Source organism: Amborella trichopoda, chromosome 1 (assembly GCF_054954075.1).
Source record: "Amborella trichopoda isolate Santa Cruz 75 chromosome 1, AtrichopodaSantaCruz75HAP2 v2.0, whole genome shotgun sequence".
NCBI classification, from domain to species: domain Eukaryota; kingdom Viridiplantae; phylum Streptophyta; class Magnoliopsida; order Amborellales; family Amborellaceae; genus Amborella; species Amborella trichopoda.
This window is the reverse complement of record NC_142336.1, coordinates 22752624-22823419: the sequence shown is the minus strand read 5'-3', so window position 1 is coordinate 22823419 and position 70796 is coordinate 22752624. Positions and strand designations below refer to the sequence as shown.

Genomic DNA, 70796 nt, shown 5'->3' with positions numbered 1-70796 from the left:
GTTCGGGATATGTGGTGTGGAATTGATTTCAGCAACTCTAGTAGTTGTCGAATTTTCCTGTACGAGTTGATCATTCCTCTCCAAATTCGTTCATTAAAACTATATTGTGAGCACTCAGGTATGATACTCGGTTCCTGTTTGTTTTATTTCGCTTTTGCTTCTGCTGTTAGCTGTTTATTCAAACAGAAATGCCACACCATAACCTTAGCAAGGCTCAGTGCAATGAAACCCTAGCCATGAGTTACTGGTCCTTCTCTGATTTTGAACGATCCATATAACTCGAGCATCTCTAGCTCACATATCTAAAAAGACAACAGGAACGGTGCCCTCGCATCGACATCTATGACTCATGCCACCAACTCTAGGTGTCGAGCGTGTGGCCTGGCTTCCTAGTAGGTCTACTCAAGTTTCCTCTTATTTTCTTATATTGTTCTCATATTTTTGTTATTTTATTTTGCTATTATCTATTTCCAAATATGTTTTCCAAAACTTTCCCATATTTTTCCTTAGAATTTCCTAAATTTTTCTTTTTGATTTTTGTCATTCAAGGCAAATTTTAGTTAGCATGGTTGGAGGACCACTAAAAAAGGAACCATAGAGTAGTTTTTCTTTAGTTGTCTGTAATTTGGCAAAACCCCTAATCAACTACTGATCGACGAGTTTACATGCAAAAGAGACGGATATTGCATTTTCTTTAATGAAATTTAACGTATAAACACCTATTAGTCAGAATTTGTGTATAGAGCCCATATAAAACTTAGGTGAAAACCCAAAATTTTAGATCGTCTTCTTGCCATGTTTTTTAATCAAATGGAAAGTTAATTTTTGCTATTTTAAGGCAAATATAAATGGTTTACCATTGGGGGCTTTGATTCTTCACCATTATCACCTCCCCCAATTGTTTGGCTAAATTTTGATAGATTCATCACCATTTCCATTCCATAAACTCGAGGAGAATTTGACTGAAGCCATTTTGTTGGTAGTATAAAACCAAGGGATTAGAAACACAACTTAAAAAATTTTCATTATATTGAAAATATGAGGTTTTAAATAGACAAAACCTTCACAAAAAGACTATGAAGCATTGATTACAACCCACAAGCTAAGCTTATATACACATCTTAAATAAATAAAAATTCAACTCCAATAGGTCCCTTTACAAATCCCTTTATCAAGATAGAAATAAATTCAATATAATATCCAAATACACAAATGCTTCTCTACAACACATTACATGACATATACTTGAAATTCCAAATCGTTCCAAATTACATGGTAATTTCTTCTTCAATCTTCATCCTCATCATATACCACAATGTTACTTACACACTATATACTTGATCACGATAAGCCAATGAGATTTTAATTGCCATAAACAATATAACGTTGCGTTAAAGCTAATACTACAAGGTTATATGCACAATCTTAATTTTCACATAACATACTCAATTCCTTCAATCATGAATCATTCAATATCTGTAAATACATTAAATTATCATACAATCAACATGGGGGAAGCCAATATCAAACCCTTTTATGCCCGGGTCACAAGCGGACCTTTTGATGACTTAATTTTGTCATATTGTATAAGGCGTGGGTGATAATAATAAAAATCAATCTAATAACGGAAACATATGTTCACTTTAATTCACTTCATGATGATCAAAACATGAGAGAGATATGTATCAAAACAACTCTTCAAAGATTGAGAGAGATATCATACAAAACAATGATGATATGATGAAACTACGCTATGTGATCTAAGGAGGACCACATGAACATTTCAATGTGCAAAAGAGTGGTCAATAAACCATCTCATATGCTCAAATGTGATGACATGAACCTCTGATTAGATATATAACCTCAGTAAAAATTTCAAAAAATTCAAACCAAGGAAATCAACATAGAACTAATTTAAATCATGAAGTAATTAAGCTAGTCTACACATACTGTGTATATGAACTACATTATTGCTTTAAGATTCCTCAAAAACCAAGTATTCATGGCAAACAGATGAAAAAAACTATTGTAAATTGAAAATTACAGCAAGCTTTTATGATTGAATTGAAGTAGGAAATGAAATAGAATAAGATATATCAATTGCTTTGATGATACAATAGTATTAACTTGATCATATGCATAAAGATTCACGCCATAGAAGGATATAATGTATATGCACAAAGCTCAAGGTTGAAGACAACCATGGTAGCCACATGAATATCAAGGAGGGCTCTTTCTCTTTCTTAGCTTTGAAGTGAATACTAAAAATTAGGGTATGAAATGGTCCCATAAGTTACTTTATCTATTAGATCATAAGTGTGGATTTGATTTTGATCATTGATGCTTTATAATCAATGACACATGAGAGACATTTATCCAAGCTACTCATCCACATCTCATCACCTAAGATCAATGGAAGAGATTTAACATCATTCATTCCAGTAAACCTCAGTTATAATCATTTTATCTTAATGGTCATTGTCCGATATATTATTTTCAATCATATCAAAATCGAGTTTACACTTATGCCCATGATTTTTGAATAATTTGTGAGCTCATGAAAAGGGAATATCTAAAAAGGTAATATGGGACAATCACATATGTGAATAAACTATCTTATGATACCACCAATAGGATTTCAACAGTACTAAAGCTTCACATGGCTCAAGCCCATAAAGTGATGTCACATAAGATACATCCAATTACCATAAAATCATATGTGGATAATAATTTTTAAATTAAATTAATTCTAAAAAATTCATGAGTTCACACGTACAAAAAATTGGCACATATGAGCTAAATAGATGTGTGATTTAAATCAAACTTAAGTCATAATAATATATAACACTTTAAATAACAACATAACATGTTATAACACAATGCCAACAAAAAAACTAATGACAAACACCCCCACGTGGATATGATGCCATCATGATGTCATCCATGAGTGGGGAGGTAGGGGTACCACGTGACATCCCTATAGCCATTTGGTATCCATGTGGCATCCTTATAGGATGTCTTTGTTTGGTATTTATGTGAAATAAATTTGAAAATCGCATTTTTGATGATTTAAAAATTGTAAAAAATTATCCAAAAATATCAAAAATTATTTAAATGATTTCTCAACATTATAACATATTTTTATCAATATAAAATTAATTGGGCCAAAGGTAAATGAGATATCTCAACTTTTAACACTAGTAATCATAATCTTCTATTGGGCTAGTCCCGAATGATGTTCTACCGTTCTCTCAAACCGACATAATAAACATATGCTCCACATTTTGTGACAGGGAAACATAATTTGTCACATCAAAGTCGTTGAGCTAGAACTTATCGTTATCGAGTTTCGCAGTGGATTAAGGGTGCACCCCTGTGGGACATGTTCTTACTCAAATACATGGGTCCTCTCAAATCACATGTGTACTAGTTCTTCTAAGTCGAATAATACTATAAAAAAGTGGCTTCCCATATGACTAGAAATGCACATGTCATGAAACGGTCTCTTGTCAGGATATAGGCTCTTGTCGCATAAGCCATGACCATTCCATATATGGCCAATACCAAATAAATACTTTGATTTTATTGTACTCGATTGGATTATCTAAACCTTGGCCTATTACAATAAACATGATGCATTCTAATCTATATTATCTTGACTTAAAAATGACCCTCACACCTCCTCGAGAGATCACTATCTCAAAACACAAATTATCAATGCCGCATATACACAGGGGGGTATGAGAATCTAGGTCCCAGTTCGCTAAGCACCTACATCTCTCTCACTTACTCCCACTAAACAAGAGATTCCTGGCATTAAGGCTTTGAAAGACCATATAGCCAACACAATTTTCCGAAAGTTTCATGAGAAGAAAAAAAATCTCAAAATATCCATGGAGTTATTGAGATTTGAATGACAAGCGAATGTTTTGTAGTAGTTAGCGCTTTGAGCTACATCCATGCAAAATTCAATCTAGGAGAACTTTCAGTACCCTAAATTTGGTGGATGTAAGAACTCATATGTTATACGCAATAAAAGAAAATATAAAAAATCCCAAGATTGAATAATACCTCAAGATTGCATAGAATGAATAGAAATCATCTAAATTTTCAATGGCAAGATCTAAGTTTCAGAAACTCAAAATCCAAAATTTTCCATTTGATTATAATCATGTAGTATTTTTAAGTGGTTTCCAAATTTTCAAAGCAAAAAAATATCCTCAAGTTAGTCTTGTGCATGGGAAGCAAGTGTACATGCTCTCGAGGGAGCATAGTCTTTTACCACCCAACAATATGCTTAAAAGGAAATCGGTTCCATAATGGTACCAGACATAGGGACATTATTAGAAAAATAGAAAATATCGTATAGGTTGCACGTCTGTGTATGTAATAATAAAAAAAAAAGGAAAAAAATTATATAAAGCGTAGGCTCTAAACAATCAAATTAGAGCCCACCTCAAAAATTTCACTAGAAGAGGTTGTTTTGATACCCAAATATCCTCAAATTGATCATCTCAACATCAAGATGCATGGACATGAGAAAAAATGGATTTCAAATTTTGAAAATAGTGCATCTTGTAACGTATTTTTTGAATGTCAATTATCAAGATTTTCAAGTTTTCATAGATCCGCTCGATCTACACTATTTTGAAGTTTCAAATTTTATAATTGAATATGTAAATATATTTTAAGTTTATCACAAAGATTTCTAGTATTGAAACCACATTATCGACCCTATTTGAAGGTGGGCTTGACTTTGATTGTTTAGAGCCTCGGCTCTATATAAACCGCACCCAAAAGAAAATTGTAGGGATGAAATTTTTTAAAAAAGTTTAAACCAAGGGTCTTAGTTTTTTTTTAATAGAATTATCATTTTCAATTCTTGAAAATTTACTTTTTTAATATATTCATGATCTACATATTTAATTAGATATTACATGTTCCATAAAAATTAGGTCCAAAATCCGTCCCAATTAAGGCCTTACCAAGGGGGGACTCATATCTATATTTCACATGAGTCACTGACACCGTGTCTTAACCGTAATGGAATGTAATTGTACTGTAAGGTTACAAAAATCTCTCTTCCTCTCTTTGATGTAGTTGCTTAGCACGGGAAACATATTTTGGAATTTGGAATTCCCCTCAATTCTCATCATTTCCTTACTTCTCAAGACTATAAATTACTTGCCCCTCTCTCTCTTCATTTAATCTTTCCACGCCGTCTCTCTCTCACCCATTCTCTCTCTCTTTCTCTCATTCTTGTTTGTTTTCTCTTTCTTTATTAACAATTTCAAATTCATGTTTGAAAGGATGAGATAACAATAAATTATTATAACAATAACAAGATCCCATTTTGAATGGGTCTTCAAATTTTGAATTTGAATAAAATCCAAGCTGTTGTGGGTGTGATTATTGACGATTTCGAATTCATGTTTTGAATTATGAATTCAAGTTTTGAATCACACCCACACTAGCTTGGATGTGATTCAAATTCAAATTTTGAAGACCCATGCAAAATGAGATCATGCTATTATTATAACTATTTGTTATTATCTCTTCCCTTCAATCATAGGTTTGGGAGTTATTTGTATTTATCTTTTATCTCTTGTTATTGTTATAACTATTCATAGGTTTGAGAGGTATTTGTATGAGTAATGATCCTATCAGACTCTCCCACACTCATGTGTAGGACTCCAAAAGATCACCATTAAATTTGACACAGATCTCTAGATCATCATTAAATTTGGCACAGATCTCTAAAAAAGACAAGTTTCAGACTCATGTGATAACTTTTCTAAAGATCTGTGTCAAATTTAATAGTGATCCTTTGGGATCCTACACATGGATATGGAAGGGTCTATGAATTTAATGGTGATCTTTTGGGTCCTACACACATGGGTGTGGGAGGGTCTCATAGGATCATTACTCTATTTGTATTTATCTTTTATCTCTTGTTATTGTTATACCTATTTGTTATTACCTCATCCCTTCAATCATGGGTTTGGGAGTTATTTGCATTTATCTTTTATCTTTGGGATGTTTTGTTCGTAATGAAAGACTTTCATATTTTTACAGTTTGGTATGCTTCCAATGTTTTTGTCAATATTCTTGTACTCATATTCAATTTTGAGTTCATGTGAAAGGGGTGAGAGTCCCTTGCCATGTTTTTGTCAATTGAAAGCCCCATTTCCATGTTCTTGAGAATATGTTTTGAAGGGATGAAAGTCCCATCCATGAATTCTAAATCGTCAATATTCTTGTACTCATATTCAACTTTTTCCTGCTTCTCTGCGGCTTTAGAAGGTCCTAACGAACGCTTGAATAGCAAACAAAAAAGAAAAACAGAGTCGCAACTCTGCTCTATGCACAGGATCCCCAGGGGTGATGGAGTGGAAGCTTCAGGTTTACAAAGAGAAGACCCCAAGTTTCAAATAATAATCTTCTCTCTAACACTTCATTCACAGATGGTTCAGATAATGAACGGGTTGAATTTGCAGGTGGTGGTAGGCAGTTGGTTGTGATTCTCGTGGCCGCACCAGGCAGTCGCAAAGCGACCTTCTGCAACAATGTCATCCAAACTTCAAATTGGAGATGGTTTCGTGTATGCCAGGTACTTCTCTTCTTCTAGCTGGCCATCTATCAAATGCGCTCTTGTTATTTGTTATTTGTGAATAATGGTAAATGAGAGATAAACTTGCGCTATTCGTCAAGAGATAATGCAAGAATACCCAGGTGATTACTTCTTCTCTTTAACTATCTATCATTGGTTTCTTTATGCATTTTCTTAGGTGAAACGATTGATACCAAAAAAGAAAAAGAAAAGAAAAGTAACAATGGAAAAGAAGAGAGAGGATTGGGTTTTTCTCCCGTAAGATAGTGCAAGAATCCTCATCTTTTGATTGGTAGAAATGTAATCACTTTTCTCTTCTCTCAATAGTTTAAGAGACACCAGACGAAACCTACAATGGCATTCAAAATTTGTAAAGAAATTGATCCCTGGGACTACACATGTTTTAAATCCTTTAACACTGCCCTACATACAACTTGTTACTTGCCTTGTCTTCATTCGAAGTGGTACTACGATAGTTTATTTTTTAAGTGTAGGTTCTCCTCTATATCATCCAACCTATATGTAGGCTCCCCTTCTATTTAAAGGGAGGAGTGTCACCTCATTTCCAAAAAGAGTCTCCTAAAAGAAGAAAAAATAATGTTGAGTTCTAAAAATGCCACTAACATATATTGTTATCGCCAAACTAAATTCTTGTTACGTCATTTGAATGAGCAGTGGGTCTTATGGTATTGGAGCTTTTTTGTAGTTCCAAATCAAATAGGAGAAGCCATCCTCAAAGAAAATGTCTTGCCAATCCTCAAAGAAAATGTTTAGGAGCTCCAAAAGTGCTCTATAACTATGGGCAACCTATAACCTAGTTTGAGCCTTCTATTTTGAATGGACATTGGATACAAGTGGTTATGAGCTCTCTCGAAGCTCCAAATCAAATATAAAGAATTTAGAGAGAGAAAGGAACTTTTGATAAAATAATTGTACCCCACACACATTCTTGTGGTGGTTCTTTCATTATATATATAATGATAATATAATGGTGTAGTATGCAAGTTTTTATCTTGGTATATGCGATATTCATATACACTTTCGTTCTATAATGGCAATAGTATGCTATCCTATTATGTTCTATAATGGCAATAATATGCACTTTGCTATATTCATATATGCAATATACACTTTTCTATCCTATTACATTTTCTATTAAAATCTTATATGGAGTTTTGAATTTTTTATGGGTCTCTCACCCTCAAAATTGTTTTCTAAGTGATGGAACATCATTGCCTAAAAATTGGGGCTAGCTTGAGGGGGCCCACCAGCTTTAGCATTTGGTTGTCCCCTATTGTTAAGGTGCTATTTTGGATTCATCCTTTGTAAAGGCATTGGAAAATTTTATTTATACCATTTGCCTCCCTAAGTTGGCTGATGATTAATGTTGGGACTGCCACATCCCGCCATTCTAGTGCCTCTATTATCCTTGCCACACCTGAATCCTAGTTTAATTGTCAAATTAGCACGATGGGGAAAAAAAATGATTTTTCATTCGCCAATAAGCCTTTTGTACTGAAATTGTCATTGTACTTTTACCCGCATGCGTAGGTAATTATTTTCTGGAGCCTGACCGTGGGAAGAAAAAGGATTTTTCATTCGCCAATAAGCCTTTTGTAGTGAAATTGTCACACGAGCATACATAGGTGAGTCCCTTAGGCTTCGAACAAGTGGCCTATGACCAAAATTCTCAAATTTGAGATTTGTGTGAGTTGGACCTCAAGGGGAAAGAACATTTTTCCTTGATAACTAAAATATGACTTCTTTAGCCTTCTTGTCTAGTGCCCATTTCAATATAACTAAAATGAGTCTTTTACCTTGATAACTTGATGAATGAGTATGAGTTTGATAAAGTATGAAGAGGGATGTAAATGTCGACTTGGAAAAGCTTGACTTGGGTATTGCTTAGATGAGAAGGGGGAAAGTTGGGAGCAAACTTAGCCAAATGTTTTATTAAGAAGAGATGGGATTTGGGGATGCTTTGACAGACATAAGAACATAGTACAGGACGAAAGTGAGTGTGCCCATGGTTTTCGATTTAGGATAAAGTGGTGTGGACATGAAACCTGAATAAACCTTCCATCCACACCACCCACATATTCTTACTACCCACCTAAAACCATTATACCATGTAAGTGTACTCATGTCATAACTCTCTTGTGGCGCACTATAGACCGAACATATGTTCTCTCTCTTTCTCTCTTGCACTCTTTAAATACGCCAAATAGAGTGGTGAGAAACATGTGCTTTGTCAATCCACTGAGTTGTGTGCTTGATGTCAAGCACCAAGCATGAGTTGCATTAACTAGCATGTATACGTGCATTCTATGTGGTCGAATATGATATCAGTTGATAGTGGTATAAGATAAAACTATGTAGATATTGTTAATTTTGTTTTTATTCATGGAGCTCACCTTGCTCCCTTTCCGTATAACTATGATCCAAAACCAAAACCATTAGGTCCGATAGAGGTAGAAAGTACACATCCATGCATTCTAAGACTTTTGTGTTGAACATGAGATTGTACACCAAACAGCTACACCATTTTTACGTGAACAAAATGGGTCTCCAAGAGGAGAAACCTGACTCTTGTAGAGATGGTATGAAGTATGATGGGAACCGCCAAATTGACCCTTGAATTTTGGGGCAAGGGGATTCCAACTACCATTTACATCCTCAATAGGACTTCCACTAAGGCGATGCCCTCTACTCTATATCAAATCTACACAGGACAGGCTCCTCACTTAGCCATCTCAAGGTTTGGGGGTGTTCAGCCATATTCACATACCTTTACAAAATAAGACCAAGCTTCAAACAAAACCATTAAGCGTGTTTTCATAGGCTGCCCACTTAATGAGAAAGGTTATTGGCTCAATGAATTATCCAGTGGGACTATCATTGAGTGTTGAAGAAGAATTTCTTGAAGGAAAGGTGAGTCACATGCAAGCCAACTTTTATGAGTAGACTAGTGACAAGACTGTGGACAGACAACCCGTACTGGTAGCCCTGTTTAGGCGAAGTGGAAGAGTAGGGAGACCACCTAAATTCTTTACCTACATAGGAAAGAGATTTTTGAAAGAATTTGTGAGGAACAGGACAATGAACCTGGTACTTTCTTAACAGCTCCTTTGATATTCATTTCTTCAATGATTTCCTGCTCCCCTCATGCCTAACAAAACTACCTGGCTATCTAGCATAGTCTCCTTCATTTGAGCATAATCTTTCCATGCTTTTCATGCGAATTCCTTGTTAGAATTTTCTGAGATTTTTCATCATAAATCAGTGAACATTTTGAGTTCTTAATGGATTCTAGATATTCATTTGATAAGCCCAAATTATGCCAAAATCATCACTCCCAACTCCTGCAAAGCCACTTCATTGTTTGCATTCTTGGCCACTTCATAGTGTGCATTTTTTACCACCATGCATTCTCTCTCTTTCTCTCTCTCTGAAACACATCAGTCCCCTCTGGAGTTTTTTATAATATTTCAAGTTCATTAGTGTAGTAACTTTGATTTTCATTTGCTTCCCAAAATCTAGATTAGTTTGAGCCATTAAATCTTGGTCTAATAAGGGTAAGGACCTTAAACATTCTCTCAACCCAACCCAAGCCTGGGTAAAGGAGATGAGTTGTGTTAGGTAGGTAGCCGGATAAAAATTTTGCCACATCTTATTATGAATCCTAAACCTATAGTATAATTGGGATAAGGATTGGATGATGATGATGATGATGGTTTGAGCCATTAATCTTATGCTACAAAGTAAGCATATATATGGTGTGTATCCAAGTCCTAAGCCGTAAACCGGGCAAATTGAGCTTGTACTTAGCCTCCTGTGTTTATGAGACCCTTATGCACATATTTGGTTATGTTTATGTATTTTGGATATAGATTTTAGTTGGTCTTTTCAATATGTACGTGAATATATTAATTGAGTTAAACATATGTTGCTGGAAATTGTATGCAAGTGATATTTACCTGTGTTTAATCAATCTCCAACTTAAATTTTGAGTGGAACTACTTAAGGAACTATAGTGAGGTGTCGTGTCTTTATTTTAGCATATGTGATGGTGGGATTATGCTAACCAAAGGCGTTGTTGCTGTAAGTTTGTTTCTAAGGAATTGTTAGTCCATTTGGTGATTGTTAAATTTTAAAGTGTTCCCTTGAAGCAAGGCCTCTATAAACTAACAATGGTGATCATATGGCTCATCTTATTTAGGAAATAGCTCAAACAAACCCCTTAGTATTATGAGATAGAGAGAGCGAGAGTTTTGCAATTAAGATAGTTATGTTACCAACTCTTAAAAATATAAAGAAACAACTACATTACCTTCAAGAAATCAAATGCTATAGAATTACAAAATTATGCCATAAAGTTTTTCAAAAAGAATAGCATAGATAGAGAAATTTTTTCTCAGTTGCACGTCTTTTAATAAATTCAAGTGTTGCATGCTTCAATTTCAACATTACTCCAATCTTTTGTTTTTCTTTATCTTTAAAAAGACTCTAAACTAGGTTACGCTTTCAAATTCAATTCTTTTCATTTTTTATTATTTTCTACTTTCCATACAATGTGAAGTGTCCTTTCTTTTTTAATACTCTCTATTATTGAATTGCTGACAAGTATTTAAGCAAGTTTCACTTCAAAAATGGGTCCATTACAAAAATTGCATACCTACCTACGACCTCATTTTTGGCACCAATCAGTTGGATTGGACAATTCTGCTCAACTATAAATTGATGATTATATTTAAGAATGCTACGATAGATTATTTTCAAAAAGGAAATGTCGTGATAGTTAAGCTTCCATTAGAAAAAAGAAAAAAGAAAGAATAAGGGGGAGGGGAGACATTGCCATATGTAATTTTCAATAGCTCTCCTCTTCCAAAGATTGCTAGGGGCTCCAGGATATGTAGATGAGAGAGACACCACATTTCCAAGCGTATATGTTATTCCATCACCTATAAGACCTACAAAAATAGGTGCTCTTATTAATGTTTCTTAAAAATTAGGTCTAAAATCTATCACAAAAAAAGATTTTTAAAATGACTCTCATTTTAAATGGGGATTGTATATAATAAAATTGTTTACCTTTAGTACAAGGAAGTTACAATTACTTGTAGGAAAACGTTTATATAAGGTTGCAACTTTAAAATGAAGAATTACATATACACCTCTTAAAATCCACTAATTGATTATCTCAACATCGAGATGTATGGGTATGGACAAAAAAAAAAAAGATTTTGATTCCCTGAAATAGCTTGCAATACATTGTGTAGACTGTCCATTTTTAAGATTTTCATATATTTATAGATCTACTTGATTTTAACTATTTTTGGAGTTTTAAAATTTATAATTAGATACTAAATAGATTTTGAGATAATCTTAATAATTTTTTTACTAAAATTACATGTTATGATAAAATTTGGAAGTACGCTTAATTGGATTGTTTAAGATTGCAACCTTATAGAATGAAAGGCACTACAAGAAAGATATACCCCTTTTCAAATCGCCCCGGACGTTCAGAAAGGTTATCGAGATTTTCAATCGCTCTTTTTAGTGGTTTTGAATAGTACGGGAAGGGAGCGAGACCAAGCCGAGCCACTAGGAGAGTAAGCCCTTCCCACGTGTCAAGTTTCAGAAATGAATGCAGCCTCAACCAGAGAGATTAACCCGCGCCTTTGATTTTAGGCCGCCGGCGGCGAAGAACGCACTAACCCTTACTTATAACCATAAAATGTTAAATCTTATAGAAACCACACCCTTACTTATAATCATAAAATGTTAAATCTAATAGTATGGTTTAAGTCAAGTTCAAAAAACATTATTTTAAACTTTGGGCTTGGTCAATAGATTAAATGGACCCACTCAATTTTACATCCAAGGTAAATGGTCGACTTGTACATTTTTTATTCAAAAGGCATCCTGAAGTTAATGGAATGCGAGCAGGGAACTATACAAGTTGTTGCGAGCGCGGGAAAAAAGATTTATTGGGATTTGGCTTTCCTTCCCAACGCAACCCCATAAATCACCTCTCTCTCTCTCTCTCTCTCTCTCTCTCTCGTTCCCTTTCTTCTGACTCCGTTTCGCAGAGAGAGAGAAGGCAGGGAAGGCGAGGGACGCAGACAGAAGTATGGCGTTCTGGGGTGGGAGGCTCTTTTTTTTCTTCTTTACTTAATTTTTTCTTTTATTTCTCTTTTTTTTTGTTGCAAATCTTTGTTCATAATCATGATCCTCTTCCTTTGGTATTTTGTATTTGGATTTTAATGGTGATCTCATAAGTGTTTGAAGTGAGAGAAAATAAAGGGAACATCTCTGTTATTTTTTTATTGAATCATTTTTATTTAAAAATTTAAACCCACAAAATTTGGGGACGTTACTTGTTATTCGACCTTCTCAGAAGTTCTTCGTACCAGTGTTTGTTCTTGATTATATATCGATGAGTTCCACCTCTAACCTGCGCTATTTTTACTGAAAATTCCTCCAGAAATATACAAAGGGGAAAACAGAACCAATGATAACTATGGCGTAAAGTTGCTTCTTCTCGAAGACAAATAGAATATTGTTTAGAAATACTTGCTAGTATGTTTGACAATAGAAAGAGAGGCGTTTTCAATTTTTTGGCCGTGAGAGTGATTGGTGTCAGGTTTTTATTAAGAAGAAATAAATATCTATTGTTTTTTCATTTTACTGTTTTCTCAAGAAAAAAAATAACAAGAACTGTTATACTGTTGCTATAACTTTCTAGACATTTGATTGACTATTGACAGTGATTTTCTGATATTTGACGAGTCAATTGTTTAAACTTTTATGCAATTGTTTTTGAACTTTTAGCAAAATTTTAATCACTCGATTTTTTCCTCGTGAGTCTTGAGTAATTGTTTTCACTGATTTTTCTTTCTTTCTTTTTTTTTTTCTTTGTTCTTTTTTTCCTTGGATGACATAGGAGTTGAGGTGAAGCCCAGAAGGCCTTTTACATATCGACGCGACCGGCATAAGGGGAGGCTGCATATATCTACAGTATTGTCTCCCTCTTCACCATTCTTTTATAATTGTGGTCAATGTTAGACAAGCAATTGGATCTGTCTCATAACTTTGTTCATTTATGATGTTGTTTCTCTTCTTTACGTTTGGATTACAAGTATATTCTTCGGTTCGTTTGTGAGGGGTAAACTCTGTGATTTATGGAATCAAGGACAAAATGTTATGTACATGTTTATCTCCTAATATTTCACCATACAAAATTATAGTCCTGGACTTCTAAAGTTATTATAGCAATTAAATGGCAACTGGCATGACCATTAGAAAATGTTATCTTTTCTCATGGACAAATGTGGAGCTTGATCCTTAATCATCACAGACCTTTTCCTTTTAAAAGAAATATAGTAGTCAAATTGGTCTTTGACTTTCCATCTCACATTTTCATTTATTGTTGGGAAACCCCAACCCAGAGTCACATAAGTTTCTCAACATTTATTTGTCAATTTTGAAACTTCTAAGTGTTTTTTTAATCTATGAGTGACCATAGGAAGCATTGTTTTATAAATTGAAGAGCATGTTGCAAAACTAAGCATGAAACTCTCATATAAATTCATTACAAATTGAAAAAGTATTAGCTTCTTGGCCATGCCACATCGTTAAATGTCCTGATTTTAACTTATTTGTGAATAATGTGAAGGCAAATGTATTGTATTAGCATTGGTCTCACCAGAACTCTTACAGCATTTAGTTATTGGACAATGGACAATAGCTTGATCAGATTTGAAGTATTAGGAACTGCATATGTTCTTCACCAATTTTGGATCCAAGCAATGGAAAAAAAAAAAGATTTTTGAAGTGCCACCAAACCAGTTAATAGTGTAGCCATAGTCACACCAAAAACCGACTTTGAGATCATTATAGAATTAGGTTTAATATTTTGAGATGAACATAAACACAATGTATGAAACACAACCCAAAGCTAAGAGAATCCATTCACTTACGATCATGTTCTCTCATAGAAATAAAGGGCAACATATGTATTGAAATTTGGTTCTTGAGACATGAACTAAAGAAGAAGATAATACTAAAGAACAAAGCGAAATTGATCGCTTAGATTTAGAGTGATATGGAGGCTTCCCTAAATACATATATAAACCACAAAAAGAAAACCAATAATCATAAAAGTAGGCTAATATCGCGCTATATTATAGCCATTTTTTCTCTCAATTTTCCTAAAACTCAAGAGTACATGAGATTATATCAAAGAATATGAATGGGTCAGATTTTGGCATGAATCTCATTAAGAGATTGGATGGGGTGAAATCAACATTTTCTAGAAAGATCATTAAATTTTTTGATGATGCATCAGCTGAAGTCTATATGGAAAATATTGGCTATTGTTATACTTTGTATATTGGATCATACTTGCCTTTGGAGGTATATTTCATATAATTCATTGTTCTACTTTTTGTGCCACCAAGAATGAAGCACACACATTGGTTTCTTGGGTATTGGTTTTAGCAAGTCTCATCCTCGATTATGTTTCTCTATGATCATAAGGGCATTTCTAACCTACCACTTCCTATGTTGATTTCCCTTTGCATATCGAGCTACCTCATTTGTGATGTCATTCATTTCCATGTATTGCATGCTGTCTAGTTGTTATTGTGTAATAGACTAATAGCAGCACCCTAAATTCATGTGTCTTCGTATTTGTATTTTTCTTTATGCATATCCCTTCAAGCCTCCAACAACTAGCCAAGAGTCCCATAGCAACACCCTAAATTTGTGTCTCTGTATTGATATTTTTCTTTATTCTTATCCCTTCAAGCCTCCAACAATTAGCGAAGAGTCCCCTCCAAATTGTGACTACTATGGTCTAAGTTTGCATGTCAATCCGACTCTTATCCTTGATTATTAGTAGTGCTTTCATTGGATGCCATAATCATGGCCATGAAGCTAGCCCCTTTAAGTTCCGTTTAGACATATCATCGATCTTTGGTATGTATCCCGCATCCTTGTGCTGGCTCACCAAAATTAACAATGAGACTTATTGTGGGGGAAGGATCTGAAGTCTGCACTCACACTTTTTGGAATTAAAATCTGAATGTAATAATAAATCAAGTCCTCAAAAGTAGTCGAGCAAGTCTGAAGGCCCCGGCAATGTCTTGCCAAAACTCACCATGAGACTCATTGTTATGGCTAGAGAAACAATACGCAATTTCCAGATTCCGTTCAAATATAAGTAGCCAAAGCATGACCCTCCTACATGGATTTTGCAACAGTTCTGTAGTCTGTACTTTTTTAAATTCCTTAGTCGTCTAATCATCATCACATATGCTCCTATAAAACTTTCGTACTTCCATTCCCATCCAACACTTTGTTTGTTATATAATACATTAGAACAACCAAAGTTTTCATATAAGCAAACTATAACTTATTGTCTAGCTTGGACAAGCTATCTAATTAATTGTCTATGGTCCTAAATTATAGACTTAAGTCGAGATTTCAAGAACAGTACATATGGAGTTGTTGTTATGATGATGTTTTCATGATGTCATGCTGTTATGATGATGTTTTCATGATGTCATGCTAATGTCAATATCTATTGTACTCAGTGGTTTAAAAAATGGATCGGTGCCCCGGATCGGGCATCTCAAAAACCCATCCCGATAGGTGAATCGGCGATCCGGATCAGGAATCGGCTGAATCAGTCGAATTAAGTATTAAAAAAAATCCAAAAAATTTATTAAAATTCATTATAAATGTTGCTTTTTAGGAATCCAATAAGAAATGTGGGTACTACATTATTAACTTTCATTTTTTTCAACAATTTACGAATATTGAGATGCTCTTTCCCTGTATGTACTTATGTTAACCATTAAATTTGCATCACAAAAAAGAAAAATCATAGAATTATCATGGATGACGTATATAATCATACATGGATTACAATAAAAGAATGGATTAAATCAATGAAAAAATAGCCACTAAAATCTCGAATTGGCGGGAAACCTTAATCCGCCAAAAAAAAACCCAAATTATTACAATCTAACTTACTATAATCCAAAATTATTACAACCGAACTAACTATAATATTATATATTGAAATTGAAATTGTTGGTTTACGTTTTATAATTATTTTATTATACAAATAATAACAAATCCAAAATATCTTATAATATCATCTAATTTAAAATATATTATTGACAATTGTAAGAAAAATAGTACTTTACATGATTTATAATGCAAATAAATTAATAAATAAAATAAAAGATTTGGTTATCAATGTAGAAATTATTAGAATGCATACCAATTTTTGAAATAACACTTTAATTTTTCAAAAATTTAATTTTTTAGGTTTTTAGAATAAATTTAGTGGAAGAGATTGTTAGTACAGAGAGAGATTTCAAATGGCCTCATTGTATGAACCCTATCTTTAAATTAATATTCCTAAATTTATGTTAAAGATCACCATGTTATAAAAATAAAAACTATAATTGCATCATTTATTCCTAGGTTGTATTAAGAAATACTTGTTGTATTGAGAAATACCTTTTATTGTTTTTGACAAGAAATATTTTTTGTATTACCTTTTTTTTTTTTTTACAAGAAAAATATGGTACTTGTTGTATTACCTTTTATTTTATCTTTTTGACAAGAAAAATAAGAAGATGCTGTATTACCTTTTTTTGCTTATTGTATTACCTTTTATTTTATTTTTGATAAGAAAAATAAGAAAATGATGATGCCAAGGTACCTTTCATTTTATTTTTTGACAAGAAAAATAAAAAGTTGTATTACTTTTTTTGACAAAAAATGCTTGTTGTATTACTTTTTATTTTTTACTTTTTCCCTTTTATTTTATTTTTGACAACATTATTTTTTTCCTTTTATTTTTTTTGAAAACAAAAATAAGATACTAGATAGCGCCCAGAGGGTTTGAACTTGAGATGCTTAAGTTGAAATCGGTAGTGATAACCAACTGCACCACATCACCGAATGGTGCTTTTCTTTCTATAATAAATATATACATTATATTACTATCTCAACTCTCAACGTTATATTAGTCCCACATCGACGGACGAGTGTAACATTCCTCTCTATAAATAACTATGTGATAAGGACTATTGGTGTAAAAGCACGGGGGCAGCCCATATGACGTTTGAGGTGAGGTGCTACATGAAGCTGCATTTCAATGGGTTTGAGGTTGCCACGTGTGGCTGCCGTCAGGCAGTATATATTTAATTTCGGCGGGTTTGACGTGCCATGTTTCTATGTTGGATATCGATGGCCACGTGTAGGTAGCTGTGTTGTGTCCACTTGCCCGATTCTCGCCCGATTCACTGTAGCATATCGCGGGTTTGAGGTGCCACGTGTCGATGTTGGATATCGACGGCCACCTGTAGGTAGCTGTGTTGTGTCCACTCGCCCGATTTACTGTAGCATTTGTTGAGAAACGATGATTCCTCTCTAGACAAGCCCGATTTCCAGTATTCCAAAGGAATCAACACGGGGTGGTCGATTTCCGTGTTGACCCGGGCGATTCCGGGTTGACTCGCCTTTTTTCAAATCCCTGATTGTACTGCCAAATTGGACTATTGGGTGGCTAGACATTTGCAGTTGTTAGTAGCAGTCTAGTAAATCAACAGTCCACCATTGATTTACTAGACTCCAGCTAGTTGTTGCTTATAACGGCCTTTTGAGTTGCGATGTTACCTTTTAATACTCGTTCAATGTTTTTGGGAAGTTGCTTTTAGAAATCTACAATAGTTCAGGTTCAGTCTGCTGAGGCCTCTTTTGGATGGACCATTTATTAATAAATAACTTTGTTTGCTTCCACTCCCATATTCAGGAGGGTGATAGGAAAATAGCCTCATTTGCTTCACAATGAAAGTGCTGACAACCCTAAAAGGACTTGTTTTTAACTTATTTCCATCCTGATTTTCAGTGGAGTTCTTGGGGCTTTCAAATCAGGCCTGAAATATAACCATTGAGCTTGAATAATTGGCTGCATTGAAAATCTTGGAGACATCAAGTTGTTGATCGATCTTGTAGTCATTGTCATTCATCTTCTCTTGGTCATGGTCTAAACTTGCTTTGCTTCAGCATTTGTAGATTCTTGTAGGAAAGTTTGTGCAAAACACATAATGAACTCTACCTCTCTGACTCTCTATGCCTTTGGTTCTCATTAATGGCTTCTTATTTCTTGATGTTACTCTCTTCGGTCTTCTTGACATTCTCTTAGACATTGGAAATGCATGTGCTGAATTAAAGTTTTAGGCTATGGAGGCTCAAGAGCTTACAAATAAATTTTTTTACGATGTAGCTAGTTACATAGTCATGAGTACTAACAACTTTGATACAATGGATAGCCTAATACAAGCACAATTGAACACAAAATGGCCGCCAACATGGCTGTTACAAAGGCCCAAGACTCTTCCCTAATGTGCCCATAGCCCCATTGACAATTTTGCACTCCAACAAGAAGTTGAGATCGCAGTTTACAAAGAAATAAACTACCATAAAAATTCAGCATAAGTTCAACATAACCAAGTGCTCTATTGTCACAAAGACTTGAATACAAATACTTTCCAAGCAATCAAGATTTGGTTGCTCAAAATTTTAATTTAATTTTTGTTAATTTTATTTTTAGAGTCTTAATTTTCTTTAATTTTTATTTATTTTATTTTATGAACCTTTTTCTTTTTTTTATTAAGTCTGTCATTGTTTGCAAGAGTTGGGTTTTTAGGACGTTAATTTCCTATGGATAATTACTATCTTACTTGGTCTTTGTTTTAGGATGAGTTAGGTCTTTTTTTAGGAAGTTTGTTTATATGGATTAGCTATTATTCTAGTTGATCTTTTAAACTTGCCTATCTTTTTGGGAAGGCATATTTTGGGGTTTTATCTCAAAGGAAAATCTTAGGTTGGTCTTTGTCTTGAAGGGATAAGTTGTCTCATAGGAAAGAGTCCGTTTTTTTTCACAATTGGGGATTTTATTTAGAACAAAAGGATAAGTACCATAGATTGATATGGTAGGATGAGGTGTCTTGTGGCATATCGTCACCTTGTGTTAGAAGGATAGACGTCAAGTTTAAAAGGTCATTGTAAACAGGGGAACAATTTTGACGTGAATAAAATTTTGAACGGTACTTTACAATACATGAAGAAAATTAGAGAGAGAGAGTAACCCTTATTTGTGGGTTACTCTTTTTTTTTTTCCTTCTTTTTTCCTTGTGGGCACATGTTGGAGGCTCGGACTCCCATGCGAGATAGAGAATGAAAAATTTAAGAAGGCACGTAGAAGAACTGACTCAACGCTTGATGCAAAATTCAGCCCCGACACATTATGATGACGGTAGTGAGTCGGAAGCTGCTTTCGAGAACCCGTTTCATGTGCATGGTCCACGTCGAAAGCCCCATGTTCGGGATAGTAGATCTTAGGATTTAAATATTAAAGTCGATCTATCGGAGTTTGCGGAGGATTGCAAGCGAAAGAATTTCTTGATTGGATTGATTCTATAGAGTGCATCTTTGAATACAAAGATGTGCTCGATGATAAGAAGGTTAAACTCGTGGCCATTAAGCTTAAGGATCGTGCTTCGGCATGGTGGGAGCAATTGAAAAAGGCTCGGGAAAGATAGGGAAACAACAGTCCAGGATTAGGCCTCTATGGACTGTATCAGAAGCCTATCAACGTGCTTTGATAGCAGAGAAACAACAGTCCAGGGCTAGCACAACCACAAGAGGAGATTCAGGTTTGCATACAGGCCGGTTTCAAAATTGTGGTACAAGGAAGGCCTCAAGATGCACCATCTGGAGGCCGCAGGGATGCCACTGCAGTACCTATTAATTGCCCAAATATTGCTGGGCCAGGTGTGAAAGTTCAGGACAATAGCCCGACTCTCTGTTGTTTCAAGTGCGGGAAGGCTGGTCATAAGGCAGGAGATTGTAGGAAGCCGAATGGCTGTCCTGATAAAAAGCAGGCAATTCATGATTGTGGAAGAGAATCCAGATGATGCTGATGGGTATGATGGTGATCCAGTTTATGCTGAGGAGCCAGATGAGGATGATCTTGTTTATGAAGATGTTGGAGACTCCTTAGTTATTTGAAAGAGCAAGAAACGTAGGAGGATTGGTTGGGGACCAATATTTTTCATACCACCTGTACCATTCGAGGCAAGATGTGTAAGCTTATTATTGACAGTGGGAGTTGTGAGAATGTAATCTCACAAGATGCGGTCGCAAAACTTAAGCTCGACACCAAGAAGCATCCCCAACCATACAAGCTCACTTGGTTCAAGAAGGGTGATGAGGTACGAGTGGAAAGCAGTGTTTTAAAATACGGGATACAGCCTTGATGCGGTGGGGGGCCGATGCGGCTCGATGCGGCCCGGATGCGGGTGCATCGCGATGATGCGGTCAACAGATATAAAAAAATTCTAAAAAATAAGTTAATGTATAGAAAAAAATATGAAGTTGATATATGTGATAGTAGGTATTTTAGTTCAATGATTAACTTCAAAACTATTAGTTGTCGGAGATTTTGTATTCAGTTATCCACCCATATAAGTATTTCCACAGAGCAAGCATATCAAACAATTGCTATCTTTGGGATTTTTTAGTTTGGCATATTTCCAAGCCGGATCCTTATTACTAGAAGATTGGGAAGAAGACATTGCCCCAAAAATATGTTTAATAGTAATATTGTACAAGAAGGACAAAAAATTTACCAACTCTGTGGGGTACTGCTCGATTTCTTTAGGACCTCTGAAACCCTCGATTTTTTATCACAAATTCACCTTAACATCTCCAAATCAACAATCAAAGGCATCCAATGAACATCCAATTATCAAACAACCGGCAAATTGAAGATTTTGATGAAAAAAACAATTCCACCTAAATTTGTTTTTACCTCGATTTGAAGCAAAAAAAGCCACAAAAGTGGTTGAAAACTTTCGTTTAGGGCCCCTAATACCCCCCCAAACAGTTTCCCTAACATTTGGATGGTCCAAAAGACCATTTTACCCCTCGAGGGGCAAAACAAAAAAAAAAATGGTGGACACTGTAGCAGTGGGATGCGGTGCGATGCGGCCTATGCGGGATGTGGCTACGATGCGGCCTGATACGGCGCATATGCGGCTGCATCTGTCAAAGGCGCATATGCGTCTGTTTCTGATGCGGATGCGAGCGCATCTCGCATGATGCGGCCGTATTTTAAAACACTGGTGGAAAGTAGATGCCATGTTTCTTTTTCTATTGAAAAGAAATATTGTGATGATGTATGGTGTGATGTGGTTGCCATTACCATGGATGCTTGCTATCTATTGTTGGGTAGACTATGGCAATATGACCGCAGAGCTATACATGCAGGGAGGAGGAACACATTATTTGGAAGGATAGTAATAAGACTGTGTTAGCTCCCATGAAAAAGGAAATTACATCTAAGCCTAAACCAGGGGAGGGTGTAAATTCACTCTCAATGACTAACTTTATGGAGGAGGTTTAGGAGATTGGGTTAATGTTTGCTTCAGTGGCTCATGAGGAGGGTTTAGATTTTTGTTATTCCAGATGAGATCGAGTACAAATGAAAAGATGCATATGTGGTGTGCCTTAAGATTAAGTTTGAGCAATTTCAACAAGTTTATGTGTCTGAAAAATAGACATACATCGGCCCTTTTCTCGAGGGCTTATCAGTTTATGTTCACGATCGTTGTGTTTTGAATAGTGCAGTAACCCACAGGTTCTAGGATCGTGTTTACAACGTTCGGATCAAAGAAGGTGGCGGGATTAATATAGATTTCATCTTAGCGCAATTTAAAACTCGAGGAGTTTTTTCTAATCAGGGTAGAATGATGCAGATCAAGATTTGGTTGCTCAAAATTTTAATTTTATTTTTGTTAATTTTATTTTTAGTCTTAATTTTCTTTAATTTTTTTTAGTTTTATGAATTTTTTTATTTTATGAATTTTTTTTTATGAGTCCGTCATTGTTTGCAAGAGTTAGGTCTTATTTTAGGAAGTTTGTTTCTATGGATTAGCTACTATTCTAGTTGATCTTTTAGACTTGCCTATCTTTTTGGGGACGCAAGTTTTGGGGTTTATCTCAAAGGACAATCATAGGTTGGTCTTTGTCTTGAAGGGATAAGTTGTCTCATAGGTTAAGGTCCTTTTCTTTTCCACAAGTGGGGGATTTTATTTAGAATAAAAGGATAAGTACCACATATTGATATGGTAGGATGAGGTGACTTGTGGCATATCATCACCTTGTGTTAGAAGGAAAGACGTCAAGTTTAAAAGGGGTCTCATTATAAACAGGGGAACAATTTTGACATGAATAAAATTTTGAATAGTACTTTATAGTACGTGAGGAAAGTTAGAGAGAGAGAAACCCTTATTTGTGGGCTATATTTTATGCGTCTCTTTTCCTTGTGGGCACATGTTGGAGGCTCAGATATGCACGTTTTGTTTTTTCTTTTTGTTATTTCCTTCTCATTTTTTATTTCTCTCTAAAACGCGGTTGTTTTTATTGGGTGGTATTTGCCGTTAAATTTTATCCTGCGTCACCATTGAACAATGAAGTCACTATGACATTGGACCATGGGAAGCCTAAAACAATGGGATAAGTTTAGCCAAGATGCCTCCAGGCAACCTAATACCCCATGCTGAAATTTCCCTTTAATAACGTCGGAATCTGAGCCCACTTTGCTCCGATCAAGGGAACCTCAAGAAGCTTGTAAAATCTCCTCTAATGGAAGCAAATAGATTTGATCTTCTCACCAAAAATACAACTCTAAAAGACAGGAGATGATGGGCCCAAAACAAAATGGGAGGTGCCTCGCATCGAAGACTTGGTGCCCTTGGCCAAGGGCCTTTTATTTCTTTTTTTGGCCAAGGGCTTCATTGGACTGCTTAGGTGGCTGTCAGGTACCCTAGTACCATATCAATAGGGCCCCGCTTGGGCTCTATTCGGTTCGATAAGGCCCTTGGGCAGCCTGGGCACCTAGGTGGGCGAATTTTCTTCTACTGCCATAAATGGGCAATGTCGAGGGTTTGGGTCTTGTCCTCACAGGCTCCTTTTCCCACGTAGGAACCCTTGTCCCGTCTCTGACCATAGGCACCCGAACTTTGATTGAGGACCTTTTAACCCTTACAACAATGAATTGTGCCAAAGCTTTTATCAGTGGTCAAGGAATTTCGTGACTCCAAGATTTTTTTTTTCTGGGCCCCAGACTGTACAGTCTTGGTGAGTCACACGACTATTCCCTTTTAGGGCCCGAGCTCCCATTGGAGCCAAAAACATTATAAAACAGGTATATGATATACACAACCATAAGGTCCTGAAAGGCCACACAATCCCAACATTAAAAGCATGGGGAACATGGTTTGCTTGTTCTTGTATCGAGAAAAGGTACTCCTACTAATAACATTTTTATTGGGTACATCAATAAACTCCATGCATGTTGCACCTTGTTGGAGTCTATGGCCTTTAAAAGCCATGAGAGCATGTACATGTTATAAATTATAGTGGACTGTGCATTGTAGTGGGAGCGTACATAAGCAATTGATCTAGGGTTGGGTTATCTATGGCTCGGGTCAATGTCCAAAACCTTTTTCCCTGGGCTTCGGCACTGTTGTTTAGGATTAATAGAGGGTCATCCCTTGTTGAGGTCAGAGAGATGCCTAAGGATGCTATTTGTAGGCCAGGAGAACTTTGTGGTCTCATTTGTGGGGATATAGGCTTGTAAGAGCGAGGGCTTAATCCTCATCAAAATTTTTGCATGACATTTACATATTACAATCGTATGTTGGGAAACAACATTATAAAGGGACACGTGTACATGTACATAGAGAGATCCCCCTTGCGCTATAGTGATTTGTCCAATTGACTTGCTCTTAGACCCTGTAATCCACATACTAGGACTATGATTCCATTGTTTTTTAGCCAGCTTTGACATGCCAATCATGAGCCCTTGCACATGATTGTGGGTCATGGGTCTCGTTGGGATGGTTTAAGAAGATAGTAGTGGATTATGGATCCTAGCACCGGTAGAGTGCCCAGACAGTTACTTGTTTTTGACCTATTAGGTGCCAATCCATTTCTAATAATATTTATGTGTTATTAAGTTTGTTTAAAACTTCATAAATTTTGCATCAACTAAAACTATGTTTATGTGATTTTTGAATATTTTTTATAATTTTAAATTTGTTCTTAAATGGACAAAATCCCCTAAGGTTACTTTTGAAAATTTCTTTCACGGGGATGTTCAAATTTTATGTGATACATGTGGGGGGCTAAAGGCCCAACCCCCACGTGTGGGGCCCACATGTGGGGCCCACATGGGCCACACCCCTCAGATAGTGAGAAGCCCCCTATTTCCCCATAAGTTGGGATTTGTGAGGTGTCATTCTTTTTAATTAAAAAATCCTTAGTAGAAAATTATCGTGAAAAATAATTTTGCTAAAAATTATTTGATCAGATGGAGTCTAGATTATTTTTGACCTAAGTTTTATAACTTTATTTGAATTCCTAAGTATCGCTTTTATGTGATAAAAGGAATTCTAGATAATTCAAGAGATAAGTTTGTTTGGTCGAAGTTTAGATCGGTTAGAACTGGAGGTCAAATTGCAAGGGATAAGGTTTCTAAATATCCCTAAATCATGATGGCCGATCTAAGAGATTGATGGCTCGGATCATATCTCACACACACATATTACCCAAGTATTTTTAGATAATGCTGAATTCTAATCTGATTGGAAAGCCTTAGCGCCCTTTAGGCTTATATAAGGAGGGGAACACCCCTCATTCTCTACACATTAAGGCCCTCTCTCTCTCTTTCCTCTCTATGTCACCCTTTCTTCTTCTTCTCTAGCTCCTCTCTCTAGGTGGCAGTCCACTACCATAAGCATTTTGGGGTGGCATGCATCTCTCGAGATAGAAAGGGGCACGCCCACCCTAGATTTAAGCTAAGGGAGGTCCCATTATGTGCAATGCCGAAATGTTTAAAAATGTCTTAAGAAATCCGATTTCAAATAAGATCATAAGGGTGTTTTAGAGGTACTTCCTTGTTCAGATTGGTAGATTCAGCAGGATCTAAGAATCAAGTGCGCCTTCGGACAGGTGATGGTGTCAAGACCCCACCCCCTGACCCCTGCCATCCAAAACCGGAGGGCGACATAGTGTGGGATCGCTACTGGAGGTCGCGTACGTCACTCAGGTGGGAGTGACATCAACTCGTGCTATAAATGTGGAATCAAAGCAAACCACGAGAAAGTAAAAAAACTCTACCCAGAAAATGCACAAGATATGGATAAAAGTAGAACTGAAACTTATATTATTACAAAACTAACATGGAGTAATACAATTGTTCAAGGTACCAAAGGCCTGGGTACAGAAACATCTAACTTCAATAAAAACAAAAAATGTCCCACGGCCACGAGACACATACAAACAAAAGATCTCCTCGGCAGGTACAAGCCTTCGTCAACCAGAACGATCTCGCAATTGACTGTTCTTGACCTGCAGCTTCTACTCTACAAGGATAAAAAAAGAGGGATGAGCTATAAAGCCCAGCAAGAGGATCTAGTTGCTATGCGTGAACGCTATATCCATCCAGAAACTTTATAAGCATTCACAGTGGAAAACTGACAGTCAAAACAACAATTTTATCAACATGTCAATTGCAGGTGATGTAACCCATATCATAACTATCATTCAGTTAGCATGACTATTAAAATTCACATACATACTTCGAGTATCAATCACGCACTCCTTAAATCACCTACTCCCGAAGTAGAAGCCCTATTCGTTAGGCCAAACCAATCCTATTGTTTGGACTTCTACTATCACTCAGGAGGGAGGGCAATGACAATGAGTGACCTATTCAGTAATGCCCTTGCACTCACGCACCCAGTCCACAGCGTGCTTTGGGGCTTTTGATAGGCACTTACCTTGGCAAGACACGGTTCACTATTTCTTTTTATAATGCACTGAAATTCGGGGGGCGTGACCCACCCATCACACTTCCAACCTAGCTCCCCTCCTATCATAGGGAATTGGGGAACACTGTTGGCCTCACTATCGTACTACCACAGGTGACCCGTGTGAAGCGTCACTTAAATCACTTTTTCAATTATCAAACACAGAAGGGTCATGCTTGAAGCATAACATCAGGTCACACTCCACTTGACATCCATCACACGGCATTTACGCCTATTACATGATTAACACATAAATTCGCCACTTGGCTTTCATTGTATAGCATTCACACTTATCACATGGTACTCATTATATAGCATTTACATTCATTACTTGGATATCACATGGCACTCACTAAATAGCATTCACACTTATCACATGAATATCACATGGCACTCATTATATAGCATTCACATTCATTACTTAGCAAGAACAATTTCTGGGAAGTTCTGCCTACAGCAACATACTCCCCCTAAAATGGGCATAACTTTCAATGTAAGGGGTTTTTCAAAACCGATCTTTACATGCAACTTTAAGTACTCCCATAAATCTTTCAAAAGGCGGTGATTTGGAGGTGTTTGGACACTTATTGGTCGGTCAAAAGTTTGGTACAAAGTTGATGACAGTGGCTGGAATTTCTGCTGTCTGTTAACAGTGGTATAGTCATACATTTTGAAGTGTAAATCCTAAAATATGAAGGATTTCAAGATTATACAAGAAGCAAAGTCGCAGAAGACAAGCATATCCTTCATTCAAGACCGATTTGGGCCCATTTGGACACCATTTGGTCACTGAATGATTTGATACAAACACCCACAGTTCCTGAAAATTTCATTTCCCCATTCCTTTCTCACAGTTTTACTACATACACATATATAAACAATATCTTTCAGCTACAGTTTAGTATTCAGTCAAAACCTTCTTCACTTAAACTAGATTCACAGGAGGATTTCGCAAACATTTTCACCATTTGTAGAGACTAAACATGCATGAATTCAAGCACCTAAATTCCAAGACTTCAAGCTTACTCTTGCACAACCATACACATATATTTCTACGTTCTCCTAATCTACGCTTCATGCTTGAATAAATTAATGACACATAGTTTCTAAATCCACTTACCTAATGAGAAAATGGTGCTCCTAACTCCTTGCATAGTCTCCTCAACCTTCCCTTAGTGAGTAGCAATGGGTAAAGGACTTGAGAGTTTGAGAGAGTGTGAGTGGAATAGCGTGAGGGAGAGGAAGAGGGCTTAAATACTCCCTCAGGTGGTAGGTGGCAGCCTAAAGTTGATAGGTGGCAAACAACCCCCATGCAGCTGAACAAGTGGCAGACACTGACCATGCATGGCAGTGCTACACACGGTGTTGCCATGCGTGGCGATGCCACACACGGCACTGGCTCTTTCTCTCTCTTCACAGCTGACGCTAGCTCTTTCTCTCTCTTCACAGCCGGTGCTAGCTCTTTCTCTCTCTTCACAGCCGGCATTAGTTCTTTCTATCTCTTCACAGTCGGTGCTAGCTCTTTCTCTCTCTTCACAGCAGGCGCTAGCTCTTTCTCTCTTCACAGCCTCGCTAACTCTTTCTCTCTCTTCATAACCGACGCTAGCTCTTTCTCTCTCTTCACAGCCGGCGCTAGCTCTTTCTCTCTCTTCACAACCGGCGCTAGCTCTTTCTCTCTCTTCACAGTCGGCGTTAGCTCTCTCTCTCTTCACAGTCGGCGCTAATACAAACAACAATAAATTCTCTTCTCTTTTCACGCACGACACTGCCTCACTCTCCCCTCTCAAACGGTGTTGCCTCACACTCCCTGCCGTTCGTGTCGTTTCCTTTTCTCTGACTCGGGAAAAATCTTTGGTCGTTACAGATGGAGTGTGGGGTGTGCCAATTCTTAAGGGGTTAACCTTAGGTGAAAGTCAGTCTTCCCATATCTATTTATTTTTTTTGCTGTTCTCGATTCATCTTCTTTCCTAAAGTTGTAAGCGGAATTTAGATTTGAATAAAATTATTTTAGCAGTAAGTTTTAATTATCTTATATTATAGTAGGTTTATTTTGCATTGTATTGTGGCAATTGTAAGTGGACATTCCAGCTATTAATAAAGAAAATAATAAAGTTTTTGAATTTATATTCTGGATTACTACATAAAACCTTGTGGTGCACTGGGAATTGGCAAAGGAGTCTAAAGATTTGTGCATAACGAATTGCAGTTGACTACTATTACGATTCTCTTTGAATAGATCCATATCTCTTCTAAGACTTGGCCACAAGTAGTTATCTTCGTGTATCTAAGAGTCTGTAGCCATCTATTTGCTGCCATGTAGCTTGGTACATTATCTTTTTAAGGAGTTCTCCAAGTACATGATCGTCTTCCTTTAATGGAAAAATGTCATATAAGCTGATGTACCTTGGTGCATTATCTTTTTAAGGAGTTCTCCACCCTTGATATACACTTCTTCAAGATTTTGCTGAAAATTGAGGTATCACTATAGAAGCTTTTAGCAGTGCCAAATCCCCCTACTTCATGAAGGTATTGCGCAATGTAACTCTTGGGATAAATATCTCAACTGCCCTATTTATTATGTCTCCTAGTGTTGGAATGGGAAAGTATATGCATGGAAAAGCACTTCTTAGTTTGCATGATGAAAATTTGACTTCTTTTTTGAATTAGGATATTGTAGAACTTCATGCTGAATCAAATAGTGCCTTCTACGACATAAGCTTGAAGCGACTTAAGACTTCTGCGTCATATGGAATACTTCTTTCGTGCGACATTTACCTTCTTGCTAAACAAGACATTAAGACTATGTGATGATACTCTTGACTTACGACAGCTCGACTGCCTTGCAATGAGTCCCCTCTACCTTGAATGCTTTGTTAAAATTAAGTAAAGAAAAAACTAGCATTTCAGTCGTCTTGCTGTTTATTGACTAAAAACTCTACTCAATGTCTGTATCCATATGAAAATTCCTGCTTAAATGGAATCCATAATTTGTGCAGCGCCATAATTGAAATGCTGGATGAGTCAACCATAAAAAGGTTGCAAGTCCATGGAAACTTCAGGTTTTGATTGACAACTTCATAGTAGGCCTGTGCTTGATATCCTCAACCATGTCCTTGTAGTACCTGCTCTACTAACAAGCAGTAACAAAGGCTAGAAAGTCTGCCCTATCAACGAGGAATATGTACTCTTCGTTTGCAAGGGATGCATTTAGTGCATGTCCAACCAGTGTCTATGATGTTGTGTCAATGGTCAACATGGTAATATGGCCTTATGATTTTCTCATTGCGGTGCTCATGCTAATTGATGCAAACAAGTGACGATGTACATTCTATTTGGAAAGTTGCCCACACCCTCTTCTGTCATCATTTCTTGACGTGCAATATAGATATTGTAGCTTATACACCAGGAATTCTAAGATATGTCTCTCTTGAAACTAGTTCAAACAATAATGTGCTCAAAATAGAATAAAACGTCTTCTATGAACAGTTGTAATCTCATTCATGAGTCAAATGATCTTCTTAGGAGCATCCGAAAGGGCTTCAGATAGCCACTATAGAACATCCTAATATTTAATTGTCATTTCCCATTCATCTATGGGTTGAATTCAGTATGATGGTTTTGACTCCAAATATCAATCTTAAAAAACAATGCTGTCCTTTTTGCTTTGCTTCGGCCAAATCATGAAGTCTTTGGGTTTCTCTGCTCAACTGAACTGAACTGAAGACAATAAAAAAATTTTAAATAGTTGTTGTTGTGAAGCTGACTTGTGTAAAATTAAAATAAATTATCAAACGTTGGTTTAAATTATGGGATGTGGACCGGATGCAGTTGGGGCCGATGCGACGAAGTGGCTCGATGCGGTTTCGATGCAGGTGCATCACCTTCGATGTTATCAATAAATATACAAGAAATCTAAAAGTACAATAGATATAATAATGCATAGAAAAAAACATTGATCGGATTATGTCATAGTAGGTGTTTTAATTTATTTAAATATATTTGCTTTCTGGGACTTTTACTTAGTCCCTTGATAGCATGATAAAGAGTCATAAAGTTTGTTGCTAATCTTTGATACAATTAACATGGAAAATAATCTATTCTTTCTCAATTAACTCATCCAAAATGCCAAACGTCACATAGACATCCAAAATTCCAAACTCCAAAGAGACAACCGCTAAAAGTTTATTTAGACATTAGAGACAAAAGATAACCAGTTCTCAAGAAATAATCTAAATACAAATTTATTCAAAAGATGACTAAAAGATTCTCTTACTCTTTTTCAGAAACTTTGGATCAAGAATAATTCAAATACAATTGTTTTTTTACTTTTTAGTTTCTAATCATCAAAGAACGATTGATTTTACTCTTTTAGTTTTACTTTTTTTTTTTGGGGGGGGGGATTACCTTTTTGTCCATGGGTCGAATTTTCATGGGCTGCATATGTGGGCACATATTCCATTTGCTATGCGCTCGCATATGCAAGTGATGAGCCGGATATGTGGGCCTCTACCAAAAAGAGCATTGCGGCCTGATATGATGTGCCTTAGGGCGCTTAGTGCATAAAGTGGCCACATAATGAGGGATGCAGCTGCATTTAACAAGAATGATTATTGGTGTCACACGCCATATTGAGTTATTATATCAATGTGCCACATATTCCTTTTTAAAGGATAAAAAATTGTCTCTCTCTCAAATGAAAAAAACATCCCTCTCAAATAAAAAAGATCGGGTTTATTTTTTGTACAAGGAGGTCACAATGTCTTTTAGCCATTGGATGTGAAATTCAATTGATGAAAGTGCGTCACAACGTTCGAGAATTTTTGTTTTGGACTTGTGATGTAAAAAATGATTGAAACAACAAGTACTAAATAAGTTTAAATCACAAGGCCACACCTTTTTCAATTTTTCCATCAAATTTTTTTAAAAAACTGCAGTCTCTCTCTCTCTCTCACACACACACACAAACCCTTTGTGCTCGTGTGAAAATAAATGGTTGTGAGCAATTCAAGTGTTTTAACATTTTGTAAGTAAAACTCACATAAAAGATTTGTTGAAGTGTTAATTTGCGGCTTTATTTTTTTTATTTTTCTTCTGATAATATGTTTATGTTATGAGATTTTTTTTTATTCTTCTAATACCTGAAGCCTTCTCCTAAATTGCCCTTGTAGCACTGAAGCTATATTCCTTTTTTAGGCCACATTAAAGAGGCTTTCGAAGTAGATTTGATAACATTGTTAGAAAACACCTTTATAATATGCAGTGCATCCTCCATTCCATCCAGATTGATATTTTATCATAATTTTCTTTGTGGTCATGTCATCCACATACTCTCTTTTAACTTTTATTCTTCTTTTGTTTAAGCTATGTTTGCAAAGTAGAGAACCTTAAGCAAATTCCTTGTATGTAATATGTCTCTTCATGCTCCTTCAAACTCATTTGATAGTGAAATAAATTAGGCAAGTTTAATTTGCATATAAAATCACATGAAGATATTCAACTGCCTATATTCAAACATTTTTAAACTGTCATTAGATTTAACAAAATATTTGCTGCATTTTTTCTTTAAAAGCAACAAAAGCAAAACTCCTCCAAGTTTAGCAGTTCGAGTCATGACTCAATTTGAAGTATGGTCCAAACTATGATTTTTGTCGCATGACATTAGCAAGATGTAATGCTGATGAGAACATCTTTTCTATGATTTTCTTTTCTACTATTGCATGGCCTGGCAAAAGCTTTCCTCATGGATCGTTTTTTTGCTTTTAGCCTTGCCACTGCCTTTAGATTGCTGTAGCCTATTTTAAAATTCTTTGACGGCATTAGAATGTGGAGATAGCTACAATTCTACCTCCCACATTATTTGCAGCAATGCGATTTGATGAAGGCATATGCATGGTCAACTATATTGCAAGGACATGGATATGAGAATCCATATCTGATTCTAATTTGAAGAATTGGACTCACTTATGTACATTGCGCCAACTCTAGTCTGATATGTCTCTAGAAATCTACAAAACACTTGCATTGCGTGTCTGTTTATGAATGTGTATGTATGTATATATTTATATGTTTATTATTTTGTGACTTTTAACAATGGAATTAATTAAAAATAAAACATGCTAGTCAAGATCAAAAAAGCCTGTGTTTGAGTTATAGATACGTGCGCCCAATTGTGGAGATACATGTGTTTGACAAAATGAACACATCCTACAATGTGGACGTGTGTCTTACAAAATGGATGTGCACCTTATTTGTCCACTTTTTGGACCACATGTCGACATAGCAGATGTGCCATTTTTACCGATCTAAAATGAAAGTTTCCAGACACATGTTGACATGGATTTCTTGAGTTTGCATGTGTGACTTGCTTGTTTCCACACTTGCCTAGTGCATCGGCATGTTAGTTTTTTTTTTTAATGCATGCTACATTTATGTTGTCACTTAGATTGTCAATCACCTCAAATAGGTTAATTATCTGAGATGGTTTGGTTGGATCATGGATGGAAGCATTGGTTGTTCTCATCACCTTCTTAATTCTAGTGAAGGTGATTTCTCCTTACTGTTGAAGTACGTGAAGTTTAAACCCATTCAAACATGATTTAATGTAAACGTCTTCAAAATTCTAGTGAAGGATATTTCTCCATACTGTTGGAGTACAGGAAGTTTAAACCCATTCAAACATGATTTAATGTAATCCAATACTGTATATCCTCTAATCGTGCTTACCAATAGAAATAGAACATTATTTTTAACATTGTCTTGGATATTCAAGTGTGAGGGAGGAAAGCATTAAGGTTTTGTCACCTGAACTTAGAAAAGGAGAGTTGGAGCTATTTGTTGAAATCCTCATCATTGAGACCCTTCTAATTCTGGTTCTTTTTTAACGTTATTTGATTTTGTTCAAGAATTGAAGTTTTAACTCTTTTGTTTTTTATGCCAAGGAAATTCATCATCATCATCAGATCCTTTTCCCAACTCTTGTATTTAACTCTTTTGTTTTTTATGCCAAGGAATCGAGATTGGTATAACTAGTGTTGATGAACATATTGATAAAATCTAAGGGTAAGAACTCATGTTGCCGTTTTACTCTTTCCCTCCATATTTTGATGCTCTCTTTCTCTGTATTGCTTTAAATATCAGGAGTCCATGGCTGCTGATTTTTGTACTCTTTTTATCAAGGTTTGATGGTATCAACTATGCTTTCTTTTCATTACCCTCCTGTGGCAGCTATCAGCATTGCATCCTGTGGCACAATGTTTCTATGTTTAGAGCTTTGAGGGAAATCTCCCAAATTTTGGGAATGAAATGATAATGATAATTTTGTTAGTTATATCTGTGAGGAATATATTTATTTCTTTTTCATGGTTCAAAATATATTCTTGTTCTTTTTAACCATTCTCATTTTTTTATGCCTGTACATGTACATGTATCTGATATTTGGTCTTTATTAGTATTTGCAAAAATCATGTCATTAAATTAAAAAATTGAACACGTTTCTTGGTTTGATGTGTTCTTTCATTGCCTTCTTGTCGTAGTTATCATCATTGCATCCTTCAGCTCTATGTTTCTATTTCACAAACCCTGGGGAAACTCAAGAATTTTGGGAATGAAATTTGATGATAAAGTAATTAGTCTAGTATCGAGTAGAATGGTTATTTCTTTTGTGTTAGCCATAAGCAATTCTTGTGCATGTTTTTTTATCAGTATTCTTTATTTTTTTCTCTTCTAAGATCTTTTCATGCAATTTAAATTTTGTATCATGATTTTGGTTTTATATGTGACAAGCCACCCTGAGCCATGGTTCATCATTGGATAAGAGTGTTTTGCAATGTGCTATCAATGGTAGAAGACCTATTTTCCTTTGTATGCTTTCCCCAGGGCAATGTGAAAGTTCCTCCATTAATGTTGAGTTTGAAGAAGATGATGATGTTATTTTTAGCATCTTTGGTTCTCGTGGTATCCATATCTTGGGATATTTTTGTCCACCACATATTCACCATAGTAGTCATACTAGTGATTTGTAAGTTGCTACTTCCTACAATTGTTGCCCTTTTTGTGAATATTTAAAGTTTTCTTTCTTATGCGTGGGTTGGTTTTAGGGAGCCAGTTGGGGAGGACATCGATGAGGAATCGTCATCAAGTCATGATTCTTCAGATTATGATTATGACGATGATTTTATAGATGATAGCGGAGTTTTCCCCGAGTATGAGGATTGATGTTCACAGTACATATTTTCTTAATTTAGTTTGAACTTATTCTGAAAATTAGTGTGTACTTGTATGTGTCTTCATTTGCTAACTAAGTAATATTCAATAGTGATAGGATTCGTATGAAGAAGAGAAAACGAAGTATTGGAAGCGACAAAGATGATCTCAAAGAGGAATTTCTAGATGATATTGGAGTTCTATCTGAGGATTCAAAGTATTCTTTTGCTTCTAATTAAATTTATTTTATTTTATTTTATTTTATTATTATTACTATTTTTTTAAATCTTTGGAACTAAGTAATACTTCGATAGGAAAAGTAAGAAGCGGAGAAGACTAATTATTTTGAGTGATGATGAATTGGGTGATGCATCTATTCCAAAAGAGGAACTTATTGTCGAGGATATATGTCAAGGTGATGAAAATGGTGAAATGGCATATGAGGGGAAAAAAGTACAAATTCTCTCTCTAACTATTTTCTCAATTATGATGCCTTTCATAATAGCTCTGCTTTCTTTTTTTTCAAATAATTCCATTTTATATTTTGAGATGGTTGTTTCTTATGGCTTTTAGGTTCATGTAAAATATGTGGGCATGTTGCTGGATAGTGGAGAAATTGTTCAAAAGAGTAAACAAGGGAGGTTATATGAATTTTATATAGGTATTTAGACTTGTACTATTTTATTTTTTTGATGCCTTCATTGCAGAAATGTTATTCTATGATACGTGGATTCGGCTGCTTAAAGCACCTATCTTTAGTTATTTTTTACGCATCTTTGTGAAGTATCCGACTTGGATATCTCACTCATTTTTTCAATTTTGAAATATCTGTGAGTCATGATGTTTTCATTATTTTGCTTCAGTGCATTTGTGAATCTATAGGGGATCTGATTTATATTACGATTGGCTTGAATATTTGCAGGGGACGGAAAGACCATAGATGGCTTTGACGAAGGTGTTAGAGGTAAAAACTTGTTTGCATGCCAGGCCTTTAAGAGATTAATTTTCTCTTGAAATTAATGTATTCTTGTTTTGCATGTGATTTTTGCCATCTATTTATTGAGACTTTAATCCCCTTAGGAATGAGGGTAGGAGGTAGACGTAGGCTGGTCATCCCTCCATCAATGGGGTGAGTATCCCATGCTATATTCTGATAATTTCCTTGTCCATTTTTTTTTATAATTGTAATCTAAGTTAACTTGATACATTGTAAGAACATCCTGGTTTGTTTTATTTATTTATTTTTGTTGGCAATAATTATGTGCATTATGTATGAAGTGCAGTTATGGACAAGAAGGATGGAAGAAAGTCCCAGGAAATGCATGGTTGACATATGAGGTCGAACTGGTCAAAGTTTGTCTTTAATTTAAGTTATCTTTTTTTTGTCTAGTGTCTTACCTTATTTAAATGGCTTTAGCTTATTTTAAGGATGACAAAAATCATTGTTCCTTGATCCATGCTTTTTTGGTGTGCGGTTTTGAACCAAGTACATGTTGAAACAATTCTATGTACACCCGACCTGTGGGCTGCCTTTTCTTTGATATATACAGAGCACCCAACTTGTGGGCTGCCAATTTTTGGATACTTTTGTAAACTTTAACTTTTTATACAAAGTCAACATTTCTCAGAAAAAAAACAATTCTACTTATAGACCATAAGTTGTTGCCATGAGTAAATGCTTTTCTTCATGTGATCTGCTATTGAAATATTTTATATGGTGTCATTGAGACAAGTGTTCAGTTGGATTTTTTGTTTCAATCCTTTTGAAACATTTTTTGTCTACTACTACGTCGGAAATCATGTATTTTTTGTGATTTTTTAGTAGAAATAATGAAAAAAATATTTTCTTTTTGCATGAAATGAGAAAAAGATTAAAAATGAGTCCCCCTTTGCCAACTAGCCACACACTCAGTAAGTGTCACTCTTCAATTTAAGGGATGCTTTTGATGCTAGAAGGCATGCTATATCCAAAGACCTACTAATGGGAATTAACCCTATCTTTTTTCATTCCTCATGATGATTTCAAAGGTTTTTGGGAAAAATGTTTCGTTTTTTTGGTAATAAGAGGGGAAAGGATCTCCTTCTAGTTTTCATTAAAAGTCATAATAAAAGAATCAATTACATCTTTCGATCTTCCCTTATGACAATACAATTTGTTACATCAATTAAAAAGGGTATAGACATAAAATCTGAAGGTGGCCTTGTTCTCTCTGTTATATATAAATCACAAACATGTTCCATCCTCTATTTTGTTAAAATTGCCATGTAGGCGTAGATGCATGCCCTCGAATAGAATTAAGTATTTTGCCAACATTGCCGACCAAAATTTGTTTAAACAGCATTGAGCTGCTTCTGAGGCATTGGCATTGTTATTTGACACCAGTTTTACCTCTACCTGGATTGCCCAGCGAGCAACCATTAGCATTTAGTTTCAACAAATCCAATGATAACTTGTCCCCACACAGCATGATCACAAATTGGATAAAGGTATGTACTTATACATCACCAGGCACGGAAGAAACCATTTCATATGGGATAAACCAAAACGAGGAATTTGGGGTGACTGTAGGTTTGGATCAAGTTTCACAATAAGCGATCCGTGATGTGAGCAGAGGGTTTTTAGGCCATCAAACCCGAGGGGCGGCTGTGATGGGTGGGGTTGTTCACTCTAGGGTGGAATCATTGTATGAGAAACCATGTGTCTCTTGGCACCTTTAGAGTGAATGGGCTCTTAGGTGGATGGCGGAGGGAGTGTGTTATGTTGGTGGTATAAGACCAAGTGGTTAGGTACACAACTCAAGGATTTAAATACATGAATATCTCAATACAAAACCATAATCTAGCCTATAAATAATAAAAATTAAACCCTAATAGGTACTTTACAAATCCCTTACTAAAAAATACAATTCAACTCAATACAATGTCTAAATACTCACAATATACATCTAGATGACATATTATATGACTTGCACCTAAAATTCCTAATTATATCAAAATTAAATGATAAATCCATCTTTATTCTTCATCATTATCATAAATCACAATTTTTTATACACGTCATACACTTGATTATAATAATCTAATGAGATTTAAATTTACATAAACAATAAAACATGACATTAAAGCTCATACCCCAAGATTAAAAGCACAATTTTATTTTTCACTTAACATACGCAATTTCTTCAACTATGAATTTTTTAATACTTGTAAATACATTAAATAAACATCAATATAAACATGTGGGAAGCCATGGTTCGAAGGCCACAAATTCAAGCTTTTTAAGGACTTAATTTTATCCCAATGAATAGTCTAAGGGTGGTTTATAATATCAAAGGTGTCTAATTCAATTAGAAAGCTTTCTACACTTTTAAAACCACTTCTTAGAGTCCATAAAGTCTATTTAAAACAGTTTTCAAGAAGAATGGAGCAAATCGGATCAATATGGAGCAAGATAGAGCAAAACTACTTGTGGTGGTCCACCAGTCCACCACAACAACTTTTCATGCAAAAGTTCCAACTCTAAATGGGCAAATACACTTCTAAGAGGATCTAAATATCTATGGAATTTGAATAACAAAACGTAGAAATGCTCTAGAGAATTCATGCGAGGTAGATCAAAGGAAATTAGGCATGATCAAGGTTTATCAATGCATAAAACACAAACAAGTAAGGGATTGCACTATGGAAGAATGTCATGAAGATAATATCAAAATGGAGGTCTAAAGAAGCTAAAGCATGACTGTAAATAAAATTTTCAAGAACCTTTGATCAAAGATAAAATGATCTTTGACATATAACAACTTAGAGAGATAATACCTTGATTATTGTATGAGATAAGTTTGATCTTATGGAGTGAAGGACCGCCATCAAGCTTTAAAGATCATTAATGGAGGATGAGAACTCTCAAAGGAAAATGGGTGTGTCACACCCCAAGCTTACTAACATTCCTGAGGTGTGACATACTAATCTTAAGAACAAAATAAATTCGAGATTTATATATTGCTCCAAAAATAATTTTTTTCCATTCACAGGCTTTTCAAACTTGTACAAAGTTTACTTCACTGCTTATAATAACACGAGGATCTCTCTCTCTCTCTCTCTCTCTATATATATATATATATATATATATATATATATATATATATATATATATATATATATATATATAACATTGATAGTACAAAAGTTACAAGATTGAATTTATCTTACAAACTTCTTCAAAGCTTTTCCTGCTACTCCTGCTGAATAGTTGGGCTGCAATTACTCTAAAAATAGTTTATAATAATTGAATGAGTTTAATTACTCAGTAAGTGATCATTATAGTCCTAAAAATAATCATCGTTGGAAGATATTAACATTTTTTAAAAAAAGGATGTCTATTAAAAACAATAAGAGGAAGAACATTTATGGAGAACAATTTCACTTACACAAATACACAGTTAAACATAATCTAAATGATTGAAATGCATATAAACACTTTAACAGAAATGCATCATTCAAAAGATTTCACAAAATATCCTGCTGGCGTTCCAAGTAGGTCACTCATATACCCCACCAGCGTCTTGATTGGTCCACTTAATCCCTACCGGTGTCCCGGCTAGGTCCACTTAATCCCTGCAAGTCCACTCATACCTCACCGGCGTATCGATGAGTCCACTTAATCCCTATCGGTGTACCGGATAGGTCCACTTATACCTCTCCAGTGAGCTAGATGAGTCTACTTAATCCCTACTGAAATCCTAGATAGGGCCACTTGTACTTAAATTATCTCTGAAACTCTTTAAACATCAGAAAGTAGCAACATTATATATGTAAAGTATCATTGAAATCATTAACCGGAATTCACTTGAAGCAATTTAAACAATCACTTTCACTGAAATATCTTTAAGTAACTAGTCAAACATTTTGGCAATAATTTATGAAAGATAGCTTTCTTAAAGGACATTCCTGAAATGTAACATGATATACAATCCATTATCAATGGAAGAGTTTTTAAGAAAATTCGAAGTTAAACACAGAACTATCACTATTTTATTAAAAATAAACTACTTTCAGGAAAATATGATCACTTACACATAAAACTTATAAAATAAAGAAGTTGGATGGAAATATCATTATTTTATTGAAAACAAACTATTTTTCAAGATAATAAGATCACTTACACATAAAACTTATAATATAAAGATGATTGAAAGAGATATCACAATTTTATTAAAAGCAGATTAATTTTCAGGAAAATGAGATCACTTACTTTTATATGTCACGAGATGGTTATGTTGTTACTACTGCCAAAGAAAACCTGAAATTACTGACCTTCAGCTAAGGTATGAGAAAAAAGGCTAAATGAGTTTATATGAAATAAATTATTAATATGTTCATATAAGAGAGAGAGAAATATTATTATTACTATTATTATGAGAAAATAATACTTCATGAAATTATTAATTATATTATTTCTATAAAAATACTATCATTTTAGAATAATGAGACTACCATGATATCATCATAAAAGTATGATAATGAAAATATTATTAATCATCATTTATCATGAGAGTTTTATCAATCATCATATTATTATAAGAGAATGAAAGAATTATATAACCAATATTATTATTTTTATAAGAATACTATCATATTATAATCATAATATTATCATGAAAGCTTAATAATGAAAACATGATTAAAAAGCACACTATCATTATGAGAATGTTATTAAGCATAATATTATTAAGAGAGTATGATGATGTAGAGAAAATAATTGAAATAGGAGTATTATTATTAGAATACCATAACGGAGAGAAAATGATTGAAATAAGAGAGAGAGCATAATATTATCATAATGAGATAATAATAGTAATACTATTATGAGAATGGGAATATTATTATCATAATAGAATTATAAAAATATTATTAATAAGCTATGATGAGGGAGAGAGAAAAGTATGATTGAAATATGAGAGAGGTAGAAGACTTACGTGAAGAGAGAGAAGAAGCCCACTTTGAATAAAGAGAGAGAAACCAAACATTCGTTAAAGGCCAACGGTAGGTATTTATAAGTGGGGAGAGTTAGTCCCCATTTGACACATGTCCTCTATGTGTCTCTCTTTTTTTTTTTCTAAGCCACTTCATGTTTTTTTTGTTCCGCCTCTCATTTTTATGGCCACTTAATACCATTTTGGTGTCACTTCACACTAATGAGTGTGTAATAATGGATACCTCACTCTTGCATTATTTTATTATTATTTTTAATTTCTTTTGATGCAAAATCGTGTTAAATAAAAAAGGGTGGGGTGTACTTTAACACCATAGTCCATACTTTATATTTTATTATTATTATTATTATTATTATTATTATTGTTATTGTTATTATTATTATTATTATTATTATTATTATTATTGTTATTATTATTATTATTATTATTATTATTATTATTATTATTATTATTATTGTTATTATTATTATTATTATTATTATTATTATTATTATTATTATTATTATTAGTATTATTATTATTATTATTATTATTATTATTATTATTATTATTATTATTATTATTATTATTATTACTTTAATTAATTTATTTATTTATTTTTTAATTTAGGGTCATTACAAGGTGGTACATGGATGTCTCAAGGTTTGTTCTCTCTTTCTCTCTACTCAATTCAAGCAAGATTCATTTTTCCAAGTGGGTAGGGTTTGGGACTTACAGAAGTAAATATACATAGTGTGTAAGATTGGATATCATCAATACCCTTGATGTACCTATCCAAAGGCGCATTAAACCCTAAGTAAGGTTACTTTACCTTTTTGTCTTTAGGTCTATATTTTTATTCCAAGTGAATCCAGCTTGCACTAACACAAAATTGTTATATGTAATTTTTGACGTACTTGTATCCCCGATAAGAATAAGAAGAGAGCCAATAGTAACTTGGTATTGCCGATATCCAAGACACCGTCAGACCATGGGAACACTGTAAAAATAAGCTTAAAACTGGGTAATATCTGAAGGAGTATTGAAACGGCTTCAAAATGCATGAAAAGGATAGTTTGGGATGCCCGAAGGACACTAGTAAAGTTTCGTTGCATTCTGATAAGTTTTGATATGACCAAAATGAAACTTGGTTCTCAAATCCGGTTCCTATCATGCTAAAAATAGATCCTACAACTACATCCCCATTTTCTAGGACTCAAAACAGTACCAGACCACTGCCATTAAATCCAGAACGTCGAAAAACCCTTAGGGACTAAATTTGGGCTCAATCGGATACTCCACGGCCATTCTGGGCCTAACTTACCATAAAAGGGTAGGTTTTGCACTATTGCAGTGCAACCTCGGTGAACCAATTTCCATTTATGGAAACTGTGTTTTCCCATTTTGGGAATGATTTTCAAATGCTTATAACTTACTCGTTTGAGTTCAATCAAGCTCAAATTCGAACACAAGTTAGGTCTCGGCGACCTGGTCGTTTTGACATACGGCATGCGTCATGACATGACCCGAAACGAGAGAATTTCTAGAAAGAAGATGAGCTCGAAAGAGTGAAAATTCATATTTTATACATGAGAACATCCCATACTTCGTGAGGTCATAACTCAAGATCCCAGTGTCGGATCATCGCAAATATAGGTCCGTTGTGACTGTATCGCAAAGGCCTACAATTTGGCATAGTTTTACGTACAATTGGAGATCGGATAACACAAATTTCGACGTTGAAAGAGGCAATATTTTTCGATCGTTGGAACCCATTTTTCAGCGACTTCCTAAATTTAGAATATGCTTAAACAGAACGTCATAGATAGTATTGGATTAGTGGTCGAAGTTTAGTTGACCATGAATGTCCTCTTTAATTTGTGATCGAAATGAAGACTCGGAACGTCATAGATAGTACTGGATTGGTGGTTGAAGTTTATGGACTTGGTCAGATTTTTGTTCTTCATAAAAAAATCCGTTTCAAGACTATCAAAGGGTATCAAAATGTTCGCGATAGATCAAGCATCGATTCTATAAGTAAACCTAAGTCATTTATAAATGGGTTGGAAAGGCTTGATCACTTTTGTTATGAAACTTGAGCAGTTTTAGAGCAATTATTAGCTTATTTTTCCTTTGCTTCGAAGTTCAAGATAAAGTTGAGAGGAGAGAAATTTTTGGTAGAGAGAGGAAATAGCCCTGGACCATGCCCTAGACCATACACCATACCCTATACCATACACCCTAAACCATACACCATGCCCTAAACCATACCCCCTAGTCCATACCGCTAGACCATACACCACACACTCTAGTCTTGACCCAAACCTAACCCTTCTCTCTCTCATGTGCATGCAAGAGGATTCATGGGGGTGCAGCTAAGCTACGACACTCCCAAGTCCATTCTCTCTCCTCTCCCTCTCCTTCCCCTTCTCTCTCTTCCTTCTTTCGTTCTCTTCTCCTTTCTTACCCACACCTAAACCCAGGGCTGCAGCTAGCAGGGGTCCCGAATTTTCTTCTCTTCTTCTCTCTTTTTGCTTCTCCCTCTCCCCTCTCCTCACTCATGCGGGCTGCACCTAGCAGCAGGCCCGGCTCCCCTCTCGTGCCTCTCTTCTCTTTTCTCCCTCTCTTCTTATTTGTTTAACCCCAAACCATGCCTAATAGCGGGCCTGACTTCCCCTCTCCTCTCTCTCTTCTCTCTCCTCCCTCCCCTCTTAGTTGTTTAAGCCTGGGCCCCGCCTAGCAGTAGGCCCGATTCCCTCTCTTGCTCTCTTCTTTGTTCCCTTTCCTTTTACTTCCCCCAAGTACGAAGCCGCACCTGAGGGTGGGCCTGCCTCCCTTTCTTTGCCTTCTCATACTCATTGTTAAGCTCGGGCCTGCGCCTAGAGGCGGGCCTAACCATTCCTTCTCTTCACTCTTTTGTCTTTGTTTACTCTCTCACACCCTCTACACCATAGGCTCAGAGCCGCCAATAAGAGCGGGCCTAGCCTCCTTGATCCACTTCCCTATTATCTCACTTGCCTTGTCACTCCTTAACCAATCTAGGCATTTCCCATTCTTTTGTATCGTCAATCCCATCTCTAGCCACACATATCCACGAGTTTGATATTTATGTTCCCTTGTCTGTTCGTTCTTTAACCATCACTGCCATTCCTCTGTGTCGACAACTTCTTTCGCTCGCTATCCGTGTATTCAACTTGGTATCATTCTGAGTCATTTTAAGGGTTTTAATTCCTGGACCGCTACTCTAACATCCATTCCGTACAGTAGATATGAGTTGTAAGATATATTGACTCTTTTGCCCTCTCACTCGGTCGGGGTCATACTGAGCTAGCATTCCTTAGAGTTCCGACTCTTTGGCTGCTCTAATCGTTAGGTCTTTTAACACTCAAGTTGTAATAAGCGTACATCAACCTTTTTTCTTCGTCATGTCCATTTAACCACCTCACCTTAAGTTTTAAAGCCATCCACCCACTTGCAAATTCACTAGAGAGGGGTATTCTCACTTGAACTCCAATAGCAATGTTTAGAGAAAGAACCGAGATGAAGTGTTAAACCGAGATGAAGTGTTGAGTTTGAGAAGGGTTCGCATCCAAACTGCAATGGCGAAAAGCCGGAGGGCTTCGTAATTATTCTAAGAGGGCAACTCCTTGGGTGTATCCCCGAACCCCAAACGACAAGGTAGGCATTTGAACGCTTATTTATCGATTAAAATCTCTCTCATTGTTGGTTCCTATCCGCACTAAGAGCATACACGCACGCAAGAGTGCGCGAGCTTCGCAGTTGTTCGAGAGAGGGTTTTCCTTCTTGAAAATCAGGCCTCGACCAAAAAGCCCTTAGTTTTAAATAATAAATTAGTGTAGAGATCCATCAAGGGAAATGTACAATAACGTAAATAGTAAAACTCACACATGTGAAAAAATACACCTTTATGAAAGCCAATTACCTTATGATCTAATATTTTAAACCAACTACAATGAGCTTAATGTCCCCTTCACACATGTGTGAAGATATTTTTGAAATTCAAATTCAAATTTCAAATTTACTTTAGATTCAATATTTAAATTCAATTAAAATGGACGTCACACATGCTAACAAAGGCACTTGTGTGAATCAAATAAACATGTCAAAAAAATGTACCTTAAGTTATAACATATTATAATAAGTCAAATAATGATATATAACAACATAACAAATGGGATTAGTGCATAGCTGGGCATTAATCATATGGTGAGGCCAGGGGTGCCATGTGGCCACCCTATGACCACTCGGGTGTGCCACATGGCAGTCCTCAAATGGAATTACGTCTAAACAAATATTACAAGTACAATTTTGTCAATCAAAAATTCTGAAAAATTATCTAAAAGTCACAATAAATATTTAAAATATTTTAAAAAATGTATTCATCATTTCTCATTATAATTAATTGGACAAAGGGTAAGTGAAATCTCATTGTTTATGATGCAAAATCTAGCGGATCTTCCGACAAAGATCTCGCAGATCTTGACACCTTAAACTTATGAAAATACGGTGGTAAAGAAAGTGGGACAAATCGAATTCAGATTTGAGGCTAGATCTGCCAGGAAAAGATAGGATACTATCAGATATGTGGCAGAGCCAACATGATCCAAAATATCAAAATACGATTTTAAAGCAGTGAATAGATCAAAATAAAAACATTGAAGGAAGAAGAAGAAAGAAAAGGAAGAAGCAATACCTAACCGGGCCAGATGCTCGGGACTCCCGAGCCTTCAAGGGCTCACCCGTATAAGAACCAACGCCCTCTTTGCCTCTCTGATTCGAAATGATGATCAGAAGATCTGTGGTTAAAAAGGTGGTTGTGCCCTGAAGATGGTTCTGGAATTAGGGTTGTTGTGCTCTAGGTCTGAGGTTTGGGGTTTTCATGCTTAGGGTTAGGGTTAGGGTTTTAGGAGGCTTGGTTTTTGAAGAAAGTCTGTCCTCTAGAGTTTCAATCCTCTGAAGCTTTAGGGTTTTTCTCTCTCTGAAGCCGTGCCTCAAATGGCCACAAAAGACATCTTATAAGGATCAAGGATCTGTTGGGAAGGATAAGTTTCCATAACCAACATATCCTCATCCCAAAAATTCCAATTTTGATTCTGGGCGACACGCCTAGTGTCGCCCAAATAATTTTGGCAAAAACCTCCAAAAAGGTAACAAAAACACTCCCAAAAGTAAATTTTGAATTTGGGACGAAATGGTCTAGGGGACACCAGCAGTGTTGCCCGGGTGACCTAGCAGTGTCCCCAAATCTGGGCGACACAAGGAGGTCGCCCAGTCTAGGCTGGGCAACACTATCAGTGTTGCTCAAGTCAAAATTAGTCCAAATTGATACTTTTCACTTATGGTGTGTTTCTCAGCCTCTTGTTAAGATCTCAGAGAAAATTTGGCTCAAATTTTTTTTTTTTACTATTGTTAATGATTGTTTTAGTAAAACAGGGCGTCTGCAGGATTCTGGGTCAAAACTAGACTTTTGCATGGTTCCGAGTAGGCAGACTGTTCTGAGTCACAGGGTAGGCTGTTTGAACTATGGATTTTTGATTTACTAGGATAATGTGATCCTAAAGGTGAAGAAAACCACAGAATTTGCTAGATTTAAAATGGGGTGTCAACAGTTGCCCCTCTTTGGCACTCCCTATCCTTCGAGGGACATGTGAGTGGCAAAGAAGTTGACACTTTGGCGTTCCCTGTCCTTTGAGGGGTAGGTGAATATCAAAGATAATGCAGACATTTTAAATTTCTTTCTGAGGTCACGTGGTCAGAGGGCACACCAAATAATCCATCCAAGTCATTGCACTCATCGAGCTCATCCACTTAGGGCATTTTTCCTCCTAGGGTTTTGAGCATGAGAAGTAGGTAAGTTATACAAGCTTCAAACTCGAGTTGGATTTTCTAGCCATGCTACTTAACTTCAGGGGTTTTACAGTTTGACATTTTTAACCTTGACTTCTTCTTTGATTTCCTTAGGGTTTCTTAAGGCTTTTTATAGGAAAAGGCTTTCTATAAGAAGCGACTTGTTTGGTCGATTCCGAAGAGAGAAACGAGGCAGCAACGTAGTAATCGCGATAATGCGGTAATCATCATATACGGGTGTCCAAGCTCCTTTGTTTTAAAAGTCGTTTTAGAAAATTTGAAAGTAGGGGAAAATTTGATATAGATCCCGAAGCAAGGACATGTTACGATTTTAACAAAGAAGTTAAAGTTTTTGAAAACACAAGACATATAGTGAAAATTTTGAAACGAGAAAGATATTTCGAAAAACAAGGTTGGTGAGCAGTTTTAACTCCTGCAACCATAGAGCCCTCTAAGCAGTTTAGCATCATCCAGTGATGGACCATACACCCTATTCTTTTACGCCATACGGGGATAGACAGAATACACGCGACCCTTTTACGTCATATGGAGATAGACAGAATACACTCGACCCTTTTATGTCATATGGAGATAGACAGAATACACCCGACCTTTTGACATGATATGGGGATAGCCGAAATACACTTGACCCTTTTATGTCATACGGGCATAGATGGAATAGACCTGACCTTTCACATCATACGGGACCATACGTTACCTGTCTCGGCTCTTTTATGTTGCGTGAGTTTGATGTTTTTCATTGAACAGGGTGGTTGTGCCCTATATATACCCGACCTTTTGCATCATATGGGCTAAACGGTACTTGTCTCGGCTCTTACGAGTTTGACGTTGAACTGCATACGCCCGACCTTTCATGTCATATGGGGCTAGACAGTACCTGCCTCGACTCTTTTACGTCACACGAGTTTGATGTTTTTCCATTGAACCTGTTGGTTGTGCCCTAGATACACCCGACCTTTTGCGTCATACGGGGCTAGACGATACCTGTCTCGACTCTTTTATGTCGCACGAGTTTAACGTTTTTCTTGTCTCAGCTCTTTTACGTCGCATGAGTTTGATGTTTTTCTTGTCTCGGCTCTTTTACGTCGCACGAGTTTGATGTTTCCTGAAGTGGACTTTGGCTGGCAGTTTACACTCATGCCAACGAGGAGCACTTTCTTTTTTTTTGATTTTTTTGAATTTTTTATTTTTTGGAAAATTGGTTGGTAGTTTTGGCTCGTGCCATCGAGGATCGTGTTCTTTTTGGAATTTTTTTATTTTCTTTTTTCTGGAAAACTGGTTAGCAATTTAGGCTCATGCCTTAGAGGAGCGATTGGAATTTTTGAAAATTAATTGAAATTTATTAAAATGTTTGAAAACACTTGTAAAAACACATGGCAAAACCAAATTTGGTTCTCGAATGGCCTTAAAATTAATTGGGGGCATTTTTGACAAAAAGCTTTTGGGCGACGTTGGTAGTGTCGCTCATGTTTGGGCAACACGGCTTGTGTCGCCCACCTATTTTTTTTTTGTTGTATTTTACTGAAAATTGAAAAAAAAGGAATGAAAATTTGAGTGACACAAGTAGTGTCGCCCCCCCGAAAAATTATTATTTTATTTAGTTTTTATTAGAAAGTTGCAGAATTTGAAAAAGAAAATGTTTTGCAAAAAATTTGGGTCACACTAGTAGTGTTGCCCCTGCGACAGGCGTGGTGTCTCCCTCACAGGCTTGGTGACACTAGGCGTGTCACCCATACAAATTATTTTATTTTATTTTTTTATTTTGGAACATGGGATTAAAAAGGAACTTTTTTTTTCAAAATTTTGTGGGCGACACGAGTGGGTTGCCCAACCTGAGTATGGAGTTGGGTGACACCAGGCGTGTCGCTCTGACCTCTTTCTCCTTTTGCTGGGTTTTAGGGTTATCTAAATCCTCTGTTGGATGAAGTGGATAGCTACAAAATGAGTTTTGGGCTCGTTTTCTTTTTTTTCTTTAAAAATCATTCCCCTTCCCATTCTTCTCTCATCTTTCAATCTCTTTTTTCTTCCTCCCATCTTCATCTTCTCCCTTCTTCATCATCTTCCCTCTGATCTTATTGGTTGTTCTTGGACTCATCCTTAGGCTTTCATGGCTCCTAGGAAGGACAACACGATCTCAAAGGGAAAGGGGAAGGTTTTCAAGTGGGTTGACAATGGAATAGAGGAGGAGGCTTCCCCTCTTTTTCCTAGGGTTAGGCACTTCCTTGAAGGTCTGCCCTCCCATATTTCGCAGGGCCTTCGATAGGGTAAAGTTCCTCGATGTGTCAATGGCTTTCCTGTCATCGACCCTAGTTCCGGGATTGGTTTCTTTCCGCTCCGCAGTGGCCCGAGCTCATGGCCTTTTTGGCTTCAGTTTCAATGATAGGTATCTTGAACATGACCTCTAGTCATGTGAACTTCCCAGTCCTTGAGGCTCTTGCTGAGAGGTTCCACTATCAAACAAACACCTTCTTCCTTCCTACAAGCAAGACAATGCCAACTTTGGACGAAATTGCTAGGGTTTCTGGCTTGAGCTTGATCGGGATTACGTATCATCCTTCTATTGCCACCGACGATCATTCCATCATGGGTGCACGACTGTTGACTGCTTATTCTTCGCACGGTCAGTGGGTCGACATGAAGTTTCTGGTCCGGAATCGAGAGCGATCTTGGGCCATCGAACCGATCCATATTTTCCTTTTTGTGTTGTTGGGCTCTGTTCTTTTTTTGAGTGGTCATAAGATGGTTCATAGTTCTCTTGTTCCTTTAGCGCATGCCTTCTGGGAGTGAGCGGGTCACACCATTGTTTCGGCTGTGTTGGCAGGCATTTACTGGAGTCTTCACGACCGAGTCATGCGAGGCGACCGTTTCCTTGAAGGCAGTATCCTGATTTTGCAGGTATATTCTTGAACTCAATTTTTATTTTATTTTTCCCCTGCAACTTAGTTTTTTCTTTTAGTTTTGGCCCCTAGAACTCATATTTTGACAATAAGAAGTTACTGGAAAGAGCCTGGCTCGATCCGGGAAGGTCTCAGTTGGGCGACACCACTAGTGTCACCCAAACAATCTTGTTCTGGATGGCTTTGGGATTCTAGGGTGTTGTTTTGTGACCCTTTGGGGTGATTTTGGCTAATGTTTTCTACAGATTTGGGCCTATGAACACATCGCCATTGTCCGTCCTCCTCGATCCACAACAACTGTGTCTGTCGCTCTGGGTTTGGCATATGTTAGTGATACCACCCAACCTTGGGACGTCAATTATTATCACCAGATTCTTGATGAGTTGTCGTCATTCGATTGGGTGATCAGGGGTCTTGAGAATGTGCATATGTTTCTGCCCGCTATGGGGCATTCATGTCTTATTCTGACAGGACAGTATTTCACAGAGGGGTATTTCCCTCAAAGGGTGCTTCGCCAGTTTTTCCATACTCAGAATTACACTTCTCCTATAGAGGCGATCGATCGCCGCCCTATTTTTCCTCTTTGATGGCACTCTTCCACCCTTCTGGTCAAGGCGGGTTTGTCATGGAAGGCGAAGAAGTCGTCTTCTAGTGAGGGGTTGGTCAAGCAAGACAAGCCCACGACCACTTCCAACTACGATACTTGGTGGTAACGTACCTGCCCTCTTCCACTATGCCCAAAGTTCTCGAGACTCCGTGATGAATGTTCTGCCCCTGCTCAGGATGTCGTGTCTTCTCGAGACGACGATGCCTCTTTTTCAAATAAGTGAGCCAAATCCAATGAGGACGTGTCTGCCATCAGCTTGGAAGAGGGTGAAGGTGAATTGGCTCGATGTGTGGCCTTCTTGGCGAAACTCAAGGAGAGGAATGTTGATCAGAAGCCGAAGATTGAATAGCCAAATGTTTCTTATTTTCTTTATTTTTTCTTAGCATGAATAAGTTGATATTGTGATCATTCTCATTTTCAGTACTTTTTTTCGTTTTATTGAAGTCTGTTGGGACAATAGAAATTTTAGTCGTAGGACTAAATTTGATGGCATGAGCGCCTGTAATAAGCCCATTTGAATGAATGAATAAAATCAGAGTTTTGAGATACCCAGATTTTTATTTCCCACATTAATTGGTCCTTTGGGATCGTGGGATCTTTTCTATTTTTTATTTTCTCCTTGTTGGTTCCCCCTGTTTGGCGGTTCTTGTATCAAAGCACAATAAAACACTTTTCTTTACACATTCTTTTCAAACTGAATTCCTACTCAATCCCCTAGTTGTAGGGTTTTTTGTATCAAATTTCTAGCTATTGGGTCATCGCACGCACACATAGGGATGAGCTTGTCTCGTTTTGCCTCAGGGGATCCAATCGAGAGAAAAATGCTCTTAGATTAGCCAATTTCGTCATTAGCGAGGTTCATCCATCTCTGATATGTGGTAGTTGGTAGTTATACTCATACAACCATGGAGTGTCTGGCTAGTTTCGAGCCTTCATAACAGGCATAGGAAGTTGCTTCGAGAGTGAGACCAGACCGACTAACAGTTTAAAAGTTAATTTGAAAAGCATTTTCAAAAGGGACGGGCCTAGCCACTTGTGGCCCCTTTGGTGGTCATTTTCTTTATCATGTTTTACCCAAAAATGATGAAAGGATTTTCTTGTGAGATCGTGGCTATTCAAAAGTCTCAAAGTTGTCACTTTAACTTTGGAGCTTTCATCCTGTGATTTGCGGGTCCATGGGTACTTTGGATTCTTGTTGGGCTTCCATCTTGGAGACGTATCGATATTTTTCCAGGGTTCATCGAAGTCACTTCGGTTTTCCATTGATGTCACCCTCCCACATATTTTTGTGTCGGTTCTGTTGGGAACCTGCAGGGTTTAGGAGGAGTCTTCGTCCTCAGGGTCTGCTTGTGTAGTACTGTTGAAACTTGCAAGTACTTGTTTGTACTTGAGTGTTTTGAATCGAAAGCTCCTCGGAGATTTTTTTTTTATTCTTCCCCCTTTATTATTATTATTTTTCTTTTACCTGTGTTGCATTTTCAGGTTTTCACCATGTCCATTTTTTGTTTTTGTTTTTTTTTATTTTTTCTTTGTGATGCCCTTTCAAGTTTTAGCCAAGCTTTTGGGCCCGTTACGGGTAGTATTTTCGGTGATACATCACATCAATGGGGTCGTTGAGCTCGTACCCCTCATGATTTTTGATCTTATAAGAATTGCCTGTGTGCACTCGGGTAATCGCAAATGACCCCTCACAATTAGGTTTGAACTTGCCTAAAGGGTGTGGATTTACAGAAGTGTGGAAGATTTTCTTGAAGACCATGTCCCCTTCTCTGAACTGTCGAGGATCAACTTTTCTTTGGTATGCCCTCTCAATTCTTCACTGGTAAGTAATGATATTTTGTGTTGCTCATAGTCATCTTTCATCCAAAGTAAATAGGGTAGCGATTCGTGCTTCAATCTTTTATTCCTCATCTGAATTTTTGTGAATAAGCACTCCAAGAGATGGTATCTTAACTTCAATGGGTATCACTGCTTCCATACCATACACCAATGAGTATGGGGTCATGCCAGTAGATGTCTTCCTAGTGGTCCGGTAGGCCCATAACACGTCCTTTAGCTTTTCGTGCCAATATTTGCCTCCTTCTATTATTTTGTCTATAATTCTGAGAAGTCCTTTGTTTGTGGCCTTTGCTTGTCTTTTTTCTTGAGGGTAGTAAGGTGTGGAGTGCGTTATACCGCACTTTTTGCAAACCTTAGTGACCTTTTCATTTTTGAGATTGGATCCATTGTCAGTAATGATTGACTCAGGAACACCAAATCTGAATACAATGTTGTTCTTTATGAAATGGGCAACATGTTGTCCTTCAATTTTGACAAATGATGTGGCCTCTACCCATTTGGTGAAGCACTCTGTAGCCATTGATATAAAAAGGTGGCCGTTTGAGGCTTTCAGTGAGATCATTCTGATGATATCAAGACTCCACATGGAAAACAGCCATACGGGCGGTGTTGAGTTGAGTGGTACGGATGGTGCATCGATGAAGTCTCCATAAAGTTGGCACTTGGGACACCTCCTAGCGAACTTCCAATAGTCTTCGGCCATGGTAGTCTAGTAATAGCCTTGGCGTCTCATTTTCTGAGCTAAGGTGGCTGCTCTGGAATGACCTCCTTTATTGTGTAACTCTGTCAGCACTTGGTTGATTTCCTGCTGACCAAGACACCGTAGAATGATGCCATCGAAGCATTTCTTGAGTAGGAGATCACCTCTTACTAAGAATCCCATAAAAAAACTTCGAAGGGCTTCTTTATCCTTTTTGGTGGCTTCTTCGAGGTATGACCTATACTTCAACAGGGATAGAACATCGTGGAACCATGGTTTTGCCTTAACTAGCGCATTTGAAGCCATGAGAGACACTTCCCCATCGTTCTCATTTTCCCGTTCTATTTCATTTTTGATCCTCGGTGGGGAAGGGTCATGTTTGTTCTTGATGTAAAATGACAGCATGGTGATTTCTAAAGGAATATAAACCATTGAAGCAAGAGTCGCAAGGGTGTCGAAGAATCAGTTATTTCCTTAGTTGCATGCTGAAAGGTGATTTTCTTAAAATATGGGATCATATTTTCCACGTTTTCTTGATAGGGTTTGAGCTTTTCCTCTTTTAGTTTCCAAATCCTTTGAACTTGGTTTATGACGAGTAAGGAGTCACCAATCACTCGTATTTGATGGATTTTCATTCTCATGGCGTTTTTGAGCCCGACTATCAAGGTTTCATATTCAGCAATGTTATTGGTACATGGGAAATTCAATCTGACAGCTGTTGGCATTAAAATCTTCTCGGGTGAGCAAAATATGACTCCTATACCTGACTCGTATTCGTTCCTTGCACCGTCGAAGTATAGCTCCCAAATTGATTCCTCAATTGTGAAGAGATTCTCATTAGGGAGATCTGTGTTGATGGGAGTGTTATAAGGCAGTGCGTGTTCAGCCAAGTGTTCAGTAATGGCTTGTCCTTTGACCGATTTTTTAGGGAATTATTCGATCTTGAACTTGCTCAATAGTATTCTCCAATTCGCCAAACGTCCGTTAAGGACAGATCTTTCCAATAGGTACTTGAGTGGGTCTATCTTTGAGATGAACTTGACTGAATGAGATAAGACATAGTGTCTTAACTTCTGCATGGCCCACACAAGGGTCAAGCAATGCTACATCTGTGTATCTTGTCTCATAGTCAACCATGATTTTGCTGATATAGTATGTCATTTGTTCTTTTCCATAGTCGTTGTATTATCCTAACATTGCCCCCATGGTCTTGTCTTTCACAGATATGTATAGGAATAGGGGTTTTTCTGGGCTAGGAGGACTAAGGATGCGAGGTTTGGTGAGGTACTCATTAATTTAGTCGAACGCTTCTTGGCATTCATTATCCCATATGAATGGGGTATCTTTTGTAAGGAGTCTATTGAATGGTGCGCACTTATCTGCCAGTTGTGAAATAAAATGCCTTATGGCTTGTATGCGACCTTGAAGCCCACAAATTTCTCTGATGTTTCGGGGAGGGGGCATTTCAGTGATGGCTCATATTTTGGATGGGTCCACGTCAATGCCCCTTTGGCTTACTATAAAGTCTAGTAATTTGCCTGATTCAACTTCAAAGGCACATTTCTGTGGATTGAGTTCGAGTTGATGTTTCTGGAGTCTTTCGAAAATGGTTATCAGGTTGGTGAGATGATCAGACCTGGTCTTTGACTTGACCAGAATGTCGTCGACATAGTCTTCCAGAATGGTATGCATCAAGTTGTGGAAGATGCTAGTCATTGCCCGCTGATAAGTTACCCTTGCATTTTTTAGGCCAAAGGGCATGACATAGTAGCAGTAGGTTCCCCATTACGTTATGAATGAAGTCTTGGTTTGGTCTTCTTTTATCATGAGGATCTGATTGTAGCCTGAGAAGCTATCCATGAATGACAACATCTCGTGCCCCACAGTGTTGTCGATCAAGGTAGATATATTTGGAAATGTGAAATTGTCCTTTAGGCATGCCTTGTTCAGGTCTCGGTAGTTGACACACACTTGGTTCCTCCCGTCTTTCTTGGGTACGACCACTTCTGAGTAATTGACCGGGGTAGTGAACTTCGCCTTGAGCAGTTTATTGATTTCTTCTTAATTTTGAGCTCAAGGTGGGTCTTTTGTCGTCAGAGTGTTTGCCTTACAGGCTTTGCCCTTGCGTTGAATGTTAGGTGATGTTGCACCAATGTGGGATCTAACCCTGACATATCATTGTATGATCATGGGAAGACATCGCGATATTCCTTGAGAAAGGAAATCATCTTTTCCTGCTCCTCAGGAGATAGGGAGGTTCCAATCTTGGTTGACCTTGGGTCCTTCTCAGTTCTTAGGTTTACGTCGATCGTCTCTTCGATGATAGCCGTTGGGTCACCATCGTACCTCTTATTGAATTGCTCAACATGGGAAGTGAGTTCCTCAGGTTGAGAGATTTATTCACTCTTGGCTCTCCTAATCTTCATCTTGGTCGTCCAATTCGTCGTCTTGGGTATTATGCACTGTTATTGAGCTATCTTGAGTGTTCGCCATTTTTGAAAATTCTTTTTCATTATTACCAGTTGTATCATATTTTGAATTTTCAGCGGATTTTGAAATAACACAAGGGGTGTTCCTTATGGGACTTGAAAGATATATGTTGGGGACCGGACTAGTAGGGTGGTTAGATGGCCACCCTACGCCGATCCATTTTTTGGCACCAAGACTTGAAGGTGCCACTGGTATGATTTCAGCAATTCTCGAGATAGAGAAATGATTGACCAATTCCGTTCCTGGGTTTGTATCGATGGATGAGCAAGCTTGGTTGTGTTACAACCAATTGTGCATACCTTCAAATCTAGGTCAGCATAAAGGTCTTCAATTCCCAGTTCTTATGTGTGCTGAGATGTGGAAGAAGAATTATTCCCCATTAGGGATTCAAGGATCACTTTTGGCCATTTTGTAGGACGGACATCGAAAGGATCGAGGATTTGAATGCCTACAGATACAAAGCCTGGATAGCTTGAAGGCTTTATCCAGCTTTGAAGTAGGGTGAGAGAACACCCGAGACATCTACGATCCCCATTTTCAGTTTTGGCTTGGAGTGATTCAGAAATTGCCTCCGTTACTCCTTGCCCTTGACTCCCCAAGCCTTAGCCTAGTTGGAAGCCTTGGGAGAAGAGCATGTGCCAAGCTTCGAGGTACCCAAAACTGTATCGATGTTGACATTGGATGATGTCTTCCATCGATGCAAAAGTTTGTAAAATTTGAGGAACAGGGTCACCGACCTTTAGGCATAAGGTGGCACAATCGGCTTGCTCGAAGGAAGCGAGTGGGATTTTTTCAAACTCGACCCCTACGACTAGCTTCTCGTTATGTATACTAGGATTGAGAAGAGCAGGGTGTTCAGAACATACCTTCGCAACGCCGTTTTTCGTCGGAAATTTGAGGCATTGATAGAGCGTAGAGGTGACCACTAGGTTTTCATGAAGCCACAGTCTTCCAGCAACATGTTGAATGAAGGTTTTATGTTCAAGACATAAAACTTTATCACTTGGATGGTCGAGCCGATCTTGAGTGTGAGGGGCCGTATGCCTTTAGCTTGTCTCTTGGTCCCATCATATGCAGCGATAGTCAGTTGACACGGCTTGTAGTCATCCAGGCTTTTACCTATCTACTTCACTATTTTCATAGGGCATATGTTTAAGGATGCCCCATTATCAACAAGCATTCTCCGTATCTCATATCCTTGCATGAAAACGGTGATGTGAAGAGGTTGGACATGAAAGTGATTGAAGCTGGCTGGGATGTCATCATCCGTGAACACGATTGACATTGATGGCATTAGTTGGTTGATCATTCCGCACAACTCGTCCGGCTGTGTTTCTGGGGATGTGTGTCTTGACGAGGACCATTTCGATCTGGGCTCTATGTACTAGTGAGTTAGCAAGCAGCTTCAAGATGGAGATTTGAACCTGAATCTTCTCGAGATGAGCTTGTAGATCATAGGTGGTTGCAGATCATTGAATTTCTTTGTTCAGTTCGTGATCTGCGACCCCTGATGGTTGTTTGGCTTTCGAGGTGTTTCCCATTCTTTCATTGAGAGTATCGGTCATGAATTGAATGGGTTTGAACACTCGGCCTCTTCAGGTTAGGGATTCAACCAGCCGAAAGCTCGATAAGGTCAGCCCTAGCAAGAGTAATAAGAGACTTTGGGGTGTTGGCCCCTTGTTTGGAAGATGGTCCCTCTTCGTTGATCCTGACCATATTGATCTCTAGCATGCCATCTTCGTCATATCGGTCCCATTTGGGAAGGTTATCGAGGTTCGGAGATGAAGGGTTTCCTCTTAGAAGGCTCAAAAGATATTCTTCGGACTCTTGAAAGTGATGATCACAAGCAAATATGAATTGACTGGGTTCATCTTCTTCATCTCCACTCTCAACTATGTGAATGACAACGTTCTCTTTTGAGTTGTCTTGAGCTCCTGGCTGTTCAGTCATTGTGACCATATCTTTAAGGAGAGTATTTGTGAAGATACCCATCTTTTGATTATGTTCTTTGACGGTTGATTTTTAGGTGCGACAGTGATGTCCCCCTATTGATTAACCCTTGAATCACCCATTTCAAACATAAGCAGTTTTGAGTATCATGGGCATGGTTTTGATGCCATTTGCACCACTTGCTCTTATCCGTGACTTGAAATGGTATTTCAGATGGTGGCAGGAGATAAACCATATTTCTAGCCAGGAGTAATTCCAACACCTTTTCTACTGGGTCTTTGAGCGGGGTGAAATTATCCTATGTCTTTTGGTTATTATTTTGAGCGTTGGCTCTAGGCTGACCCCTTCAGTTTTGATTCTGATTGTTGCGTTGAGCTGCTGAACCTTGAGCCAGTCCGTTGACGACAATCTCATTAACCTGATCGGAAGCATTCCCATTGTTATTGTTTTTGTTCTTATTTTGGGGATTGTTATCTGTTTATTGTCGGGCTTGGTGTTGAGGGGTGTCCCTCTAGCCCTTTCATGTCACGTCACCCGTTCGATCATGGAGTCGAAGGATTGGGGGATAAGGGCTGAAGAAGGTCCTGTATTTCAGCACGGCGTTATCTAAGACAATGGAGATCTTGGTTGGGTCCGTAAGTGGACATATTATGACCCGCATTGCCACCTCATAGAATCGACCGATGAAATCCTCGAAGGATTCTCTTGGGTTATGTTTCATTACATTGAGCTCGCCTAGGGAGAGAGGTCTTGGTGTCGACCCACGGTAGTGAGAGACGAATAGGTTGAACATTTCATCTGGAGTGATGTGTGGTCGAGCGAAAATTGTTCTCCGATGCCAGTTTAAGGCCTTGCCGGTCAATGTTTGCGAAAATAAGGCCTTCAATTGGTTAGGCTTGTTTCGCAGAGCTCGAACGGGGAGGAGGTATGCATTGAAACGAGTATCTAGATCGCTTTTTCCATTGAACTTGTTTCTAAACTCTGAGACGACAAATCCTAGGGGAAGATCTTTCATGCCTCCAAGGGTCTCATGAACATAGGCCTTCAGGGGTAGAATTTCATGCATGCCCATTATTACGAGCATATCCTACATTGCTTTTAGGGTGCCTTCTTGTTAAGTATTTGACATGACAGTAGGCCCACCGGTCGATGGGTTCCCAAGCGTAGAGTGATGAGTCGAGACTTGGGGTACATGTTGGCCTACATGGGCCTGAGATTGATGAGTCGCAGTCACTAGGGCAGTCTAATACACTTGTGCCTGACGGGTGTATTGACCCATAAGTGTCATCATCGGTTGCGGAAATTGCACGGTTTGTTGGACCGGATAAACTAGAGGAACCATTTGAAGAATCGACTCACTCGGTTGCGCTAGGGGTTGACCTATGCCACTAACTTGGCTTGGGATCGACCCGTAAGCTGGGGCCTGAACAATGTAACCTAGGTCAACTAGACTTTTAGGGTAGCTTGGATGTCCATCTCACCTAAAGGATGGTCTAGATTGACACCTTTTCTTCGTACAATGTTCAGGACATCATGAGCTGTACTATGATGGCTCGAGGTTGGGTTAGATCCCCTAGACCTAGGTTGGTCTTAGTTTTGAGATCGTTAGACCACAGGGTTATCTTGGTTTGAGTTATGAGAATTGGCATTTGATATTGCATGAACATCTTCCCTTGCTCGACTTCTACTTTGGTTGCCTAAAAAGAAGCGGGAGGCTTAATGATGAGCGTGAAGACGAAGGAGTGCCGCGTGAATGAGTGAACAACGTCACGCATCGACTTGAGCCATTTCCATTTGGAGCGTCGTCGAGTGCCTTGCCGTTTTGAGCATCGCTGCAAGTGTGTTGCCATCAGGAATATCGCCTCCTGGAGTAACGCCGTGCGTGGTTGGTCAAGTGTGCAGGTGTCAGTGGTGTCAGCAACGCGTTATACTTGTCAGTGCTTCGCGAGTGACGCCAGCCACAACTCTTGTCTCAACCACCCCGCGACGTTAGCCAGAGTTGGCCTCACCTACCCACATGCCTATAAATCGAGGACCTCCCCACCCTCAGCATCGTTTTGCCTCCCTTTCCTTTTACCTTTCCCCTTCCCTCAAACTCTCCATCTCTAGAGCTTAGTGTGAGCCTTATGTTGCTGCTGCCGTTGGGAGACTACCGACAGGAGCAAGAGGTGATCTGCACGTGGAGGCTTCGAAGAGCCATGACCATAGGTAAGTGGATTTAGTGTTGTAGTGCCCTAAAAGCTTCCATGGAGTGATGGAGTATGAAGAATAGGAAAAAAGGTAGATTAAGATGCATGAACATAGAATGCATGGAAAATGGAAGATGAATATTCACCCATTGCTAATGAACTTGGAAAATTATAAAAGTAATCTCTTTTCCAAACTTGCTAACTTGATTGATAAAATGGTGTGTATCATGGTGGTAGTTTATTAATACTGTGGAAAGGAAATTTTTCTAGCAACTGTGAGGGCATTTTCCCTAAGCTTTTTGCTGACTAAATGGTGCCCGATTGGCCCAAATTGGTCTTGAATAAAAGACATACCGCTCACTGTGCAACTATGCATTATTGGAACCAAACCTTTGACCTGATAAATGAGGTCCAATCTCCTTGGTAAGTAAAGCATTGAATTTTCTCAGTTAGTTATTAATTGAAACACTGAATTTTCCTTCATAGATGATAAGTGCGAATGTTATAGGATAATTATTATGCATATGCCATAAGGTTATGTGAATGATGCAATGTGCTATGTGAAAAGTGATGAGTGCAATATAAATTTGATAACTTCATGATGAAAATTTCACGATAAGTACCAAAATGCCGTTGATGATAAGTACCAAAATGTGTAAGTACTCTGTGAAAGGCTATGTGTTGGGTGCTTTGTGCTAAATGTCATATTATTATAATGAAAATGTGATTGATCTATAACAAAGCATTGAAAATAAAAGAATGAATTGAATGCTCGAGCCTGAGAAGAGGCCTTAATGATGACCACTACACAATGACACCCATTGGTAGTGGGTAATATTGTGTTATATCGATGTGAAACTGGCCACTTCTTTATTGATACTAGCCACAATGCGATGGGACATCCATCGGTAGTGGAGATTGAAACACAGAGAAAGTAACACCGACATATCTCCTAATATGAACAATGATAGGAATGGGTTAGGGGAAGAAAGAGGGTCGCTCTCTGAGATTTATGAGATTAGATATGTGATTGATTGGTGCCTTGCAAGGTAAGGGCCTATCAAACCCCCAATGCCCGCTGGGGACAATGTGCGTGAGTTGAGGGGATTATGAAGTGGATTACCCCACTTGTCATTACCCTCCCTCCTGTGTGATGGTAGAAGTCCTAAGCAATGGGATTGGCTTAGCCTGATGAATAAGGCTTCTACTACCGGAGTAGGTGAATTAGGGAGTGAGCGTGTAATGAATGAATTGTGTATGTGATTTCCTGTAACTGTAATGACTGCATGATGATTGCTACTTGGACATCATGTCTATAACTGATGCATTGATATATTGACTACTGCATAGGACCACTATTTTGCAACCTGCTATATTTGAATAAATTGTTTTGACTTGTTACCAATGAATAACACTAGATCTGCTTACTCATCCCACTATTTTGATCTCCTTGTAGTCTGAGAGTGGCAGGTTCAGAGTTGGGAGTGTGGGTCGCTGCTAAGGATCAAGGCAGCCATTTTAAGGAGGAGTTTTACATCTTGTAGGTAGTTGGGCTGTCAGTCCTGATTGTACTATTTTCTTTAAACTATATAACCTTGGGCCCCGAAGCCCTGATCTAATATTCTGCTACTTTTGGGTTGTAATGTAATGAAACATATTTTCTTATGAATGGAATTGTTAAGTTCTAAATTTTTAGGCTTGCGAGCATCTACTTTCCTTGGTTTGCTTGATTACCGAGAATAAGGCATTGAGTCTTCTCCTAACTGAGTAACAAACGCTACATTGGGATCATGAACATGTGCCCTGTCACCCTTCTTCATGTGAAGTAAGGTAGTCGGGGGTGGGGTCGTGACAGTTATGGTATCAGAGCAGCCAGGATAGGGTCTTTGGCCTAGGGGGTTTAGGAGGGGAGTCTTTAGAATAGCTTTGGGGTAGACAAGTGACTGGGTGCTCCCGTGGTTAGGTCGAAGATGTCGAGAGTCCATACCCACAACGTGAGTACCAGTAATGAGAACACCGAGGCCCTTGTTGAATTCTATAGGACTCTGGAGGCCATGACCCAGATGATGAAAGAGTTGATGCCAGTTCAGTCCACCCCTACCCCTGAGCAGAGAGATAGTATCCTGATAGGGAGGTTTAGGAGGCTAGCACCCCCAACCTTTTTGGGGCAAGGAGGAGTAGAGAAGGCCGAAAGATGGAAGAGGCAAATAGAGAAGATTTTGAAAGTGTTGCACTGCACGGATGAGCATAAGTTAAACTTGGGACATTCATGCTAGAAGGAAAAGCTAAACACTGGTGGGACCCAATAAAGCAAACCTGGAGGGAGTTAGGAACCGAATCCACATGGGAGAACTTTTTAGCAGCCTTTGATGAGAAATACTTCTCAGACTCAGTTAGGGAAAAGAAAGAAGTAGAATTTATTGAGTTCCAGCAAGGGAACATGACTGTGGAGCAATATGCCTCAGGTTCGCAGAACTCTCTAGGTACGTGCCCCATATTATAAACACCGAGGCGTGGAAGGCAGCCAAATTTGAAAGGGGCCTATGGTCGGATATAAGGGGTAGAGTGATGTCGGCCAACCTAAAGTCATACACCCCATTGGTAGACCTTGCCTTGAAGATCGAGAGAGACTGCGAGGACCACTGATCAAGGAAGGAAGGAAGGATGAAGGCTACATCGTCGGGGAGGCTTGAGAAGACACCCCGGCAAGTTTCAAGAAGAGATGTGAGAAGGAGGCCATACCAACTGAACCCAAAAACTCAGAGGAATCTCCTGGGTGGCACGAGCAATGATCGACGCCCGGCTTGTACTCACTATGGGAAAGACAACCACACTACCGAAGATTGTTACCAGAAGAAGAATGTGTGCCTAAGGTGCGGCAAGCCCGGTCACTGGGCTAGGGATTGCCCTATGATGAAGACCGAGGACCGCCTGAAGACTCAAGGACGAGTGTTTTCCCTCACGAAACAAGAGGCCAAGGCATCCACTTCAGTGATCCGAGGTACGCTCTCAATTTGTGATACTAAAGCTAGAGCCTTTATTGACCCTGGACTTCTCACTCATTTGTTGCACCCCATTTTGCTTGCCATTTGAATGTTACACTTGCACACCTTAACTACACTCTAGTAGTATGCACACCAATGGGAGGCTCTATGGAAATAGATAGAGTGTATAGGCAGTGTAAGGTTTCAATTGATGATTGTGACTTGCCAGTAGACCTAATCCACCTAAATATTCAAGACTTTGATGTCATTCTGAGCATGGATTGGCTGTATATGCATTGTTCCACCGTCGAATGTCATGAAAAGATGGTAACCTTTAAACGTCCTGATCAACCAGAATTACACTGAGGGCATCAGGGATGCTTCTCCTCTGCATTTATCTCTGCCCTCCGGGCCTTTCACCTCCTGGCTATGAGATGTGTAGGGTATTTGGCCCATGTAGTAGAGAATCGGGGTGTTCAATCCCAGCTAGAAGGAATACTGATGGTAAAAGAGTACCCTAAGGTATTCCCAGAAGAGTTGTCATCCCTGCCTCCAGTAAGGGAAATTAATTTTGAGATAGATGTAGCCCCGGGCACTACACCCATTTTCAAAGTCCCATATAGAATGGCTCCAGCAGAGTTAAAGGAGTTGAAAGAGTAGTTGGAAGAATTATTGGATAAGGGGTTTATCCGACCCAATGTGTCACCTTGGGAAGCACCAGTCCTATTCATGAAGAAGAAAGATGGGTCCCTGAGGCTATGTATTGATTATTGGCAGTTGAACCAAATAACAGTGAAGAATAAGTACTCTCTACCTAGAATTGATGACCTCTTTGATCAGCTCTAGAGGGCCTAGGTGTTTTCTAAGATCGATCTTCAGTCAGGGTATCACCAACTAAGGGTGAAGGAAGGACACATCCCAAAGGCGACCTTTAGAACTCGCTACGGTCATTACGAGTTCCTTGTGATTCCATTCGGATTAACCAATGCCCCTGCTGCATTCATGGATCTGATGACTAGGGTGTTCCGACCTTTTCTAGATGACTTTGTGGTGATCTTTATTGATGATATTCTGGTATACTAAAAAAGCTAGGAGTTACATGAGCAGCATCTAAGATATGTGTTGCAAACTTTAAAGTCAGAAAAGTCATATGCCAAATTTTGTAAAGTGAGTTTTGGCTTCCCAGCATAACCTTTCTCGGTCACATTATTTCCAAGGATAGAATCGCGATCGACCCCTCCAACGTTGAAGCAATGCTTAAATGGGAGAGACTAGAAAATGTGACTGAAATTCATAGTTTCCTGAGGATAGCCAGATACTACAGGCGCTTTGTAGAGGGATTCTCAAAGATAGCATTTCCCCTAACTCGGCTGACCCAGAAGAACGTAAAGTTTAGGTGGTCAGAAGATTGTGAGAACAGTTTCCAAGAACTTAAAAGGAGATTGATCCCCGCCTCGATCCTGGCAATGCTTAAGGGGAATGAAGATTTCGTGATTTATACTGATGCATCCCATAAATTGCTTGGGAGTGTACTAATGCAGAGAGGTAAGGTTATTGCTTATGCCTCCAGGCAATTAAAGCAATACGAGCAGAACTATCCCACTCATGATTTGGAACTCACAGCAGTAGTATTCGCACTAAAAATCTAGAGGCACTACCTCTATGGAGCCCATTTTAAGGTGTTCATGGACCACAAGAGCCTCAAGTACTTGTTATCCCGAAAAGAGTTGAACATGAGGCAAAGGAGATTATGGACCTACTGAGTGACTATGACTGCACAATCGAATACCATCCATGCAAGACTAATATAGTAGCTGACATTTTAAGTCAGAAATTGTGGTCACCATGGCACAAATGATAGTTTGGGAAATGAAATTACTGGAGGATGTGGCGGAGTGGCACCCATCCCAACCTCTCGATAAAGAGAGTTAAGTACTGTCATGTCTTAGGGTGGAGCCCCAACTTTTCCAACAAGTCCAAACGGCTCAAAAGGAAGATCCCCAACTGATGAAAATCCTCAAAGAACTGAAGAGGGAGGGAAAGAGGACTTCTCCATAGGTAGTGATGGATTGTTAAGGTTTAAGGGCCGAATATGTGTCCTCAATGATGAAAGAGTAAAAAGGGCCAGTTTGAAGGAAGTACACCACTCTCGCTACACAATACACCCTAGGGGAACAAAGATGTATCAAGATCTGAAAAGAGATTTCTGGTGGAACAACATGAAGCGAGACGTGGTGCAGTTTGTAGCTAAATGTCTAACGTGTCAGCAAATGAAAGCCGAACATCAGAAACTTGCTGGACTATTACAACCCCTGGCCATACCAGAATGGAAATGGGAACACATCGTGATAGACTTTGTTTCTGGGTTGCCACGGTCGAGTGCAGGGCATGATAGTAACTGGGTCGTGGTGGACTGAATGACTAAGGCTGCTCACTTATTACCAATTTGCATGACCTATACATTGGACAAGTTGGCACAGTTGTACATTAGAGAAATTGTGAAACTTCATGGGATTTCTATTAGCATTGTTTCAGACAGGGACCCCAGGTTTACTTCTAGATTTTGGTCAAGTCTACAATCAGCCCTAAGGACTGAGCTTACTTTTAGCGTTGCCTTTCACCCCCAAACAGATGGGCAGTCAGAAAGGACCATCCAAACTTTGGAAGACATGTTGAGAGAATATGTGACTAATTTAAGAGGGAGCTAGGGAGACCATCTAGCTCTGGTAGAATTTTCTTACAACAACAGCTTCCAAGCCAGCATCCAGATGGCACCTTACGAGGCCCTTTATGGAAGGAAGTGTAAATCTCCCATTTGCGGGAAGGAGGAGGGTGAAAGGAAGTTATTAGGACCCGAAATGGTTCAGCTAACTTCTAAAAAGATCTCCTTAATTAGAGAGTGATTCAAGACAGCCCAAAGTCGGCAAAATAGTTACGTCGATAATCGTAGGAGAGACCTTGAGTTTGAGGTGGGAGACCGGGTCTTCCTGAAGGTATCACCGACCAAGGGCGTTACGAGATTTGGTAAGAAAGGGAAATTGAGTCCCCTATTCATTGGGCCTTTTGAAATCCTAGAAAGAATTGGGAATGTGGCATACCAACTCGCCCTGCCACCTAATTTGGCCAATATCCATAAGTTTTTCCATTCATCCCTATAAGGAAGTATCGACCTGACCCGTCCCATGTTTTGTAGTACGAACCAATCTCACTAAGGGAAGACCTAACCTACGTTGAACAACCAATTAGGATATTGGACCAAAGAGCGCAGGTGTTGTGCAATAAAGAAATTCCTTTGGAATGGGTACAATGGAAATATCACACAAGGGAAGAATCAACATGGGAATAGGAGGATGAAATTAAGGAGAAATACCCCCACCTCTTTGATTAATGATTTTGGGGACAAAATTCTTTTTAAGGGGGGGATGATGTAAGGGCCACAATTCAATTGGGTCTGATCACTCGCAATAGTGGAGAGAAGGAAGTCAAAAAAGACGGAAGTGTACGCACGACAGTAAGGCAAAGGATAGCATCGTCCATGTGATTTGGCTTGGTACCGTCCATGGGACAAGGAGGCAACACAACATGCAAATGAGGGCACTACCGCGGTCATAAGAGTTGATGCTGTGTGCGTGAGGAGGCACCGTCGTACGTGGGCTTGAGCAGCGCCGGCTGTGTGATTGAACTTACAGTTGTCCGAGGTAAAGAGGTGGTGGAAAGAGGGCAGGTTAATGCCATGTGCTGGCCAAACTAACATCGCACACAAATGGAGGGATTGCCAAGAGCGTAAGGAGTAACACCATGCACGGCGTGAGGTAGCAACGTTTGAGAATTGGAGAGAGAGAAGAAGCCTTAGTATCCCTGCCTGGACTACTGCCGTGAGTGAGAAGCGAGAGGCGTAACGCCGAGTGTGAAGACGAAGGAGCGCCGTGTGAATGAGTGAGCAATGCCATGCATCAACTTAAGGTATCATCGTTTGGAGCGTCGTCGAGTGCCTTGCCATCTGGAGCATAGTCGCAAATGTGTTTCCATCAGGAGTATCGCTGCCTGGAGTAACACTGTGCGCGGTTGGTAAAGTGTGCAGTCGTCAGCACCGCGCCATACTTTTCTACGCTGTGTGAGTGACACCAGCCACAACTCTTTTCTCAACCACCCCACGACATCATCCATAGTAGGCCTTACCTACCCATGTGCCTATAAATCGTGCACCTCCCCACCGTCAACATCATTTTGCCTCCCTTTCCATTTCCCTTTCCCCTTCCCGAACTCTTTGTGTTGCTGCCGTTGGGAGACTGCCAACAGGAGCAAGAGGTGATCTGCATGTGGAGGCTTCGAAGCACCATGACCATAGGTAAGTGGATTTAGTATTGTGCTGCCCTTAAGGCTTCCATGGAGTGATGGAGTATGAAGAATAGGAAAAATGGTAGATTAAGATGCATGAACGTAGAATGCATGGAAAATGGAAGATGAATATTCACCCATTTCTAATGAACTTGTAAAATTATAAAAGTATTCTCTTTGCCAAACTTATTAACTTGATTGGTAAAATGGTGAATGTCATGATGGTAGTGTGTTAATACTGTGGAAAGGAAATTTTTCTAGCAACTGTGAGGTCATTTTTCTTAAGCTTTTTGCTGACAAAACGGCACCCAATTGGGCCCAAATCGGTCTTGAATAAAATACATAGGGTCTACTTTATGTTTGCTTTTCTTGACAAGTTAAAATATTGCATGGATCGAATGATATGGCCTAAAGTGTGAAACATGTCACTGCTCACAGTTGCTGTAAATTCCAGCAACTGTGACTTGTTTTAGGCCATGCCCTTGCCCTTGCCCTAGAAATGGCTTCCAAATGCCCTTAAATTACCCCGTTGGAAGTTTTATGAAGGAGCTCAAATTTACCGGTTTTGAGATTTTTTAAATTCCCTACAAACTGTAAGTTATGCCCCAAAATGCGTGAGCATGTCATCGCTCACTGTTTTCCCTGCAACTATGCATGATTGGAACCAAACCTTTGACCTAATAAATGAGGTCCAATCTCCTTAATAAGTAAAGCATTGAATTTTCTTAGCCAGCTAGCAATTGAAGCCTTGAATTTTCCTTGATAAATGATAAGTGTGAATGTTGTAGGATAATTTTTATGCATATGCCATAAGGTTATGTGAATGATGCTCCACAGTAATGTGCAATGTGAAAATGATTAGTGCAATATAAATGTGATAACTTCATGATGAAAGTTTCATGATAAGTGCCAAAATGCCCCTAATGATATCCATGTGTAAGTACTCTGCGATAGCCTATGTGATGGGTGCTTCGTGTTAAATGTCATATTATTATAAGGAAAATGTGATTGATCTATTACAAAGCATTGAATTGGCAAAGAATGAATTGAATGCTCGAGCATGAGAAGAGGCCTTAATGACGACCACTACATAATGACACCCATTAGTACTGGGTATTGTTATGTTATATTGATGTGAGACTGGCCACTACGCGATGGGACATCCATTGGTAGTGGAGATTGAAACACTGAGAAAGTAATGCCGGAATATCCCCTAACACGAACAATGTTAGGAACGGGTTAGGGGAGGAAAGAGCGTCGCTCCCTGAGATTTATGAGATGAGATATGTGATTGATTGATGCCTTGCAAGGTAAGAGTCAATCGAACCCCCAATGCACGTTGGGGACCGTGTGCATGAGTTGAGGGTATTACGAAGTTGATTACCCCACTTGTCATTATCCTCCTTCTTATGCGATAGTAGAAGTCCTAAGCAATGGGATTGGCTTAGCCTGATCGAAAGGGCTTCTACTACGGGAGTAGGTGACTTAGGGAGTGAGTGTGTAATGAATGATTTGTGTATGTGATTTCCTGTAACTGTAATGACTGCATGATGATTGCTACTTGGATATCATGTATATAACTGATGCATTGATATGTTGACTACTGCATAAGACCATTGTTCTGTAACTTGCTATATTTGAATAAATTGTTTAAACTTGTTACCAATGAATAACACTAGATCTGCTTACTGAGCTTCAAGCTCATCCCATTATTTTGTTCTCCTTGTAGATTGAGAGTGGCAAGTTCAGAGTTGGGAGTGCGGGTCACAGCTAAGGATCAAGGCAGCCATTTTAAGGAGGAGTTTTAGATCTTGTATGTAGTTGGTCTCTTAGCCCTGATTGTACTATTTGCTTTAAACTATGTAACCTTGGGCCCTGGAGCCCTGATCTAATATTGTGTTACTTTTGGGTTGTAATGTAATGAAACATCTTCTCTTATGAATGAAATTGTTAAGTTTTAAATTTTTAGTCTTGTGACCATTTACTTTCCTTGGTTTACTTGATTATCGAGAATAAGGTGTTGAGTCTACTCCTACCGAGTAACAAATGCTACATTGGGATCACGAATTCACACCAGGTAGCCATTCTTCATGTGACGTAAGGCAGTCGGGGGTGGGATCGTGACATGGTAGTTTGGCCATATATGCTCTCTTTGTACTGAAACTATGTAATACATCGGGCCTTTGGTTCCTTAGACCCTTGTAATATTTTAGAGCTTTTATATACAGTTTGGAATTTATTGTCCAGCCCATTGGTGATTATTTGGGTTTGGAGTTTTGTTGTTCTTTCGTGGTTTGCTTTGATTTCGTCTCACCAAAGAGTTGAGTGTCACCTGAGTGCATTCGCTATATGTATCCACGATCCCACACCTTGTTGCCCTCCGGCAAGTATGGCAGGGGTTAGGGGGGGTGGGACTGTGATAGCAATGCAGCTCGAAGCATTGGCAAACAAAGTTCACAAATCTGACTGGACTTTCACCTTGGGGGAAAAGGCCATTACAACACGATTAAAGGGCATTAAAATGCTCACAATCAATAGAACATTAAAGATATGCTACTGAAACAGCTGAACCATTGCCACAAGTTGCAGAGCAAGCTTCCAAGGTCTCGCCATGGCAGAGCAACCTGCATATAGGGACAGTCTTGTCATTCGGGCAAAAGATCTTAGTGACATTTTGGTCATTTATGTGTAATTTCAGGATTTATTTCTAATTTCTTAAATTGAAAATAAGCTTAGCTTTTGAGCTTTCACCCCTGTTTAGTGAATCCTCTATATAAGCAAGCTTAATTCACTTGTAAAGGAGGAGGCCCCAGAGCCTTCTCTCAAGCTCCAATACCCCTAAAGGCTGGGAATAATTAAGGCTAGATTGTGCTTGTCTCATTAGTTTATTTTCTCATTGAGTGCCCCAAATCCTTGTGGAAGAGGAGAGAGCTTTGAGAGAGAGAAGATACCCTGACTGTGCGGTCACATGGGCACCCCGACCGCACAGATAATCTTCCCTCTCTTTTGAGCCGAGTCACCCCTTTCTCTCTCTCTCTCTCACTCTCACCGTCGTGCACGACCTCACCCACGCGACAGCCCGCATCTGCCCGCTAGCCCCCGGACGTGAGTAAACCCATAAGTCTCAACCCTCGAGCTTCCCCAAGCCCCCTTTAGTGGTCAGTTAGACCCCTCACCCCTGCAGAGGGTGACCAAGGAGGAGGGACATTCAGATCCCATTCCAATAACATAGAGAGAGAGAGAGAGGATAGAGGTTGTGAGCTTGAATAGAGACTCTGTCCAAACCAATTGCTCTAAGAGGGCTATCTACCCGAGCGAGTCCCCGAACCTTCCAAGCGACGTAAAGAGCGTCTGCGCTTTAGTCCCAAAATCTCTCTCACCGTCGGCATCTATCCGTAAGCAGTAGGGCCCGCACGGGTCGATGCGTTGGACCTCCGCGACTGTTTGAGAGAGGGTTTCTGCCTCCTGGCCCGAGGGAAACCAGGACCCCACCAACATCACACCCCTGTTTAGTGGTTGCTCTATATAAGGGTTTCCCATGTCACTTGTAAAAAGGTCTTGGTATTTTTGTCTTTGAACTCTCTATTTTAGTATTCATTGGTAATATGTGAGCATTTTAGAGTGAATTTCAGTTTATCTCTTTGCTTTGATCATACGTCCAAGACCAAGAGAGAGGAGAGAGAAACATTTGTTAGAGAGAGAAATACCCCTAGACCACCATACAATGCAACCCATCCCCTACTCCATCTTAGCCCATTTCGTACACTATACACTACACCACATCCCATACACCACACCTTACACCTAAACCCTAACTTTTTCTCTCATGTACCTTCATGGAGACTCATGGGGTGCACCTAGCACAAACACACCATAAGTTCACTCTCTTTCCTCTCTTTCTTTCTCCCTTATCTTTTTTCTTCCCTCATTCTCTCTCACCTAAAGTAACGGACTTGTGCCTAGGACGGGCCTAGCTTCTCTCTCTCTTTTTCTCGCCAACCCACGCTTAACGCGCACTTGCCTACTCATGCTTAATGCACACTTGTTTATTTGCACTCAATGTGGACTCTCAACCTGAGCTTAGCTCGATAGCGCACTCTTGACCTGTGCTTAGCCATGTGCCACAGTCTCAACCCAAAATTAGCTCTGCAGAGCACTCTCAACC

General features: G+C 38.3%; 1 protein-coding gene across 12 annotated transcripts; it reads left to right on the top strand.

Annotated features, from left to right (window-relative positions):
* Nucleotides 1–12547: 12547 nt before the first annotated feature.
* Nucleotides 12548–36358, top strand: LOC110007126 (peptidyl-prolyl cis-trans isomerase FKBP15-3-like). Of its 12 annotated transcripts, none has more exons than XR_016045715.1 (10): nt 12548–12756; nt 13557–13631; nt 34357–34591; nt 34671–34775; nt 34889–34993; nt 35162–35229; nt 35350–35437; nt 35699–35740; nt 35857–35905; nt 36060–36358. XR_016045715.1 is itself a non-coding variant. In XM_088853503.1 (10 exons), exons 1-10 carry the CDS (start codon nt 12744–12746, stop codon nt 36139–36141), a joined length of 933 nt encoding a protein of 310 aa, XP_088709629.1. In that variant the 5' UTR covers nt 12551–12743; the 3' UTR covers nt 36142–36358. The 12 variants fall into 12 exon arrangements, 9 of the variants coding, with proteins under 9 accessions (XP_088709629.1, XP_088709634.1, XP_088709638.1 ...); XR_016045712.1 differs by having other exon boundaries at nt 12549–12756; nt 35091–35191; XM_088853503.1 differs by having other exon boundaries at nt 12551–12756; nt 35091–35229.
* The last annotated feature ends 34438 nt before the right edge of the window (nt 36359–70796 follow it).

Excerpts from the sequence above, each read along its gene's own strand:
- LOC110007126 (XM_088853503.1), top strand. Across the intron at positions 35,741-35,856 it reads CTTTGACGAAGGTGTTAGAG|GAATGAGGGTAGGAGGTAGA; the intron begins GTAAAAACTTGT and ends TAATCCCCTTAG. Across the intron at positions 35,906-36,059 it reads GTCATCCCTCCATCAATGGG|TTATGGACAAGAAGGATGGA; the intron begins GTGAGTATCCCA and ends TATGAAGTGCAG.